General features: G+C 38.6%; 1 pseudogene; it reads right to left on the bottom strand.

Moving 5' to 3' along the window:
- Window positions 1-27,498: 27,498 nt before the first annotated feature.
- LOC117281891 (lysine histidine transporter-like 2) lies at window positions 27,499-55,724 on the bottom strand (annotated as a pseudogene).
- Window positions 55,725-72,089: the final 16,365 nt, after the last annotated feature.

Below are 72,089 nucleotides of genomic sequence, written 5' to 3' on the forward strand. Positions count from 1 at the left end.
ATATGCCTTTTCCTATTTATATAGGTGATAGCCATAAAACCTAAATCTAGTAGTAATGACCTAAATATTTCCTAATCCTTTTAGATATATGCAATATGTAAAGTTTTTATGTTTTTAAGGAAAATAAACTACTTTTTATACTTACTCTGTACCTGTTATCCAACAATATTTGGAATTTTTTAAAAAGTGAATCGTATTAATTATGCACTTGTCCTTTCCAAATGCTCTACGTGTGAAATATATGTGGATATAAATAAATAACATCATATCTTTGTTAAAACTACTGCATTATATACAAATTATTGAGAATAATTCCTTAAGTGTCTCACAGGCTTTTTTGCTAATTGATCGAACAATAGAAAAGGTGATGATATTGACAATTTAAACCAATTCTACTTAAAGAAATAACAAATTTATGTGTTTTTACTTTTTATCATGCACTAATATTATACACCATTGATTTCTGAAGATTTACATTTCTTTAGTTGTTTTTTTTCCTTTTTCTTTTCTACTGGTGAACCGGAAAAAAAATTAAGAAGCACACTGATATTTCACGTTGAAAAATTAAAATACAAAATTCAGTAAAGACGCAAAAGAAGTGATTTTTTTTTTTGAAAATTTTACCTCTTATAGAAAAGCTTTATACCCTATTTATTATAAATAAAAACCCTTTAAAATATTATTTTCTTATGGTCACTTCCTACCGTGAAGCCATTAAATACGCTGTCAAATATTTTTTTCTCTCATTCTTTCAGTTTATTCTCTCTCAAAATCATCGTATCTTATTTCTCTCTACACGATCTCTCTCTCACAGCGCCATTGTCTTCCCCATTGTTGAACCACGATTCTCCTTTATCTTCAGGTTCTCTCTCTAGATTGTTCTCAAACCCTAGATCTCGATTTGTTGGATTTCATCTCTGTTAACATGAGTTTTAAAATGTCTTGATCAAAGTTTCTGATATGAGTTGTATCTTTTCCCAAAGTGGAGCGGACATGGTCTGTTCATAGCTGAATTGATTTTGAATGTTGATATGGAAGAGGTGATCACGCCCAACTATGCCTTATAAAAAATACAAGCGGTCGTCGCAAATATATTCTGGCTAATAAGTCCGGAGTCGAATCTCACAGGGAATTAACCTATCAACCACAGTTGCTAGACCCACATAAATTCACGCAATCAATCTTCAGAAATATTTGAATAATAATTTAGATGTTTATTAACTAAATGTTACGTAATGAAAATGCACTAACAAATGACTAACTACGAATTTTGTAAACAAGAATTGGAAAGATCTAAGGTTGTTATTTTTCCTATTGTCGGAATCTTTCTCGTTACGTTTTCTATAAATTTGCCTAAGTCTTCTCTATCGATCATGAGCACTATAACTGTCGTAACTCTCTCCCGAATAATTACCACAATTTACTAGATATATTCTGCCGAATTACGCTAGCTGGCATTAAGTACGGCTCACTCAGATCGCACCAAGGTTTTATTATCTCTAATCCCACCTTTAAACCCTTCGTATTGATCCCTCATATACGTTAGGAGTGATGTTATTCAACAACTACCTAAATATGCATTCTCTCCCGAGTAATACATACTAAATAGGCACAGCTAATTGAGGGCCCTTCAATCAACCACATGAATAGTATAGTTGAACAAATAGAAAAAATACTACGGCAAATTTATATTAACGTAACAAGAAAATTATCCTTCAATAGGTTCCATCAAAATTCTAGATTAGAAATTTTAGCTACTCATACTCATAGTAACAATATCACAAATATTTTTGCATAATTAAAGTACAAAGTAAAGATGAAAGGATATAGAAATCGATGATTCTAACTCCCAACAGGTGATTCCACAAGCTATTCTTGCCTCCGGTTGCAAAAGTCCCCCCAAAATGGCATTTTTAGGTCTATTTATATGTGTAGAAAAAGACCTAAACATGCAGGCAAAGTCCTAGTCAAACCCGGAGAGAAATAAATCTTCAAAACTCGGACTGTGCGTGCCCAGACCTGGCCTCACGAGGCCTAACGCCTGGTGGACCTCGCCCCAAGCCTGGCGTCGCCAGATATAAAGCCTGGTCTATCTCGCTCCTGCCTCACCTCGCCAGGTCTATCACCTGGCCTTAGCCTGGTGTCGCCAGGTAGAAGGCCTGCACTAGGCCTGGCTTTGCCAAGTATAACGCTTAGCGTACCTGGCTTCGTCAGATTCTCCTTTTCAACTCCTCCCGAGCACGCTTTCGACTTTTAAGTATCCTTTTTTCTCTACTTTCATCTCCAATTCACTTACACACATAAAATGGCATTCATTACGAGTAAATAAAGTGTAATTTATCATTAAAGAATATAAAATGCAAGGCGAATAGTGTGCTAAACCATGAATTATAGCCACACATCAATACCCCACACTTAAACATTGCTCGTCCTCGAGCAATCAGACCAACTTATAGACACAACCTCACTAAGCAATTCCCTTAACTCCTTGCACCAAGAATATTTAAAATAGTCTAAGCACCACGGTGTAATATTCTCGCCTCAAGATTTGACTCACATACCATGACTTATTCACAAATTACTTACTTAGTCTAACATGGAGGTCAATGACATTACCTTTCCTTTATGAATCACGTTCCCTCACCCAACAAAGAGCTCAGTTCCAGACACGATGAATTTTAAGAACGTAGGAACTCAAGATAGGAAAAAATTCACTCGCTCTCAGAAATAACATTCATATGCCACAAATGATGCACCATAGGCTTGCCCGTAGTGTAATACTCTATTAATCGAGCTTATTTAGTATAAGATCAAATAGGACTTTGATTGGTTGTAATGTACGCCGCGGGTCGGGTAGGATATATTTGGATATGTGAGTGACTACACCTCCCTAAGCACTTTAATACATATACTTTAACATTCCAGCCCATACTTATGTCAAATCAAAACTCCACCTTAACATCAATGTATATTACCCCATACTTCTTTAAGTACAATTACATTAAGAGTCACCACTTATCTAAGAATATTCTTTTTCATAGCAATACAACTATTTTTGTCTTTTTTTTTTCTTTTTTTTTTTCCAATTCAAGCGGCTCTTAATTTTTTAAAATAATGCACCTTTCTCCTTATTTCATTAGTTCCACTCAAAAGCCAAACCAATCATCTCACTCTTTTACTTTTATAAAGTTCATAACAATTCAAGTGCTCATTAGAGGTTAAACGGTTCAAATAGATGGTTAATTCAAATAATTGGGTAAGGCTTGTAGTGTGGTTACCAAAGAAACAGGATTACAGGCTCAAAGGGGTTAACTACGTTATATAACTTTTAGGTGGGTAAACTATATATATCTGGCTTAACAAAGAAATGCCTATATCACTTCTCAGAATGAACAAGACTACTATTTCGCTTTGCACACACACAGGGCAAGTTCTAGACATCAAATGCAATGCACAGAATACATACAAAACTCTCACACACATGGCACATAACTCACTCGGGATTGGTTTCATCGCGACACTCCAGTCAAAGCAGTTAAGCAAAATTAGGAATCTACGATTTAAGGTATTTATGCTAGAGTCAAAAACCGAGCCTAAGCGTCCTCTGAGGCTCTCCACTCTTCATCATGTGCGTCCTCCTCCTCATCATCATCGTCCTCATCATCTGACTACTCCGGCTCAACCTAAGGCTGCTCAGGAGTGTTGATATCCTCATCATCGGGGAGTCTGTAGCCATCACCTATTCCAACCAGCTGCTGGCTATGAGCGTTGAGCGGGTACCGCTGCTCCAATAAGGTCCTCTCCTCAGATGTGGTTGGCTGACCTCCTATCCTTAGCTGCAAATCCATCATCCCATAGAGATGGGCCATAAAACTATCATATACCTGGTAAATTGGACAATGATGATATACATTGGCAAAATAATAATTAGTTGAAGGAATCCATATCTTGGTCTAGAGATAGATGATACACCTTTATGAAAACATATAAGTTTTCATGTGTAAAACCTTCAAGTGGATTTTGTATCCGTCACATGATATAAGTTAAGCAAAAGTCTAAAGGAAATAATCAATGAATTAAATTGTCAGTAATTAAATTTATTTGATTAGTATCTGAATCTTAACACGGGGAGCTAAATAAGGTTTAATGAAAGAATTTCAAAATTAAACTGAGAAGTGCAGTTACGAATTTTTAGTGGAATAATTCGTAATTTATTATGGCAGTATAAATTCAGATATTTTGAATTAATTCCATAATAAGAAGTCTCGTTAATTCGATATTGTGGTCTCTGTTGTGCCTGAATAATTAGGAATTAAAAAAAATCATATTTCTTGGTGGGAAAGGAAGACCCAACAGGTTTAGAAAAATATTTTAAACCCTAAAACCTGTGGCTATATTAAGAGGTCTTATTCCATAAGGAGGAAATATTTTTACTACATGGTTTTCCAAGGAGAAATTCGCCCACACGAATTTTGCTAATTTCGGGCATTATTCGGATCACACAATAAAAGACTGTGAAATTGGAAGATGACTTGAAGGCTCTTTTCGCGATAGCGGTCACGCTTCAAGAGATATGTTTGAGTAAAATCAGTGATTATGTGTTGTTTATATTATATGCAAGTGATCTTGGCTATTTGCTTCCGCTGTTCATACTTGTTTTTCATCAGTTGGTATCAGAGCCTGCTTGCGTCTAACTAGATAACATGATGTATATTTGTATATGTGGTCTGATTATTACTTTACTATTACTACTATATATAAGCGACTAAGGCTGTACAACACATCAATCCTGAATTGTACAAAATGCATTGTGTATTATACTTTTATTTGTGCATGTCTTATTAGCGAATTGACATGTGTACCGCACCTTTACTTTACCAAAATCACGTGTACTTTACTATTTCATATACAAACTCTCTGATTATCCATCTCTCCACTCCAATTCTCTCTCCTCAATTCCTCTTTGTGATTTTCTACTTGCTTCGCTATTTCAAGAATTCAAGATATAATCTTTTTGTTTTGGTAAGTTTTTCAATTATTGTGGGCTTCTCTGGATCTCTATGTTGGAGTTTTCTCCGCTTTCAATGTTCAGAATTCTTTCATGAGTTTTGTCCTTTTTTGCTTTTACCTTCTGCTTGCTATAATCTTCTAGTATGGTAACTTTTCTCTCTTGGTTCTTTCTCTTGCACCGTGTTCTAGTTTCACTTCTAATTTTTTCTGAAAGTTTGTCCATATTTGATTCAAATTTTTTTTTTTTTTTTTGCATAATTTATTGCCTAGATTTGCTACATGCATGTATGGAATTCTATCTGATTTTGATATATATGTTTGGCAAGAAATACTTAGGTTATTTTTTCTGTTATTTAAATTTTTGGTTGTGTTTAGATTTTGGTTGTGTAAAATGGCAATTTGGTGTAAATGTTTTGTTCTTTTGGAGTGGGTACACTGCAACAAATATGAGCTACCACGATATTTAATTAATGACTTTATAATAAATGTCGGAAAAAGATAATTTATCGACATTTATTAAAAAATGTTACAAAAATACTGACATTTAATTAAAAATGACAAAAATGACATTTAGTTAGTGACATTTATAATAAATGTAAACAAATTACTATTTTTCCTTCCTTGGTAAAAAATAAAACTACTACTTACTTATTAATTTCAAAAGAGAAATTGTTTTGCAAAACTTCTCCCCAATATTTCCCTCTGAAAATCTCCCCAGAAAAAACCCTACTCCCTGCGATATCCCTCTCTCAGAAGTCATAATATTGTTCATTTCCCCTCCCCAATTTCTCTATCTCATCCAAATCCCTCCTCCCCCCACCACCGTGAACCTCAAGCACCTTCAGGAATAGCAGTATGAATGTATCATAGTGAACTATCTTCTTGCTTAATGTATCACTCTCTCAGAAGTCATAACATTGTGTATTGTCCTCTTTCTTCTTGCTAGGTGACGGGCGTGTGGGCGCGCACCATAGAAATTGAGACTCAGTCGATTCCGTAGAGTTGTGTAGTCAATTAACCTGTATTTTTCCAAGTATTTGTCATGTGTTAGAGAAACTGAGTTGTGACTCATGTTAGAAATCATGCTTAGGCAAATGCTGGTATTATTGGGACTCACTGAGGTCATTTCTGATGTCGAATTATATTTTTAAATTATAATTTCGTACTCAGTCATATACATTCATTGCATATCATATCTCAGTCCTTGTTGTTAATTGTTGATACATCACATCATCATTTTGGGCTAGTTTCATGATATAGTGAGCCCGAGAGACTGGAGAGATTGATGACTGAGTGAGGCCAAGGGCCTGATTGTGAGGTTATTGATACTATAATATGTGAGTTGTCCGTGCGGATCCAGATATTGATACTATAGTACGTGAGTTGTCCGTGCAACACGTGAGTTGTCTGTGTGGATTCAGATATTGATACTATAGCATGTGAGTTGTCCGTGCGGATTATAGAGCTTGGGCTGAAGGAGCCCCTCCGGAGTCTGCACGTCCAAAGTGAGCGCATGTACCTATTGAGTGCGAGTGCGAGTGCCGAGTGATTGGGAGGACTAAGTGGATTGATACTCTGAGAGTATGCATATGGTTGTTCACTATGTTGTACTACATTCGACATTCGCACTTGACATACAAGCATATAGATGCATTTTTCCTCATGTTGTACGGTATCACGTTATGCATGAATTCTCATACACATTGGCATCTAGGCATATAAATGTAATTTTCCTCATGCCATTTGAGAATGAAACATTTACCTGTAGAAATGTTTTGGAAGGAAAATCATGATTTTACAAACCTTATCATATTTTGGTACTTTCGGTAAAAGATTTGGGTTTTCATTGTTATACTTGAAAAGCATGTCTATTTTCTGAAACCGTGAACGAGATGAACATTATATTTCTGAGTTATTTTTTGTACCACTTTTATTATATTGTTATGAGATGTTATTGGCTATTGGTGTTGGACTTTGACATGTGTTCCAGCTCGTCACTACTTTCAACCTAAGGTTAGGTTTGTTACTTATTGAGTACATGAGGTCAGTTGTACTCATACTACACTTCTGTACCTTGCGTGCAGATATTGGATGTTGATGTTGCTGTGATCGATGGGAGCGGGATTTAAAGACGTACATGCGTTTCGATCGTAGTTGCTTCTTGTTCATGATAGCTATATATTTATAAAAAACTGTTTATGTACATTTCAAACAGATGATGTATTTATTTCATACCAGCTTGGTAAATTCTAATCTTAGAAGCTCATGATTTATACTACCAGTCCTTAGGGAATGTATAAGATTCTGATATTTTCTTTCACTTAATTGTCTTATTAAATTTCATGGAATTGGATAGTTGTTATTTGGCTTACCTAGCGAGTTGGGTTAGGTGTCATCACGACTAGTTGAATTTTGGGTCGTGACAAGGAGGTATCAGAGCTCTAGGTTCATAGGTTCTACAAGTCATGAGCAAGTGTCTAGTAGAGTCTTGCGGATCGGTATGATGACATCCATACCTATATTCGAGAGGCTACAGGGAATTTAGGATAATTTTCCATCTTTCTTTCCTTATCGTGCGGAATTGATTCAGTTTGAAACATAACTCTTTGAATTCCCTCCACGCATCCGTGTGCGCATGTAAGCGCTCGATATCGGTTGGTGATTCCATGGATGAGGTGCAAGTTGTCATTTCTGGGTGCTGATGATGGGCCAATCTGGAGGACTTGAGGCCGGGTTTTGAGTGTAGCTCGAGCATGCAGATTTCGGTTGTGTGGGCACGGTCTTTTGGGAACTTATGTGATCGATAGCGTCCCTATGAGTGGAATTTGTGACTCGGTGAGTGGCCGGATGGCTATATGATGAGCATGATGTGATTGTGGAATGTGTTCAGATGGTTTGATTGTGACGAGAATAGTTTGCTAGGGATGTAAGAAGGACAATGGGGTGCTAGATTGCTGTCTTGATGTGACACATAGCCTCAAGTTATGAGTGTGTTGAAAGATTTTTCGTGTTGATTAATTGTGGAGTGAAATAGATTTTCATGTCTTGTTGTGGGTTCAGACTCAGGAAGATTCAGTGATGGTATAGTAATCATGGCTGCGAAAGGGTATAAATGTCAATTTTAGGCTAAGCAGGTGGGTTATCTCCTGCGGAGTAATCTACGGAGGTGTGATCATTATAATGTTGTGCGGAGAGTTTTCTTTCTACCAACGGGGTATATGTGTTAAGATTTGAATTTGAATTTGGTTGAGAAAGTTGACCTGATCGTCATGTGGATGTATGTGAGCTTAGTGGATTATTTGAGGTACTATATGGTTTGTATTATGTGAGCTTTTGAAGGATTTAGTTGAATCTTTCTGCGGTATTATGGCAGTAATAGAGTATGGGTTTGGTGAGTTATCAGATGTTCTATTCTATGACATTGAGTTAAGTGGGGGAGTTTGCTATCAACGATTTGATTGCATGGTTACGTGTAGTATTGGTTTTGGTCTGAAGCATACTTGTGGATCGGTTATGACTTGCAGAGGTTGAGATGAAGGATGACTCGAGTAAAGGAATTTCTGGATAAGGGTTATGTTACACCTTATGGGTATATGGAAATCATGGAATGATTGAGTCGTTATTCGTGAAAGATGTAGTGCGCATGCAGTAGGAAATTGCTCGGTTTCTTAAAGGTGTGGATTACTTCTTTGGGTGTTTTTGTTCTAATGGGGCACATGTCGTTCGACCCGTTTGGCCGGTACAATTGAGATTTGAGTAGAGTGGATGACTCTCGAGAAAGTTCTAATGGGTTCAAGATTTATATGTAGCAATTGAGAATTTTGCGGATTTGTATATGGCTAGAATATGAGATTTAAGTTGGATGGTGTCGAGGCTTGTGGCATTTCTATATTATTATGGATTCTACATTTCAGCATCAGTAAGATGAAGGAAATAGTTTTGGATTTACAGAAGGTCTCTTTAGAGTGGCTGTCTCGGTTGTGGCACTTTTGGGGTGCTTAAGAGGGAATGCAACGTCTTATGGGCCTTAGGATGGTGTTGTTTTATTTTAGGATCTCGCGGGGTGAGTTTTGGTTAAGGATCGTAAGGATCGTGGTGTTCTGGCAATAAGAAGTGTCACCTTGAGGGTAATTCAGAAGGAACTCAGAGGAATAGTACAACTTGATATTAGGTTGGAGCAGCAAGGCAATAAATACAATTGGTTCCTTGGGGTATTTATGATGTGGTGAGTCTCTACAGGTGTTTCGTGGCAATACTCTTGGGTTTGGAGACCTGTATGGCTTGGTTGAGTTAGAGGGATTCGGTTCTGATGGATTGGTTGCGTGTTAATGAGTTTCAAAGAGTTTCGATGGTTGCTACCACAGTTTGAGATGGATATTTCCTACCGGTGTGAGGAGCATGTTGCGTGTTGTGATTTTCTCCTGGATGAGATCCAATAGAAGGTTTCTGGCTAATTGAGTATGTAGTTTGCTTGTGACTCAGAATTGATTATGAGACTCTCGTACTTTTCATATTCATGATAGATGCGGTTTGTTGTGGGGAATTAAAATTTGAGTGTGCAAGGTCACAGTTTAGTTTTGAAAGGAAGGGCATGAATTCTTAGACAATATGGGCGGTTTCAGATGACTAGATGAATGATATTACCACTTGGTATTTCCTGAGGAGAGCGTACATTTCAGAAAGTGCACTAAGTGTTGACGTACGGATACTTCATTGGTATTGCGGTACTCATATGGTTGATCGGCTGCTGATATTCAGATTTTGTTATGTGGCACGGAAGAATTTTAGAAGTATTCCTCGTGGGATGATCGTGTATGAGAGATGTGTTAGACATTCGGGCGGTGGAGTTGGGATAAGATATGGTGATTCGTGTATTCTACGGATTCAGAGACCAGGAGTTCTCATAAGCAGATCTATTTGTGGTTGTGGACTGTGAAAACGTGGCCAAATCTATCCAGATGATAGTATATGTTATGGTTAGGTCATTATGGACTTTCGGAGGATTATTTATCTATTTCTGGATGACCATAGTTGATTTGGGGCCCATTGGTAGGCCCAACGATGATTTATATTCTACATCGGGTCATGTTGGTCGACTACATACTGCTATTGTTGGGGGATGTGCCATTCAGTTAGAGTGGTGCTTATTCGTGCTCTGATATGATCTATGTGTTTATTTTCTATGCCACTAGGGGTTTGGATTTGTTGTTTATATGCACACATAGTGCGGTCCTATTTGGGCCTTATAGCAGAATTCGAGCAGAATGGTTATTGGGGTTCAGAATGGTTGATTACGCTTTGGTTATGGCCTTTGTCTGGTTATGATGTATGGTGCTATTTTCTTCTCGGTGGTTGCGGTCATGCACATTTGTTACTAGGCGTCAAATTGCACGTGATTGTTGATTTTGAGCATGGTGGCTTGAGGTATTTCATATAGACCAGTGTTTGGATGGGGTCACGCATGTTGAGATATGATCCTTTGTGTTAGATTCGTGCATCTTGGTACTACTATGTAAGATGTCTTTGTAGCTTTGCGGTTGTGGTGGTACTTGTTGAAGATGTGGGATGGTTCTCTTATTTGAGTCATTTTCCATTTTGGGTACATTTGAGTTGTTGCTTATTGTGCACGGATTGCACAGGTCGTGATTCTAGGTAGTATTGGTGTGGCATGTCGATAGGATAGTTGGGCCTGATAAAGTTAGGTCATTGGACCTAGAATGGGGGCCATCAGATTTGTTTGCGGCATATTTGGAACGTTAATATCGCTGATCGGCTTAGAAATTGGCTATAGTTCTTGTCAAAGGAGAGGGAGCTCCATGGATTGTTGATCTGATGAGTGGTTATGAGTTTCTGCGTGCTTATTTTATCGTCGACAGTGTACGAAGGTTTTTTAACGAGGTTTTGTTTGAAATGAGGTTATTACCGGTAATGAGTTGTTTTGAGTAGCAATTGTGATCGGAAGTAATTGCTATTAGTATTTGAGTTATGTGGTATATCATGTAATTTTGTTCTAGGTTATGGTTATGATTTGATGCAGTCGGTTCAGACTAATACAGTGTATAGATGCGAGATTCGACACTTATAGAAAATTTCGGATGTTGGAAATTGGATTATGTGGTTTACGGGCTTAGGTTGAAGTAATGATCTTAAGTTATGTTGGGTTGTCAGGCCTATATGGAATAGGGTGACGTGGGTTCACCCCCGAGTATGTGCAGGGTAAGGTTACACGGAGGATTGATAACTTTGGAATGACTCTTGGCACGTTCGAGGACAAATGTATGTTTAAGTGGGGGAGGATGTAACGACCCGACCGCAGAAGCGGCATGTGGCACAGAAGCGAAAATTGTTTGGGGCACCTGCCCGTGCGCAGAAGTGGAAAATGTCCGCAAGTGCGAAAGGGATGGTTTTCATGGGGCTTAGCAGAGGCGAGATTTTATCCGTAGAAGCGGAGGTCGCAGATGCAACATTTTGACCGCATATGCGAAAACCGCTAGGCAGAAGCTATAAAAATCGAGGTTTTGGTTCTTTTTTCATATTTTGAGATGTGGGACTCGAATTGTGGCGACTTTTGAAGCAATTTTCATCACAAGGACTGGGGTAAGTGTTCTACACTTGGTTTTCATTATATTCCATGAATCTATCTTCGTTTTTGGTAATTGGTTTGTGAATTTAAAGAGGAATTTGGGGGGGTTTGGGGTTGCCTAAAGTTTCATAATGTGAATTTTTGAGTTTTGAACATCGATTTGGAGCCGGATTTGAGTAAAACTAGTATGGTTGGACTCGTAATTGAATGAGTTATCGGATTTTGTAAGTTTCATCTGGTTCCGAGGCGCGGGCCCGGGTTGACCTTTTGGCTGATTTTGGGCTTTTGATTAAGGATTCGATCTTTACCATTTGGAATTGTTTTCTTGGGCTTTATTTGATGTATTTGAGTTCCTTTTGGCTAGTTTTGAGCCGTTCGGAGGTCGGTACGCATGGGATGGCATTTTTGGAGCATCGCTTGGCTTACTCGGTATTGGATTTGGCTTGTTCGAGGTAAGTAACACTTCTAAACTTAGTGTTGAGGGTATAAAACTCTAAATTACGTGTTATGTGATTTGTTTGGAGGTGATGCACATGCTAGGTGACGGGCGTATGGGCGCGCACCGTAAAAATTGAGACTGAGTCAATTCCGTAGAGTTGTGTAGTTAATTAACTTGTATTTTTCCCAGTATTTGTCATGTGTTAGAGAAACTGAGCTGTGACTCATGTTAGAAATCATGCTTAGGCAAATGCTGGTATTATTGGGACCCACTGAGGTCATTTCTCCTGTCGAATTATATTTTTAAATTATAATTTCGTACTCAGTCATATACATTCATTGCATATCATATCTCAGTCCTTGTTGTTAATTGTTGATACATCACATCATCATTTTGGGCTAGGTTCATGACATAGTGAGCCCGAGAAACTGGAGAAATTGATGACTGAGTGAGGTCGAGGGCCTGATTGTGAGGTTATTGATACTATAACACGTGAGTTGTCCGTGCCGATCCAGATATTGATACTATAGCACGTGAGTTGTCCGTGCTATTTGCTCCGCATCTCCCGCTCGGTCTCCCAAGTAGCTTCCTCAACTGGCTGACCTCTCCACTGCACCTTCACAGAAGCTATGTCCTTTGACCTAAACTTTCGAACCTATCGATCCAAAATGGTCATCGGTTCCATATCATAAGTCAGATCACCATCCAACTGAACTGTGCCGAAATCCAAAACATGAGACGAATCGCCGACATACTTTCGGAGCATAGAAACATGAAATACTGGATGCACACTCGACAAACTACATGGCAAGGCAAGCTTGTAAGCCACCTCTCCAATCCTCTGAATACTTCAAATGGCCTAATATATCGAGGGCTCAACTTGCCCTTCTTCTCGAACCTCATAACACCCTTCATGGGTGAAACCTTGAGAAGAACCTTCTCCCCAACCATGTAAGAAACATCACGGACCTTCCTGTCGGCATAACTCTTCTGTCTAAACTGCGCCGTGCGAAGCCGATCCTGAATCAATTTAACCTTGTCCAAAGCATCCTGAACCAAGTCAGTACCCAATAGCCTAGTCTCACCCAGCTCAAACCAACCCACAGGATATCTACACCGTCTCTCATACAAAGCCTCATATGGAGCCATCTGAAGACTCGAATAGTAGCTGTTGTTGTAGGCAAACTCCACGAGCGGCAGAAACTGATCCCATAAACCCCCAAAATCAATGACACAAGCACGTAACATGTCTTCCAATATCTGAATAGTGCGCTCGGACTGTCCGTCCTTTTGAGGGTGAAACGTCAACTCAATCTGGGTACCCAACTCTCGCTACACGTCTCTCCAAACCTGTGTGCCTCGATCTGAAATAATGGACACTGGCACGCCGTGGAGGCGGACAATCTCTCGGATGTAAATCGCAGCCAACCACTCCGAAGAATAAGTAGTCCCAACAGGAATGAAGGTTGCGGACTTGGTTAGCCGATCCAAAATCACCCAAATAGCATCGAACTTTCTCGAAGTCCGTGGGAGGCCAACTACAAAATCCATGGTGATCCGCTCCCATTTCTACTCTGGAATCTCTAACTTCTGAAGCAATCCGCCCGGTCTCTGATGCTCATACTTCACCTGCTGACAGCTGAGGCACGGAGCTACAAACCCTACTATATCCTTTTTCATTCTTTTCCACCAATAATGGTGCCTCAAGTCCTGATACATCTTTGTGGCACCCAGATGAATGGAGAACCGCAAACTGTGGGCCTCCTCAAGAATCAACTCATGTAGCCCATCCACATTAGACACAGAAATCTGACCTTGCATCCTTAATACTCCATCATCCCCAATAGTAACATCTCTGGAATCACCATGCTGAACCGTGTCCTTAAGGACAAGTAAATGGGAATCATCATACTGACGTTCTCTAATGCGATCATATAAGGAAGACCGAGAAACTATACAAGCTAGAACCCGACTGGTATCCGAAACATCTAATCTCACGAACTGGTTGGCCAAGGCCTGAACATCAACTGCAACAGGTCTCTCACCAACATGAATGAATGCAAGGCTACCCATACTCACCGCCTTTCTACTCAAGGCATCGACCACCACATTATCCTTCCCGGGATAATCCAAAATAGTGATATCATAGTCCTTTAGTAGCTCCAACCATCTCCGCTGCCTCAAATTTAGATCTTTCTATTTGAACAAGTGCTGGAGACACCGATGATCTGTAAACACGTCACAAGACACACCGTAGAGATAATGCCTCCAAATCTTCAATGGATGAACAATGGCAGCTAACTCCAAATCATGGACAGGGTAGTTCTTCTCATGGGGATTCAACTGATGCGAAGCATAAGCAATCACTCTACGCTCCTGCATCAAAACACATATAATACCGATCCGAGAAGCATAACAATACACTGTATAAGAGCCTGAAACTGAAGGTAAAACTAGAACTGGAGTTGTAGTCAAGGCGGTCTTTAGCTTCTGAAAGCTCTCCTCACACTCATCCGTCCACCTGAAAACAGCACCCTTTTGGGTTAATTTGGTCAAAGGCAATGTGATAGACGAGAAACCCTCCATGAAACGACGATAATAACCAACCAAGCTGAGAAAGCTCCGAATCTCTATAGCTAAGAATGGTCTGGGCCAACTCTGAACCGCCTCTATCTTCTTCGGATCCACCTGAATACCCTCACTGGACACCACGTGCCCCAAGAATGCCACCGAACTAAGCCAAAACTCACATTTGGAGAACTTCGCATAAAGCTTCTCCTCCCTCAACCGCTGCAACACAATCCTTAAATGATGGGCATGTTCCTCCTGGCTACGATAGTACACCAAGATATCATCAATGAACACTATGACAAACGAGTCGAGATAAGGCTGAAATACACTATTCATTAGATGCATGAATGTTACCGGGGCGTTGGTCAGCCCAAAAGATATCATGGGAACTCATAATGACCATAACGAGTCCTGAATGTTGTCTTTAGAATATCCGAGTCCCGAATCTTCAACTGGTGATACCCAGACCTCAAGTCAATCTTAGAGAACACCCTCTCTCCCTGAAGCTGGTCAAATAGATCATCAATGCACGACAAATAATACTTGTTCTTGATTGTAACTTTGTTTGGGTCGAATTCTAATTTCGAAAGTTGGAGTAGGTCCGTAATGTCATTTGTGACTTGTGTGCAAAATTTGGGGTCAATCAGACCTTTTTTGATAAGTTTCGTCGTCGTTTGTAGAAGTTGAATTTTCTTAGTTTTAATAGGCTTAAATTGGGGTGCGATTCGTGTTTTTGAAGTTGTTTAATATGATTTGAGGGCTCAACTAAGTTTGTATGAGGTTTTAGGACTTGTTGGTATATTTAATTGAGGTCCCGGGGGCCTCGGGTTGATTTCGGATGGTTAACGGATCAAAAGTTGAAGTTGAGTGATTGCTGAAGTTGGACCTCTACTGGTGTAACCGCACCTGTGGAGCTTTGATAGCAGCTGCGGGCTGGCTTGCACAGGTGCGAGTTGGAGGGGAGTGTGCAGGGGGTCGCATGTGCAAGGAGTTTTCAGCACCTGCGTGGCCGCATGTGCGGTGAGAGGTGCGCAGAAGCGGAAGGCGCGCATGTGCGATAGTGAGTTCCGCATCTGCGTGACTGCAGATGCGGCAGGGGAACCGCAAAAGCAAAACTGGGCAGATGGGCTTGGGTTCTCACAGAAGTGAGTACACATAAGCGGAGTGAGGGACCGCAGGAGCGGAATGAACGGCAGATGCGTGTGTGATGTCACTTCTACGACGCCGCAGAAGAGGAAGTGCTGGGCAGATTATTAAAACAAGGGTTTATGAGGCAAGATTCGAGGCATTCAGAGGCCGTTTCGCGAGATAAGAGTGTGTTGGAGTAGAGATTTGCTTGGATTGAGGTAAGTAACAGTCCTAAATTTGGTCCTGAGGGTACGAAACCCCGTATTATATGTCATATATTTGGTTTTGAGGTGACACACATGCTAGGTGACGGGCGTGTGGGTGTGCACCGTAAGAATTGTGACTTGGTCAAATTTCATGGAACTGTGTAATTGAGTAATCTGTTGTTGTCTGTACATACTCCATATATTAGAGAAATTGAACTACAAATCATGTTAGCAATCATGTTTAAACTATGTGTTGGCACTGTAGGGACCCATAGAGGTCGTGTACATATTGAATTATTTGCTAAATTGTTGTTTTGTACTCAGTCACAATTATACTCATATATTACATCTCAGTGTCCATTGTTCATCATTGATGCATCATATTACTGCTGTTTGGGCTGCTTATCATGATTTCTGAGAGCCTGAGAGACTGGAGAGGTTGATGACTGAGTGAGGCCGAGGGCCTGATTATGAGGATGTTTATGGGATCGGGTTGCACGCTGAAACATGTTTCACTGAGGTATGTCATGATTGACTTGTTATAGCGCTTGGGCTGAAGGGGCCCCTCCGGAGTCTGTACACATCCCCAGTGAGCGTATGTACCTACTGAGTGCCGAGTGCCGGGTGCTGAGTGATTGAGAGAAATGAGTGACTGTGAGGAAAGAGTGAATGTGAGGTTGGAGTGAATGGGAGGACTAAGTGATTGTTGCTCTGAGAGGATGCATTGACTTCATTATTTTTGCACTTCACCTGTCATATATCACTGTCTTGAAATTTCTGAGAGATATTATCTTATGTTTTAGTTGAACTTGACATGAATTTACTGTTTTGGTCTTAATTGTCAAACTTGAAAGCATGCCTACCTCCCTATGTTGAAATTACTGTAATTGGACTATAACTGTGAAGCTCGTCACTACTTTCAGTTCTTTATTTAGTATTGTTACTTACTGAGTTGGTTGTACTCACGCTACATCCTGCACTTCGTGTGCAGATCCAGGTATTTCCGGACACGGTGGGTGTTGATTCTATCGCACGGTTGATCTTTTGGAGATTCCAAGGTAGCTGCCCGACATTTCGCAGACCTTGTCACTCCATTCCTATCTTTCCGTTTATTGTATTTAATTTCAGACTATCATAGACAATATATTCTAGACTTGTGATGTATAGATGCTCATGTACTCTGTGACACCCCGATAGTTGGGAACTTCCGCGTTGTGTTTTGGGTTTATATCCCTGTTTTATTAAAACTTTTATTATTTAAACTGCTTTAATTCATTTCTGTTAAAGGTATTGGAATTATTTCGAAAGAACGGCTTGCCTAGTACCATGATAGGCGCCATCACGACAGGTTAGAATTTTGGATCGTGATATGATGCAATTAAGAAAATTGGGATTCTAATCCCTTCTGTTTGTAGTTGTTGTACTAGAAACAGGAGGAAACAATGTCCCATATATTCAGAGATAGCCAAATTGCTAGACAGGTTTGGTTCTTCAAACGTAATTATTTTTTGGGGTTTGATTTAGCACTGGTCATCTAAGACAAACCATCATGAATTGGTGGTTAGCTAAATAAAGAAATGGAGTTCACTCAGTGTTACTCCAATGTATACCGTCTATGATTTGTTTGAAAATATGGTTGAACAGATATGCAGCAAGATTTGATAATAAATCCATGTCAGGGTGGCATATCATCATCTCAAAGTGCTTAACATTAATCCTTAATTGTCAGTTTCCTACTCTAAAACTTTCACAACTCTGGATCGACAAGTGTAAGTATGTGGAGAAGTTACAATTTTCTATTCACTACCAGGCTATTAAATGGAACAAACCCGATAGGGGTTGGGTAAAATTGAATGTTGATGGATACAACAAAGGTAATCTTGGTTCAGCAGGAGGAGGGGATATCATTAGTGATCATCGCGACAACATGATGAAGGCTTTTGCAGAATTCTATGGCCAGTTTAATAGAAGCCAAGGCACTATTGCATGGCATTAAGCATATTGGCCAAGCTCATGGTACCTGTCGAATCTCTTGCCTGGTATCATTTCATGCATCTCCACCATTTGCCAGATTGTGTAGAATGTTATAATCCATGACAGTAACATTACCGTTACACCAGCTCTCCTGCAACACTTATTATAATTTAATACAATGATTAGTTGAATGTGGTATCACTTGCAAATTTTAATTTGATCTTTCATACAACAAATTTGTATAACAAGCTATAATTACCAAAATTAAAAAAGAAACAAAAGGAGATATCCTAGAATATATGTATGTCGACTGTAACTTTGGGGACATCCGATAAAAAGGTATGTCAACTTAATTACCACAAATTTATTCATTATGTCAATAGTCGAAAGGTATGTCATTAGATGCACCTAGTATCAATTATTATTCTTTGAAACTGAAAACCTGGACATAAGCAATTAGTCAAGATTTGCAGACTCAGTTTTTTAAAAAACAAATAACGAGATCTCCGGAGTCCCAAAAAAATAGTTCTACTATTTTCCAGATTTCCAGAATCAGTTTTTTAAAATTTTAAAAAATTATAAAAATAGGTTAGAAAAACTGCTAATTAGATGATATCAAGCAGTTAGTTATACAAAACCGGAATTTGAGTATATCTAAATTTTAAAACATTCATAGTCAAGGAGATTTAACATCAATTTCGAGTCCTTTAAAATAGACAAAGAGAAAGTCTTTTCTTTTTCTCGATATGCCTTTTCCTATTTATTTAGGTGATTGCCATAAAACCTAAATCTAGTAGTAATGACCTAAATATTTCCTAATCCTCTTAGATATATGCAATATGTAAAGTTTTTTATGTTTTTAAGGAAAATAAACTACTTTCTATACTTACTCCCTGTTATCCAATAATATTTGAAATTTTTTAAAAAGTGAATCGTATTAATTATGCACTTGTCCTTTCCAAATGCTCTACGTGTGAAATATATGTAGATATAAATAAATAACATCATATCTTTGTTAAAACTACTGCATTATATGCAAATTATTGAGAATAATTCCTTAAGTGTCTCACAGGCTTTTTTGCTAATTGATCGAACAATAGAAAAGCTGATGATATTGACAATTTAAACCAATTCTACTAAAAGAAATAACGAATTTATGTGTTTTTACTTTTTATCATGCACTAATATTATACACCATTGATTTCTGAAGATTTACATTTCTTTAGTTGTTTTTTTTCCTTTTTTCTTTTCTACTGGTGAACCGGAAAAAAAAAATTAAGAAGCACACTAATATTTCACGTTGAAAAATTAAAATACAAAATTTAGTAAAGACGCAAAAGAAGTGATTTTTTTTTTTTTTTGAAAATTTTACCTCTTATAGCAAAGCTGTATACCCTATTTATTATAAATAAAAACCTTTTAAAATATTATTTTCTTTAGCTACCTTTTAGTTTTTATAACAATATATGTACTTATGGTCACTTCCTACCGTGAAGCCATTAAAGACGTTGTCTAATATTTTTCTCTCTCATTCTTTCAGTTTATTCTCTCTCAAAATCACAGTATCTTATTTCTCTCTACACGATCTCTCTCTCACAGCGCCATTGTCTTCCCCATTGTTGAACCACGATTCTCCTTTATCTGCAGGTTCTCTCTCTAGATTGTTCTCAAACCCTAGATCTCGATTTGCTGGATTTCATCTCTGTTAACATGAGTTTCAAAATGTCTTGATCAAAGTTTCTGATATGAGTTATATCTTTTCCCAAAGTGAAGCGGACATGGCCTGTTCATAGCTGAATTGATTTTGAATGTTGACATGGAAGAAGTAATCACGCCCAACTATGCCTTATAAAAAATATAAGCGGTCGTCGCAAATATATTCTGGCTAATAAGTCCAAAGTCAAATCCCACAAGGAATTAACCTATCAACCATAGTTGCTAGACCCGCATAAATTCACGCAATCAATCTTCAAAAATATTTGAATAATAATTTGGATGTTTATTAACTAAATATTACATAATGAAAATGCACTAATAAATGACTAACTACGAACGGTTTGTAAACAAGAATTGGAAAGATCTAAGGTTGTAATTTTCCCTATTGTCGGAATCTTTTCCGCTACATTTTCTATAAATTCGCCTAAGTCTTCTCTATCGATCATGAGCACTATAACTGTCATAACTCTCTCCCGAATAATTACCACAATTTACTAGATATATTCTGCCGAATTACGCTAGTTGGCATTAAGTACAGCTCACTCAGATCGCACCAAGGTTTCATTATCTCTAATCCCACCTTTAAACCCTTCGTATTGATCCCTCATATACGTTAGGAGTGATGTTGTTCATCAACTACCTAAATATGCACTCTCTCCCGAGTAATACATACTAAATAGGCACAGCTAATTGAGGGCCCTTCAATCAACCACATGAATAGTATAGTTGAACAAATAGAGAAAATACTACGGCAAATTTATATTAACGTAACAAGAAAATTATCCTTCAATAGGTTCCATCAAAATCCTAGATTAGGAATTTTAGCTACTCATACTCATAGTAATAATATCCCAAATATTTTGCATAATTAAAGTACAAAGTAAAGATGAAAGAATATAGAAATCGATGATTCTAACTCCCAACAGGCGATTCCACAAGCTATTCTTGCCTCCGATTGCAAAAGTCCCCCAAAATGGCATTTTTAGGTCTATTTATGTGTAGAAAAAGACTTAAATGTGTAGGCAAAGTCCTAGTCAAACCCGGAGACAAAATAAGTCTTCAAAACTCGGACTGTGCGTGCCCAGACCTGGCCTCGCGAGGCCTAACGCCTGGTGGACCTCTCCCCAAGACTGGCGTCGCCAGGTATAAAGCCTGGTCTATCTCGCTCCTGCCTCACCTCGCCAGGTCTATCACCTGGCCTTAGCCTGGTGTCGCCAGGTATAAGGCCTGAACTAGGCCTGGCTTCGCCAGGTATAACGCTTAGTGTACCTGGCTTCGTCGCTTCTCCTTTTCAACTCTTCCCGAGCACGCTTTCGACTTTTAAGTATCCTTTTTTCTCTACTTTCATCTCCAATTCACCTACACACATAAAATGGCGTTCATTACGAGTAAATAAAGTGTAATTTATCATTAAAGCGTATAAAATGCAAGGCGAATAGTGTGCTAAACAATGAATTATAGCCACACATCAATACCCCACACTTAAACATTGCTCATCCTCGAGCAATCAGACCAACTTATAGACACAACCTCACTAAGCAATTCCCTTAACTCCTTGCACCAAGAATATTTAAAATAGTCTAAGCACCACAGTGTAATATCCTCGCCTCAAGATTTGACTCACATACCGTGACTTATTCACAAATTACTTACTTAGTCTAACATGGAGGTCAATGACATTACCTTTCCTTTATGAATCACGTTCCCTCACCCAACAAAGAGCTCAGTTCCAGACACGATGAATTTTAAGAACGTAGGAACTCAAGATAGGAAAAAATTCACTCGCTCTCAGAAATAACATTCATATGCCACAAATGATGCACCATAGGCTTGCCCGTAGTGTAATACTCTATTAATCGAGCTTATTTAGTCTAAGATCAAATAGGACTTTGATTGGTTGTAATGTACGCCGCGGGTCGGGTAGGATATATTTGGATATGTGAGTGACTACACCTCCCTAAGCACTTTAATACATATACTTTAATATTCCAGCCCATACTTATGTCAAATCAAAACTTCACCTTAACATCAATGTATATTACCCCATACTTCTTTAAGCACAATTACATTAAGAGTCACCACTTATCTAAGAATATTCTTTTTCATAGCAATACAACTATTTTTTTTTTTTTTCTTTTTTTTTTTTTCCAATTCAAGCGGCTCTTAATTTTTCAAAATAATGCACCTTTCTCCTTATTTCATTAGTTCCACTCAAAAGCCAAATCAATCATCTCACTCTTTTACTTTTATAAAGTTCATAACAATTCAAGTGCTCATTAGAGGTTAAACGGTTCAAATAGATGGTTAATTCAAATAATTGGGTAAGGCTTGTAGTGTGGTTACCAAAGAAATAGGATTACAGGCTCAAAGGGGTTAACTACGTTACATAACTTTTAGGTGGATAAACTATATATATCTGGCTTAACAAAAAAATGCCTATATCACTTCTCAGAATGAACAAGACTACTATTTCGCTTTGCACATACACAGGGCAAGTTCTAGACATCAAATGCAATGCACAGAATACATACAAAACTCTCACACACATGGCACATAACTCACTCGGGATTGGTTTCATCGCGACACTCCAGTCAAAGCAGTTAAGCAAAATTAGGAATCTACAATTTAAGGTATTTATGCTAGAGTCAAAAATCGAGCCTAAGCGTCCTCAGAGGCTCTCCACTCTTCATCATGTGCGTCCTCCTCCTCATCATCATCGTCCTCATCATCTGACTGCTCTGGCTCAACCTAAGGCTGCTCAGGAGTGTTGATATCCTCATCATCGGGGAGTCTGTAGCCATCACCTATTCCAACCAGCTGCTGGCTATGAGCGTTGAGCGGGTACCGCTGTTCCAATAAGGTCCTCTCCTCAGATGTGGTTGGCTGACCTCCTATCCTTAGCTGCAAATCCATCATCCCATAGAGATGGGCCATAAAACTATCATCCCGAGCATTGCGTTCAGTACTTGTCAAAGATATCTTGATTATGGGAATGATTTAATTTTGACTTCTTGTGCTACTACAATTTGTATGTATTGAACGGACCAAGTAGGGATAAGTATTTTATACTGACTTAATAAAATAACTTCTCTAGCCACTAAACGTACTTATACTCTTAATCTTGATATAATTGTTATTGGTTGTGTATATTATTTATTGTTTTGATTTATTAAAAGGCGAGATTTTTTTGTGGGTCAATATACCTGGTAAATTGGACAATGATGATATACATTAGCAAAATAATAGTTAGTTGAAGGAATCTATATCTTGGTCTAGAGATAGATGATACACCTTTATGAAAACATATAAGTTTTCATATGTAAACCCTGCAAGTGGATTTTGTATCCGTCACATGATATAAGTTAAGCAAAAGTCTAAAGGAAATAATCAATGAATTAAATTGTCAGTAATTAAATTTATTTGATTAGTATCTGAATCTTAACACGGGGAGCTAAATAAGGTTTAATGAAAGAATTTCAAAATTGAACTGAGAAGTGCAGTTACGAATTTTTAGTGGAATAATTCATAATTTATTATGGTAGTATAAATTCAGATATTTTGAATTAATTCCATAATAAGAAGTCTCGTTAATTCGATATTGTGGTCTCTGTTGTGCCTGAATAACTAGGAATTAAAAAAAATCATATTTTTTGGTGGAAAAGGAAGACCCAACAGGTTTAGAAAAATATTTTAGACCCTAAAACCTGTGGCTATATCAAGAGGTCTTATTCCATAAGGAGGAAATATTTTTACTACATGGTTTTCCAAGGAGAAATTCGCCCACACGAATTTTGCTAATTTCGGGCATTATTCGGGTCACACAACAAAAGACTGTGGAATTGGAAGATGACTTGAAGGCTCTTTTCGCGATAGCGGTCACGCTTCAAGAGATATGTTTGAGTAAAATCAGTGATTATGTGTTGTCTATATTATATGCAAGTGATCTTGGCTATTTGCTTCCGCTGTTCATACTTATTTTTTATCAGTTGGTATCAGAGCCTGCTTGCGTCTAACTAGATAACATGATGTATATTTGTATATGTGGTCTGATTATTACTTTACTATTACTACTATATATAAGCGGCTAAGGCGGTACAACACATCAATCCTGAATTGTACAAAATGCATTGTGTATTATACTTTTATTTGAGCAAGTCTTATTAGCGAATTGACATGTGTACCGCACCTTTACTTTACCAAAACCACGTGTACTTTACTATTTCATATACAAACTCTCCGATTATCCATCTCTCCACTCCAATTCTCTCTCCTCAATTCCTCTTTGTGATTTTCTACTTGCTTCGCTATTTCAAGAATTCAAGATATAATCTTTTTGTTTTGGTAAGTTTTTCAATTATTGTGGGCTTCTCTGGATCTCTATGTTGGAGTTTTCTCCGCTTTCAATGTTCAGAATTCTTTCATGAGTTTTGTCCTTTTTTGCTTTTACCTTCTGCTTACTATAATCTTCTAGTATGGTAACTTTTCTCTCTCGGTTCTTTCTCTTGCACCGTATTCTAGTTTCACTTCTAATTTTTTCTGAAAGTTTGTCCATATTTGATTCAAATTTTTTTTTTTTTTTTTGCATAATTTATTGCCTAGATTTGCTACATGCATGTATGAAATTCTATCTGATTTTGATATATATGTTTGGCAAGAAATACTTAGGTGATTTTTTCTGTTATTTAAATTTTTTGTTGTGTTTAGATTTTGGTTGTGTAAAATGGCAATTTGGTGTAAATGTTTTGTTCTTTTGTAGTGGGTACACTACAACAAATATGAGCTACCACGATATTTAATTAATGACTTTATAATAAATGTCGGAAAAAAGATAATTTATCGACATTTATTAGAAAATGTTACAAAAATACTGACATTTAATTAAAAATAACAAAAATGACATTTAGTTAGTGACATTTATAATAAATGTAAACAAATTACTATTTTTCCTTCCTCGGTAAAAAATAAAACTCCTACTTACTTACTAATTTCAAAAGAGAAATTATTTTGCAAAACTACCCCCCAAAATTTCCCTCTGAAAATCTCCCTAGAAAAAAACCCTACTCCCTCAATCCAAGCATTCAGATGCTGTTTCGCGAGGCAAGAGTGTGTTGGAGTAGAGATTTGCTTGGATTGAGGTAAGTAACAGTTCTAAATTTGGTTCTGAGGGTTCGACACCCCGTATTATGTGTCATGTATTTGGTTTTGAGGTGACACACATGCTAGGTGACGGGCGTGTGGGTGTACACCGTAAGAATTGTGACTTCGTAATTGAGTAAGCTGTTGTTGTCTGTACATTCTCCATATATTAGAGAAATTGAACCACAAATCATGTTAGCAATCATGTTTAAACTATGTGTTGGCACTGTAGGGACCCATAGAGATCGTGTACATATTGAATTATCTGCTAAATTGTTGTTTTGTACTCAGTCACAATTATACTTGTATATTACATCTCAGTGTTTATTGTTCATCATTGATGCATCATATTATTGCTGTTTGGGCTGCTTATCATATTTTCTAAGAGCCTGAGAGACTGGAGAGGTTGATGACTGAGTGAGGCCGAGGGCCTGATTATGAGGATGTTTATGGTATCGGGTTGCACGCTGAAACATGTTTCACTGAGGTATGCCATGATTGACTTGTTATAGCGCTTGGGCTGAAGGGGCCCCTCCGGAGTCTGTACACATCCCCAGTGAGCGCATGTACCTACTGAGTGTCGAGTGCCGGGTGCTGAATGATTGAGAGAAATGAGTGACTGTGAGAAAAGAGTGAATGTGAGGTTGGAGTGAATGGGAGGACTGAGTGACTGTTGCTTTGAGAGGATGCATTGACTTCATTATTTTTGCACTTCACCTGTCATATATCACTGTCTTGAAATTTCTGAGAGATATTATCTTCTGTTTTAGTTGAACTTGATATGAATTTACTGTTTTGGTCTTAATTGTCAAACTTGAAAGCATGCCTACCTCCCTATGTTGAAATTACTGTAATTGGACTATAACTGTGAAGCTCGTCACTACTTTCAGTTCTTTATTTAGTATTGTTACTTACTGAGTTGGTTGTACTCACGCTACATCCTGCACTTTGTGTGCAGATCCAGGTATTTCCGGATATGGTGGGTGTTGATTCTATCACACGGTTGATCTTTTGGAGATTCCAAGGTAGCTGCCCGACGTTTCGCAGACCTTGTCACTCCATTCCTATCTTTTCGTTTATTATATTTAATTTCAGACTATCATAGACAGTATATTCTAGACTTGTGATATATAGATGCTCATGTACTCTGTCACACCCTGATAGTTGGGAACTTCCGCGTTGTGTTTTGGGTTTCTATCCCTGTTTTATTAAAACTTTTATTATTTAAACTACTTTAATTCATTTCTGTTAAAGGTGTTGGAATTATTTCGAAAGAACGGCTTGCCTAGTACCACGATAGGCGCCATCACGACATGTTAGAATTTTGGGTCGTGATATGATGCAATTAAGAAAATTGGGATTCTAATCCCTTCTGTTTATAGTTGTTGTACTAGACACAGGAGGAAACAATGTCCCATATATTCAGAGATAGCCAAATTGCTAGACAGGTTTGGTTCTTCAAACGTAATTATTTTTTGGGGTTTGATTTAGCACTGGTCATCTAAGACAAACCATCATGAATTGGTGGTTAGCTAAAGAAAGAAATGGAGTTCACTCAGTGTTACTCTAATGTATACCGTCTATGATTTGTTTGAAAATATGGTTGAACAGATATGCATCAAGGTTTGATAATAAATCCATGTCAGGGTGGCATATCATCATCTCAAAGTGCTTAACATTAATCCTTAATTGTCAGTTTCCTACTCTAAAACTTTCACAATTCTGGATCGACAAGTGTAAGTATGTGGAGAAGTTACAATTTTTTATTCACTCCCAGGCTATTAAATGGAACAAACCCGATAGGGGTTGGGTAAAATTGAAAGTTGATGGATGCAATAAAGGTAATCTTGGTTCAGCAGGAGGAGGGGATATCATTAGTGATCATCGCGGCAACATGATGAAGGCTTTTGCAGAATTCTATGGCCAGTTTAATAGAAGCCAAGGCACTATTGCATGGAATTAAGTTTATGTAGTAATTCTAGTTTTCTGAAAGTTCATGTTGAATCTGATTCAATGTTTACTGTCAACATAATAAATAGAAAGATGGTACCTTCTTGGCAAATCAAACATATTATTGAGCATATTTAATTTGGGAGGTAACTACGACTGGAGATTTCAAGTTTACACATGCATTTAGAGAAGGCAACATGGTCGCAGATCAACTTGCTAACCTAGGAGTAAACTCACATAATTGTGCTATCTTCAACGAAATTGTTTCACTGCATAGAAATGTTAGGGCTTCAATGAATTTAGAACATGATGGTTTACCAAATTTTCGATTCGAGCCCAAAAAAAATCATTTTGTTGTTAATGATGATATCTCTTGGCAGTGCATTGCTTAGAGTGTTTATGACTAGATTGTATGTAGTAATGTATGATATGAACTATCCAACTTGTAAGAAGGTGTCCTCAACTCTCAAAGAATTCCTTTGTGATCAACGACAAACTAGATTGGGTTCTACCAATCTACACTTTGTAATTGAGGTCAAGGTTTATATCCTCCTTCGTGTAATTGTGATTTTTGGTATACGCATGTTGGAGTCTGGCCTAACTCCTCTATCCCTGTGATGGAACTTTGATTAGAAAAACAGTTTAATTGTCCAAAAATTACAATTCAAACATTAGCAAACTTCCATATATAAAAGCTCTTCTAAAACTGAAAGAATTATCCTAAAATTCTGCATCTCTGCCTTACAATAAACAGGCAGGATATAGCACATAATTTAACATCTAAAAACTCAGATTGGCCGTATCGATCAGGTGTAGAAGCGATAAGTCTTGGCTGATTTGATGATACTCCATAATCCACCAATGGGAGATGTTAGAGTCAAAAGTACACCCACTATAATGCAAAGCTGCAACATAAAGAGAAAAAAAATAAGAGATAGGGGTAAGTAGGGAAATAGCTTGCACGAAACGTTGCATGTACAAAATTATATTAATTTATCACAATTAATTTTTATATTGATGTGAGAATCTACATTTATTAACAATGATAAGATGCTATATCTTATGCAAAAGACGCTTGTTATGTACTTATTGCTTTGATGCATATCATCGAGTGTATAAAAAGTTTTCCCCTAAATAATTTGTATAGACATCGCTATTTATATCAAATCAATAAATATGTAAGATATTGGTCTTTCATAAATATATTTTTAACTTAACTATGGTGAAGTTATATGCACTCTCATTTTAATTTTTAATCGCTGAGTTTTATTGATTAGTTTGATATAAACACTGAGTGCAAGTAAATTTCATGATTACATAATTACATTTACAAGTTCTGATAAACTTACCCAGTTCGTACACCCTGACAAGCCAAACCGTCTGGGCTTTTTTTATAATAAGCCAGATGATGCATGGAAGCTGTAGGTAGAAATTAAAAACATAGTAAATGTTAAATATCTTTGTCATATGAGTATTATATAGTCATAACTTCTGATTTAATGAAGTGAAAATTTAATGAGTTATCTATGAAATATACTTACATAATATGAGGTTGGTGCCAGAGCAAAACCTCCAAAGAATCCCATCAAACCACCAAAGAATGGTATTGTCATGCCCACAACTAATATAAAAAAAAAAAAACAAATTAAATAAAGAAAAGAAAAAGAGAAATAAATAAAGTTACCATCCCATCTCAGACATGGCATAAGGTAGACTAAGAACAGCAGCACCAACCATGGCAGTAACATTGTGCATGGTTGAATACCACCACTTTGCATTCCGGTCCGACGTTATCGGTAGCCATTCATCTATTGCTTTCTCCCTCCTCTTTTCTTCACTATCTCCTCCCTTTTCCATATTAAATTAAACTAACTATGCTTAGGCAATAGAATAAGAATGAAAAGTTTGTGACTCAAAGAGTAAGGAGATTTAACATCAATTTCGAGTCCTTTAAAATAGACAAAGAGAAAGTCTTTTCTTTTTCTCGATATGCCTTTTCCTATTTATATAGGTGATAGCCATAAAACCTAAATCTAGTAGTAATGACCCAAATATTTCCTAATCCTTTTAGATATATGCAATATGTAAAGTTTTTATGTTTTTAAGGAAAATAAACTACTTTCTATACTTACTCTGTACCTGTTATCCAACAATATTTGGAAGTTTTTAAAAAGTGAATCGTATTAATTATGCACTTGTCCTTTCCAAATGCTCTACGTGTGAAATATATGTGGATATAAATAAATAACATCATATCTTTGTTAAAACCACTGCATTATATGCAAATTATTGAGAATAATTCCTTAAGTGTCTCACAGGCTTTTTTGCTAATCGATCGAACAATAGAAAAGGTGATGATATTGACAATTTAAACCTATTCTACTAAAAGAAATAACGAATTTATGTGTTTTTACTTTTTGTCATGCACTAATATTATACACCATTGATTTCTGAAGATTTACATTTCTTTAGTTGTTTTTTTTCCTTTTTCTTTTCTACTGATGAACCGGAAAAAAAAATTAAGAAGCACACTGATATTTCATGTTGAAAAATTAAAATACAAAATTCAGTAAAGACGCAAAAGAAGTGATTTTTTTTTTGAAAATTTTACCTCTTATAGCAAAGCTTTACACCCTATTTATTATAAATAAAAACCCTTTAAAATATTATTTTCTATAGCTACCTTTTAGTTTTTATAACAAAATATGTATTTATGGTCACTTCCTACCGTGAAGCCATTAAACACGCTGTCTAATATTTTTTTCTCTCATTCTTTCAGTTTATTCTCTCTCAAAATCATCGTATCTTATTTCTCTCTACACGATCTCTCTCTCACAACGCCATTATCTTCCTCATTGTTGAACCACGATTCTCCTTTATCTGCAGGTTCTCTCTCTAGATTGTTCTCAAACCCTAGATCTCGATTTGCTGGATTTCATCTCTGTTAACATGAGTTTCAAAATGTCTTGATCAAAGTTTCTGATATGAGTTGTATCTTTTCCCAAAGTGAAGCGATCATGGCCTGTTCATAGCTGAATTGATTTTGAATGTTGACATGGAAGAGGTGATCACGCCCATCTATGCCTTATAAAAAATATAAGCGGTCGTCGCAAATATATTCTGGCTAATAAGTTCGAAGTCGAATCCCACAAGGAATTAACCTATCAACCATAGTTGCTAGACCCGCACAAATTCACGCAATCAATCTTCAGAAATATTTGAATAATAATTTGGATGTTTATTAACTAAATATTACATAATGAAAATGCACTAACAAATGACTAACTACGAACGGTTTATAAACAAGAATTGGAAAGATCTAAGGTTGTGATTTTCCCTATTGTCGGAATCTTTTTCGCTACGTTTTCTATAAATTCGCCTAAGTCTTCTCTATCGATCATGAGTACTATAACTGCCGTAACTCTCTCCCGAATAATTACCATAATTTACTAGACATATTCTGCCGAATTACGCTAGCTGGCATTAAGTACGGCTCACTCAGATCGCACCAAGGTTTCATTATCTCTAATCCCACCTTTAAACCCTTCGTATTGATCCTTCATATACGTTAGGAGTGATGTTGTTCATCAACTACCTAAATATGCACTCTCTCCCACGTAATACATACTAAATAGGCACAGCTAATTGAGGGCCCTTCAATCAACCACATGAATAGTATAGTTGAACAAATAGAGAAAATACTACGGTAAATTTATATTAACGTAACAAAAAAATTATCCTTCAATAGGTTCCATCAAAATCCTAGATTAGGAATTTTAGCTACTCATACCATAGTAACAATATCCCAAATATTTTGCATAATTAAAGTACAAAGTAAGGATGAAAGAATATAGAAATCGATGATTCTAACTCCCAACAGGCGATTCCACAAGCTATTCTTGCCTCTGGTTGCAAAAGTCCCCCAAAATGGCGTTTTTAGGTCTATTTATATGTGTAGAAAAAGACCTAAACGTGTAGGCAAAGTCCTAGTCAAACCCGGAGATGAAATAAGTCTTCAAAACTCGGACTGTGCGTGCCCAGACCTGGCCTCACAAGGCCTAACGCCTGGTGGACCTCGCCCCAAGCCTGGCATCGCCAGGTATAAAGCCTGGTCTATCTCGCTCCTGCCTCATCTCGCCAGGTCTATCACCTGGCCTTAGCATGGTGTCGCAAGGTATAAGGCCTGCACTAGGCCTGGCTTCGCCAGGTATAACGCTTAGTGTACCTGGCTTCGTCGCTTCTCCTTTTCAACTTCTCCCGAGCACGCTTTCGACTTTTAAGTATCCTTTTTTCTCTATTTTCATCTCCAATTCACCTACACACATAAAATGGCGTTCATTATGAGTAAATAAAGTATAATCTATCATTAAAGCATATAAAATGCAAGGCGAATAGTATGATAAACCATGAATTATAGCCACACATCAATACCCCACACTTAAACATTGCTCGTCCTCGAGCAATCAGACCAACTTATAGACACAACCTCACTAAGCAATTCCCTTAACTCCTTGCACTAAGAATATTTAAAATAGTCTAAGCACCACAGTGTAATATTCTCGCCTCAAGATTTGACTCACATACCATGACTTATTCACAAATTACTTACTTAGTCTAACATGGAGGTCAATGACATTACCTTTCCTTTATGAATCACGTGCCCTCACCCAACAAAGAGCTCAGTTCCAGACACGATGAATTTTAAGAACGTAGGAACTCAAGATAGGAAAAAATTCACTCGCTCTCAGAAATAACATTCATATGCCACAAATGATACACCATAGGCTTGCCCGTAGTGTAATACTCTATTAATCGAGCTTATTTAGTCTAAGATCAAATAGGACTTTGATTGGTTGTAATGTATGCCGCGGGTCGGGTAGGATATATTTGGATATGTGAGTGACTACACCTCCCTAAGCACTTTAATACATATACTTTAACATTCCAGCCCATACTTATGTCAAACCAAAACTCCACCTTCACATCAATGTATATTACCCCCTACTTCTTTAAGCACAATTACATTAAGAGTCACCACTTATCTAAGAATATTCTTTGTCATAGCAATACAACTATTTTTGTCTCTTTTTTTTTTCATTTTTTTTTCAATTCAAGCGGCTCTTAATTTTTCAAAACAATGCACCTTTCTCCTTATTTCATTAGTTCCACTCAAAAGCCAAACCAACCATCCCACTCTTTTACTTTTACAAAGTTCATAACAATTCAAGAACTCATTAGAGGTGAAACGGTTCAAATAGATGGTTAATTCAAACAATTGGGTAAGGCTTGTAATGTGGTTACCAAAGAAACAGGATTACAGGCTCAAAGGGGTTAACTACGTTACATAACTTTTAGGTGGGTAAACTATATATATCTGGCTTAACAAAGAAATGCCTATATCACTTCTCAGAATGAACAAGACTACTATTTCGCTTTGCACACACACATGGCAAGTTCTAGACATCAAATGCAAAGCACAGAATACATACAAAACTCTCACACACATGGCACATAACTCACTCGGGATTGGTTTCATCGCGACATTCCAGTCAAAGCAGTTAAGCAAAATTAGGAATCTACGATTTAAGGTATTTATGCTAGAGTCAAAAATCGAGCCTAAGCATCACGACCATAGTCCTAACTATTCTCAAGGCATAACCATGCTAAGAGATATTGCTACAATTAAATGCATAGTTTCGTGGTTCCTACTCCTAAAATTAAAACTAACTACACCCGGTTCAACTAAAAGCTCTTGGAAAAGAACCGCGGCCCAAAGAAAAACCAAGGGGGAATTACTACATTACCTAAAAAAAAATCTTCTTTTTTTTTCTCTAGACTTACTTCCCTTAGGAAAACTATCTAGGAGATCCATCGTCGGGAAGAGTCCAGTTATATTTTTTTTAATAACTAAACCAATAACAAAAACAAATCACTAAACCAAAATTCTTAAAACAAATAACCTAACAAGTATCTAACAAAAATGACACTTACTAAAACAACAAAACAAACAACTAGAAGTAATTTCTACAAGTCCCCACCCCACACATAGATCATGCATTGTCCTCAATGCATACACAAATTGACAAAACAAGAAAAATGAGTAGGGTGCAAGGAAACTCCCTGATCAAATTGCGTCTTCATCCTCTGAGGCTCTCCACTCTTCATCTTGTGCTTCCTCCTCCTCATCATCATCGTCCTCATCATCTGACTGCTCCGGCTCAACCTAAGGCTGCTCAGGAGTGTTGATATCCTCATCATCGGGGAGTCTGTAGCCATCACCTATCCCAACCAGCTGCTAGCCATGAGCGTTGAGCGGGTACCGCTGCTCCAATAAGGTCCTCTCCTCAGATGTGGTTGGCTGACCTCCTATCCTTAGCTGCAAATCCATCATCCCATAGAGATGGGCCATAAAACTATCATCCCGAGCATTGCGTTCGGTACTTGTCAAAGATATCTTGATTATGAGAATAATTTAATTCTGACTTCTTGTGCTAGTACAATTTGTATGTATTGAACGGACCAAGTAAGGATAAGTATTTTATACTGACTTAATAAAATAACTTCTCTAGCCACTAAACGTACTTATACTCTTAATCTTGATATAATTGTTATTGGTTGTGTATATTATTTATTGTTTTGATTTATTAAAATGCGAGATTTTTTTGTGGGTCAATATACCTGGTAAATTGGACAATGATGATATACATTGGCGAAATAATAGTTAGTTGAAGGAATCCATATCTTGGTCTAGAGATAGATGATACACCTTTATGAAAGTTTATAAATTTTCATGTGTAAACCCCGCAAGTGGATTTTGTATCTGTCACATGATATAAGTTAAGCAAAAGACTAAAGGAAATAATCAATGAATTAAATTGTCAATAATTGAATTTATTTTATTAGTATCTAAATCTTAACACGGGGAGCTAAATAAGGTTTAATGAAAGAATTTCAAAATTAAACTGAGAAGTGCAGTTACGAATTTTTAGTAGAATAATTTATAATTTATTATGGCAGTATTAATTCGGATATTTTGAATTAAGTCCATAATAAGAAGTCTCGTTAATTAGATATTGTGGTCCCTGTTGTGCCTGAATAATTAGGAATTAAAAAAAATCATATTTTTTGGTGGAAAAGAAAGACCCAACAGGTTTAGGAAAAGGTTTTAAACCCTAAAACCTGTGGCTATATTAAGAGGTCTTATTCCATAAGGAGGAAATATTTTTACTACATGGTTTTCCAGGGAGAAATTCGCCCGCACGAATTTTGCTAATTTCGGGCATTATTCGGGTCACACAACAAAAGACTGTGAAATTGGAAGATGACTTGAAGGCTCTTTTCACGATAGCGGTCACGCTTCAAGAGATATGTTTGAGTAAAATCAGTGATTATGTGTTTTCTATATTATATGCAAGTGATCTTGGCTATTTGCTTCCGCTGTTCATACTTGTTTTTTATCAGTTGGTATCAGAGTCCGCTTGCGTCTAACTAGATAACATGATGTATATTTGTATATGTGGTTTGATTATTACTTTACTATTACTACTATATATAAGCGGCTAAGGCTGTACAACACATCAATCCTGAATTGTACAAAATGCATTGTGTATTATACTTTTATTTGAGCATGTCTTATTAGCGAATTGACATGTGTACCGCACCTTTTCTTTACCAAAACCACGTGTACTTTACTATTTGATATACAAACTCTCCGATTATCCATCTCTCCACTCCAATTTTCTCTCCTCAATTCCTCTTTGTGATTTTCTACTTGCTTCGCTATTTCAAGAATTCAAGATATAATCTTTTTGTTTTGGTAAGTTTTTCAATTATTGTGGGCTTTTTGGATCTATATGTTGGAGTTTTCTCCGCTTTCAATGTTCAGAATTCTTTCATCAGTTTTGTCCTTTTTTGCTTTTACCTTCTGCTTGCTATAATCTTCTAGTATGGCAACTTTTCTCTCTTGGTTCTTTCTCTTGCACCGTGTTCTGGTTTCACTTCTAATTTTTTCTGAAAGTTTGTCCATATTTGATTCAATTTTTTTTTTTTGCATAAATTATTGCGTAGATTTGCTACATGCATGTATGGAATTCTATCTGATTTTGATATATATGTTTGGCAAGAAATACTTAGGTTATTTTTTCTGTTATTTAAATTTTTGGTTGTGTTTAGATTTTGGTTGTGTAAAATGGCAATTTGGTGTAAATGTTTTGTTCTTTTGGAGTGGGTACACTACAACAAATATGAGCTACCATGATATTTAATTAATGACTTTATAATAAATGTCGGAAAAAGATAATTTATCGACATTTATTAGAAAATGTTACAAAAATACTGACATTTAATTAAAAATGACAAAAATGACATTTAGTTAGTGACATTTATAATAAATGTAAACAAATTACTATTTTTCCTTCCTTGGTAAAAAATAAAACTACTACTTACTTACTAATTTCAAAAGAGAAATTGTTTTGCAAAACTTCCCCCCAAAATTTTCCTCTGAAAATCTCCCCAGAAAAAACCCTACTCCCTGCGATATCCCTCTCTCAGAAGCCATAATATTGTTCATTTCCCCCTCCCCAATTTCTCTATCTCATTCAAATCCCCCCTCCCCCCACCACCGTGAACTGCAAGCACCTTTAGGAATAGCAGTATGAATGTATCATAGTGAACTATCTTCTTGCTTAATGTATCACTCTCTCAGAAGTCATAACACTATGTATTGTCCTCTTTCTTCTTGCTAGGTGACGGGCGTGTGGGCGCGCACCATAGAAATTGAGACTCAGTCGATTCCGTAGAGTTGTGTAGTCAATTAACCTGTATTTTTCCAAGTATTTGTCATGTGTTAGAGAAACTGAGTTGTGACTCATATTAGAAATCATGCTTAGGCAAATGCTGGTATTATTGGGACTCACTGAGGTCATTTCTGATGTCGAATTATATTTTTAAATTATAATTTCGTACTCAGTCATATACATTCATTGCATATCATATCTCAGTCCCTGTTGTTAATTGTTGATACATCACATCATCATTTTGGGCTAGTTTCATGATATAGTGAGCCCGAGAGACTGGAGAGATTGATGACTGAGTGAGGCCGAGGGCCTGATTGTGAGGTTATTGATACTATAATACGTGAGTTGTCCGTGCGGATCCAGATATTGATACTATAGCACGTGAGTTGTCCGTGCAACACGTGAGTTGTCTGTGCGGATTCAGATATTGATACTATAGCACGTGAGTTGTCCGTGCTGATTATAGAGCTTGGGCTGAAGGAGCCCCTCCGGAGTCTGCACATCCAAAGTGAGCGCATGTACCTATTGAGTGCGAGTGCGAGTGCGAGTGCCGAGTGATTGGGAGGACTAAGTGGATTGATACTCTGAGAGTATGCATATGGTTGTTCACTATGTTGCACTACATTCGACATTCGTACTTGACATACAAGCATATAGATGCATTTTTTCTCATGTTGTACGGTATCACGTTATGCATGAATTCTCATACACATTGGCATCTAGGCATATAAATGTAATTTTCCTCATGCCATTTGAGAATGAAACATTTACCTGTAGAAATGTTTTGGAAGGAAAATCATGATTTTACAAACCTTCTCATATTTTGGTACTTTCGGTAAAAGATTTGGGTTTTCATTGTTATACTTGAAAAGCATGTCTATTTTCTGAAACCGTGAACGAGATGAACATTATATTTCTGAGTTATTTTTTGTACCACTTTTATTATATTGTTATGAGATGTTATTGGCTATTGGTGTTGGACTTTGACATGTGTTCCAGCTCGTCACTACTTTCAACCTAAGGTTAGGTTTGTTACTTATTGAGTACATGAGGTCGGTTGTACTCATACTACACTTCTGTACCTTGCGTGCAGATATTGGATGTTGATGTTGCTGTGATCGATGGGAGCGGGATTTAAAGACGTACATGCATTCCGATTGTAGTTGCTTCTTGTTCATGATAGCCATATATTTATAAAAAACTGTTTTTGTACATTTCAAACAGATGATGTATTTATTTCATACCAACTTGGTAAATTCTAATCTTAGAAGCTCATGATTTATACTACCAGTCCTTAGGGAATGTATAAGATTCTGATATTTTCTTTCACTTAATTGTCTTATTAAATTTCATGGAATTGGATAGTTGTTATTTGGCTTACCTAGCGAGTTGGGTTAGGTGTCATCACGACTAGTTGAATTTTTGGTCGTGACAAGGAGGTATCAGAGCTCTAGGTTCATAGGTTCTACAAGTCATGAGCAAGTGTCTAGTAGAGTCTTGCGTATCGGTATGATGACATCCATACCTATATTCGAGAGGCTACAGGGAATTAAGGATAATTTTCCATCTTTATTTCCTTATCGTGCGGAATTGATTCAGTTTGAAACATAACTCTTTGAATTCCCTCCACGCATCTGTGTGCGCATGTAAGCGCTCGATATCGGTTGGTGATTCCATGGATGAGGTGCAAGTTGTCATTTCTGGGTGCTGATGATGGGCCAATCTGGAGGACTTGAGGCCAGGTTTTGAGTGTAGCTCGAGCATGAAGATTTCGGTTGTATGGGCACGGTCTTTTGGGAACTTATATGATCGATAGCGTCCCTATGAGTGGAATTTGTGACTCGGTGAGTGGCCGGATGGCTATATGATGAGCATGATGTGATTGTGGAATGTGTTCAGATGGTTTGATTGTGACGAGAATAGTTTGCTAGGGATGTAAGAAGGACAATGGGGTGCTAGATTGCTGTCTTGATATGACACATAGCCTCAAGTTATGAGTGTGTTGAAAGATTTTTCGTGTTGATTAATTGTGGAGTGAAATAGATTTTCATATCTTGTTGTGGGTTCAGACTCAGGAAGATTCAGTGATGGTGTAGTAATCGTGGCTGCGAAAGGGTATAGATGTCAATTTTAGGCTAAGCAGGTGGGTTATCTCCTGCGGAGTAATCTACGGAGGTGTGATCATTATAATGTTGTGCGGAGAGTTTTCTTTCTACCAACGGGGTATATGTGTTAAGATTTAAATTTGAATTTGGTTGAGAAAGTTGACCTGATCGTCATGTGGATATATGTGAGCTTAGTGGATTATTTGAGGTACTATATGGTTTGTGTTATGTGAGCTTTTGAAGGATTTAGTTGAATCTTCCTGCGGTATTATGGCAGTAATAGAGTATGGGTTTGGTGAGTTATCAGATGTTCTATTCTATGGCATTGAGTTAAGTGGGGGAGTTTGCTATCAACGATTTGATTGCATGGTTACGTGTAGTATTGGTTTTGGTCTGAAGCATACTTGTGGATCGGTTATGACTTGCAGAGGTTGAGATGAAGGATGACTCGAGTAAAGGAATTTCTGGATACGGGTTATGTTACACCTTATGGGTATATGGAAATCATGGAATGATTGAGTCGTTATTCGTGAAAGATGTAGTGCGCACGCAGTAGGAAATTGCTCAGTTTCTTAAAGGTGTGGATTACTTCTTTGGGTGTTTTTGTTCTAATGGGGCACATGTCGTTCGACCCGTTAGGCCGGTACAATTGAGATTTGAGTAGAGTGGATAACTCTCGAGAAGGTTCTAATGGGTTCAAGATTTATATGTAGCAATTGAGAATTTTGCGGATTTGTATATGGCTAGAATGTGAGATTTAAGTTGGATGGTGTCAAGGCTTGTGGCATTTCTATATTATTATGGATTCTACATTTCAGCATCAGTAAGATGAAGGAAATAGTTTTGGATTTACAGAAGGTCTCTTTAGAGTGGCTGTCTCGGTTGTGGCACTTTTGGGGTGCTTAAGAGGGAATACAACATCTTATGGGCCTTAGGATGGTGTTGTTTTATTTTAGGATCTCGCGGGGTGAGTTTTGGTTAAGGATCGTGGTGTTCTGGCAATAAGAAGTGTCACCTTGAGGGTAATTCAGAAGGAACTCAGAGGAATAATACAACTTGATATTAGGTTGGAGCAGCAAGGCAATAAATACAATTGGTTCCTTGGGGGTATTTATGATGTGGTGAGTCTCTACAGGTGTTTCGTGGCAATACTCTTGGGTTTGGAGACCTGTACGGCTTGGTTGAGTTAGAGGGATTCGGTTCTGATGGATTGGTTGCGTGTTAATGAGTTTCAAAGAGTTTCGATGGTTGCTACCACAGTTTGAGATGGATATTTCCTACCGGCATAAGGAGCATGTTGCGTGTTGTGATTTTCTCCTGGATGAGATCCAATAGAAGGTTTCTGGCTAATTGAGTATGTAGTTTGCTTGTGACTCAGAATTGATTATGAGACTCTCGTACTTTTCATATTCATGATAGATGCGGTATGTTGTGGGGAATTAAAATTTGAGTGTGCAAGTTCACAGTTTAGTTTTGAAAGGAAGGGCATGAATTCTTAGACAACATGGGCGGTTTCAGATGACTAGATGAATGATATTACCACTTGGTATTTCCTGAGGAGAGCGTACATTTCAGAAAGTGCACTAAGTGTTGACGTACGGATACTTCATTGGTATTGCGGTACTCATATGGTTGATCGGCTGCTGATATTCAGATTTTGTTATGTGGCACAGAAGAATTTTAGAAGTATTCCTCGTGGGATGATCGTGTGTGAGAGATGTGTTAGACATTCGGGCGGTGGAGTTGGGATAAGATATGGTGATTCGTGTATTCTACGGATTCGGAGACCAGGAGTTCTCATAAGCAGATCTATTTATGGTTGTGGACTGTGAAAACGTGGCCAAATCTATCCAGATGATAGTATATGTTATGGTTAGGTCATTATGGACTTTCGGAGGATTATTTATCTATTTCTGGATGACCATAGTTGATTTGGGGCCCATTGGTAGGCCCAACGATGATTTATATTCTACATCGGGTCATGTTGGTCGACTACATACTGATATTGTTGGGGGATGTGCCATTCAGTTAGAGTGGTGCTTATTCGTGCTCTGATATGATCTATGTGTTTCTTTTCTATGCCACTAGGGGTTTGGATTTGTTGTTTATATGCACACATAGTGCGGTCCTATTTGGGCCTTATAGCAGAATTCGAGCAGAATGGTTATTGGGGTTTAGAATGGTTGATTACGCTTTGGTTATGGCCTTTGTCCGGTTATGATGTATGGTGCTATTTTCTTCTCGGTGGTTGCGGTCATGCACATTTGTTACTAGGCGTCAAATTGCACGTGGTTGTTGATTTTGAGCATGGTGGCTTGAGGTATTTCATATAGACCAGTGTTTGGATGGGGTCACGCATGTTGAGATATGATCCTTTGTGTTAGATTCGTGCATCTTGGTACTACTATGTAAGATGTCTTTGTAGCATTGCGGTTGTGGTGGTACTTGTTGAAGATGTGGGATGGTTCTCTTATTTGAGTCATTTTCCATTTTGGGTACATTTGAGTTGTTGCTTATTGTGCACGGATTGCACAGGTCGTGATTCTAGGTAGTATTGGTGTGGCATGTCGATAGGATAGTTGGGCCTGATAAAGTTAGGTCATTGGACCTAGAATGGGGGCCATCAGATTTGTTTGCAGCATATTTGGAGCGTTAATATCGCTGATCGGCTTAGAAATTGGCTATAGTTCTTGTCAAAGGAGAGGGAGCTCCATGGATTGTTGATCTGATGAGTGGTTATGAGTTTCTGCGTGCTTATTTTATCGTCGACAGTGTACGAAGGTTTTTTAACGAGGTTTTGTTTGAAATGAGGTTATTACCGGTAATGAGTTGTTTTGAGTAGCAATTGTGATCGGAAGTAATTGCTATTAGTATTTGAGTTATGTGGTATATCATGTGATTTTGTTCTAGGTTATGGTTATGATTTGATGCAGTTGGTTCAGACTAATACAGTGTATAGATGCGAGATTCGACACACATAGAAAATTTCGGATGTTGGAAATTGGATTATGTGGTTTACGGGCTTAGGTTGAAGTAATGATCTTAAGTTATGTTGGGTTGTCAGGCCTATATGGAATAGGGTGACATGGGTTCACCCCCGAGTATGTGCAGGGTAAGGTTACATGGAGGATTGATAACTTTGGAATGACTCTTGGCACGTTCGAGGACAAACGTATGTTTAAGTGGGGGAGGATGTAACGACCCGACCGCAGAAGCGGCATGTGGCACAAAAGCGAAAATTGTTTGGCGCACCTGCCCGTGCGCAGAAGTGGAAAATGTCCGCAAGTGCGAAAGGGACGGTTTTCATGGGGCTTCGCAGAGGCGAGATTTTATCCGTAGAAGCGGAGGTCGCAGATGCAACATTTTGACCGCATATGCGAAAACCGCTAGGCAGAAGCTATAAAAATCGAGGTTTTGGTTTTTTTATCATATTTTGAGATGTGGGACTCGGATTGTGGCGACTTTTGAAGCAATTTTCATCACAAGGACTGGGGTAAGTGTTCTACACTTGGTTTTCATTATATTCCATGAATCTATCTTCGTTTTTGGTAATTGGTTTGTGAATTTAAAGAGGAATTTGGGGGGGTTTGCCTATTGCCTAAAGTTTCATAATATGAATTTTTGAGTTTTGAACATCGATTTGGAGCCGGATTTGAGTAAAACTAGTATGGTTGGACTCGTAATTGAATGAGTTATCGGATTTTGTAAGTTTCATATGGTTCCGAGGCGCGGGCCCGGGTTGACCTTTTGGCTGATTTTGGGCTTTTGATTAAGGATTCGACCTTTACCATTTGGAATTGTTTTCTTGGGCTTTATTTGATGTATTTGAGTTCCTTTTGGCTAGTTTTGAGCCGTTCGGAGGTCGGTACGCGTGGGATGGCATTTTTGGAGCATCGCTTGGCTTACTCGGTATTGGATTTGGCTTGTTCAAGGTAAGTAACACTTCTAAACTTAGTGTTGAGGGTATAAAACTCTGAATTACGTGTTATGTGATTTGTTTGGAGGTGATGCACATGCTAGGTGACGGGCGTATGGGCGCGCACCATAAAAATTGAGACTGAGTCGATTCCGTAGAGTTGTGTAGTTAATTAACTTGTATTTTTCCCAGTATTTGTCATGTGTTAGAGAAACTGAGCTGTGACTCATGTTAGAAATCATGCTTAGGCAAATGCTGGTATTATTGGGACCCACTGAGGTCATTTCTCCTGTCGAATTATATTTTTAAATTATAATTTCGTACTCAGTCATATACATTCATTGCATATCATATCTCAGTCCCTGTTGTTAATTGTTGATACATCACATCATCATTTTGGGCTAGGTTCATGACATAGTGAGCCCGAGAGACTGGAGAGATTGATGACTGAGTGAGGTCGAGGGCCTGATTGTGAGGTTATTGATACTATAACACGTGAGTTGTCCGTGCGGATCCAGATATTGATACTATAGCACGTGAGTTGTCCGTGCAGCACGTGAGTTGTCTGTGCGGATCCAGATATTGATACTATAGCCCGTGAGTTGTCCGTGCGGATTATAGAGCTTGGGCTGAAGGAGCCCCTCCGGAGCTTGCACATCCAAAGTGAGCGCAGGTACCTATTAAGTGCGAGTGCGAGTGCCGAGTGATTGGGAGGACTAAGTGGATTGATACTCTGCGAGTATGCATATGGTTGTTCACTATGTCGTACTACATTCGACATGCGCACTTGACATACAAGCATATAGATGCATTTTTCCTCATGTTGTACGGTATCATGTCATGCATGAATTCTCATACACATTGGCATCTAGGCATATAAATGTACTTTTCCTCATGCCATTTGAGAATGAAACATTTACCTGTTGAAATGTTTTGGAAGGAAAATCATGATTTTACAAACCTTCTCATATTTTGGTACTTTCGGTAAAAGATTTGGGTTTTCATTGTTATACTTGAAAAGCATGTCTATTTTCTGAAACCGTGAACGAGATGAACATTATATTTCTGAGTTATTTTTTGTACCACTTTTATTATATTGTTATGAGATGTTATTGGCTATTAGTGTTGGACTTTGACATATGTTCCAGCTCGTCACTATTTTCAACCTAAGGTTAGGTTTGTTACTTATTGAGTACATGGGGTCGGTTGTACTCATACTACACTTCTGCACCTTGCGTGCAGATATTGGATGTTGATGTTGCTGTGCTCGATGGGAGCGGGATTTAAAGACGTACATGCGTTCCGATTGTAGCTGCTTCTTGTTCATGATAGCCATATATTTATAAAAAACTGTTTATGTACATTTCAAACAGATGATGTATTTATTTCATACCAGCTTGGTAAATTCTAATCTTAGAAGCTCATGATTTATACTGCCAGTCCTTAGGGAATGTATAAGATTCAGATATTTTTTTTCACTTAATTGTCTTATTAAATTTCATGGAATTGGATAGTTGTTATTTGGCTTACCTAGCGAGTTGGGTTAGGTGTCATCACGACTAGTTGAATTTTGGGTCGTGACAAAGAGGTATCAGAGTTCTAGGTTCATAGGTTCTACAAGTCATGAGCAAGTGTCTAGTAGAGTCTTGAGGATCGGTATGATGACATCCATACCTATATTCGAGAGGCTACATGGAATTTAGGATAATTTCCCATCTTTCTTTCCTTATCGTGCGGAATTGATTCAGTTTGAAACATAATTCTTTGAATTCCCTCCACGCATTCGTGTGCGCATGTATGCGCTCGGTATCGGCTGGTGATTCCATGGATGAGGTGCAAGTTGTCATTTCTGGGTGCTGATGATGGGCCAATCTGGAGGACTTGATGCCGGGTTTTGACTGTAGCTCGAGCATGTAGAGTTTGGGCTGCGTGGGCACGGTCTTTTGGGAACTTATGTGATCGATAGCGTCCCTATGAGTGGAATTTGTGTCTCGATGAGTAGCCGGATGGCTATATGATGAGCATGATATGATTGCGGAATGTGTTCAGATGGTTTGATTGTGACGAGAATAGTTTGCTTGGGATGTAAGAAGGACTATGGGGTGCTAGATTGCTGTCTTGATGTGACACATAGCCTCAAGTTATGAGTTTGTTGAAAGATTTTTCGTGTTGATTAATTGTGGAGTGAAGTAGATTTTCATGTCTTGTTGTGAGTTCAGACTCAGGAAGATTCAGTGATGGTGTAGTAATCGTGGCTGCAAAAGGGTATATATGTCAATTTTAGGCTAAGCAGATGGATTATCTCCTGCGGAGTAATCTACGGAGGTGTGATCCTTATAATGTTGTGAGGAGAGTTTTCTTTCTACCAACGGGGTAAATGTGTTAAGATTTGAATTTGAATTTGGTTGAGAAAGTTGACCTGATCATCATGTGGATGTATGTGAGCTTAGTGGATTATTTGAGGTACTATATGGTTTGTGTTATGTGAGCTTTTGAAGGATTTAGTTGAATCTTCCTGCGGTATTATGGCAGTAATAGAGTATGGGTTTGGTGAGTTATCAGATGTTCTATTCTATGGCATTGAGTTAAGTGGGGGAGTTTCCTATCAACGATTTGATTGCATGGTTACGTGTAGTATTGGTTTTGGTCTGAAGCATACTTGTGGATCGGTTATGACTTACAGAGGTTGAGATGAAGGATGACTAGAGTAAATGAATTTCTGGATACGGGTTATGTTACACCTTATGGGTATATGGAAATCATGGAATGATTGAGTCATTATTCGTGAAAGATGTAGTGCGCATGTAGTAGGAAATTGCTCGGTTTCTTAAAGGTGTGGATTACTTCTTTGGGTGTTGTTGTTCTAATGGGGCACATGTCGTTCGACCCGTTTGGCCGGTACAATTGAGATTTGAGCAGAGTGGATGACTCTCAAGAAGGTTCTAATGGGTTCAAGATTTATATGTAGCAATTGAGAATTTTGTGGATTTGTATATGGCTAGAATGTGAGATTTAAGTTTGATGGTGTCGAGGCTTGTGGCATTTCTATATTATTATGGATTCTACATTTCAGCATCAGTGAGGTGAAGGAAATAGTTTTGGATTTACAGAAGGTCTCTTTAGAGTGGGTGTCTCGGTTGTGGAACTTTTGGGGTGCTTAAGAGGGAATACAACGGCTTATGGGCCTTAGGATGGTGTTGTTTTATTTTAGGATCTTGCGGGGTGAGTTTTGGTTAAGGATCGTTGTGTTCTGGCAATAAGAAGTGTCACCTTGAGGGTAATTCAGAAGGAACTCAGAGGAATAGTACAACTTGATATTTGGTTGGAGAAGCAAGGCAATAAATACAATTGGTTCCTTGGGGTATTTATGATGTGGTGAGTCTCTACCGGTGTTTCGTGGCAATACTCTTGGGTTTGGAGACCTGCATGGCTTGGTTGAGTTAGAGGGATTCGGTTCTGATGGCTTGGTTGCGTATTAATGGGTTTCAAAGAGTTTCGATAGTTGCTACCACGGTTTGAGATGGATATTTCCTACCGGCGTGAGGAGCATGTTGCGTGTTGTGATTTTCTCCTGGATGAGATCCAATAGAAGGTTTCTGGCTAATTGAGTATGTAGTTTGCTTGTGACTCAGAATTGATTATGAGACTCTCGTACTTTTCATATTCATGATAGATGCGGTATGTTGTGGGAATTAAAATTTGAGTGTGCAAGGTCACAGTTTAGTTTTGAAAGGAAGGGCATGAATTCTTAGACAACATGGGCGGTTTCAGATGACTAGATGAATGATATTACCACTTGGTATTTCCTGAGGAGAGCGTACATTTCAGAAAGTGCACTAAGTGTTGACATACGGATACTTCATTGGTATTGCGATACTCACATGGTTGATCGGCTGCTGATATTCAGATTTTGTTATGTGGCACGAAAGAATTTTAGAAGTATTCCTCGTGGGATGATCGTGTATGAGAGATGTGTTAGTCATTCGGGTGGTGGAGTTGGGATAAGATATGGTGATTCGTGTATTCTACGGATTCGGAGGCCAAGAGTTCTCATAAGCTGATCTATTTGTGGTTGTGGACTGTGAAAACATGGCCAAAGCTATCCAAATGATAGTATATGTTATGGTTAGGTCATTATGGACTTTCGAAGGATTATTTATCTATTTGTGGATGACCATAGTTGATTTGGGGCCCATTGGTAGGCCCAACGAGAATTTATATTCTACATCGGGTCATGTTGGTCGACTACATACTGCTATTGTTAGGGGATGTGCCATTCAGTTAGAGTGGAGCTTATTCGTGCTCTGATATGATCTATGTGTTACTTTTCTATGCCACTAGGGGTTTGGATTTGTTGTTTATATGCACACATAGTGTGGTCCTATTTGGGCCTTATAGCAGAATTCGAGCAGAATGGTTATTGGGGTTCAGAATGGTTGATTACGCTTTGGTTATGGCCTTTGTCCGGTTATGATGTATGGTGCTATTTTCTTCTCGGTGGTTGCTGTCATGCACATTTGTTACTAGGCGTCAAATTGCACGTGGTTGTTGATTTTGAGCATGGTGGCTTGAGGTATTTCATATAGACCAGTGTTTGGATGGGGTCACGCATGTTGAGATATGAACCTTTGTGTTAGATTCGTGCATCTTGGTACTACTATGTAAGATGTCTTTGTAGCATTGCGGTTGTGGTGGTACTTGTTGAAGATGTGGGATGGTTCTCTTGTTTGAGTCATTTTCCATTTTGGGTACATTTGAGTTGTTGCTTATTGTGCACGGATTGCACAGGTCATGATTCTAGGTAGTATTGGTGTGGCATGTCGATAGGATAGTTGGGCCTGATAAAGTGAGGTCATTGGACCTAGAATGGGTTCCATTAGATTTGTTTGCAGCATATTTGGAACGTTAATATCGCTAATCGGCTTAGAAATTGGCTATAGTTCATGTCAAAGGAGAGGGAGCTCCATGGATTGTTGATCTGATGAGTGGTTATGAGTTTCTGCGTGCTTATTTCATCGTCGACAGTGTACGAAGGTTTCTGAACGAGGTTTTGTTTGAAATGAGGTTATTACCGGTAATGAGTTGTTTTGAGTAGTAATTGTGATCAGAAGTAATTGCTATTAGTATTTGAGTTATGTGGTATATCATGTGATTTTGTTCTAGGTTATGGTTATGATTTGATGCAGTCGGTTCAGACTAATACCGTGTTTAGATGCGAGATTCGGGACTTATAGAAAATTTCGGATGTTGGAAATTGGATTATGTGGTTTACGGGCTTAGGTTGAAGTAATGATCTTAAGTTATGTTGGGTTGTCAGGCCTATATGGAATAGGGTGATGTGGGTTCACCCCCGTGTATGTGCAGGGTAAGGTTACACGGAGGATTGATAACTTTGGAACGACTCTTGGCACGTTCGAGGACAAACGTATGTTTAAGTGGGGGAGAATGTAACGACCCGACCGCAGAAGCGGCGTGTGGCACAGAAGCGAAAATTGTTTGGAGCACCTGCCCGTGCGTAGAAGCGGAAAATGTCCGCAAGTGTGAAAGGGACAGTTTTCATGGGGCTTCGCAGAGGCGAGATTTTATCCGTAGAAGCGGAGGTCGCAGATACAACATTTTGACCGCATATGCGAAAACCGCTAGGCAGAAGCTATAAAAATCGAGGTTTTGGTTCTTTTATCATATTTTGAGATGTGGGACTCGGATTGTGGCGACTTTTGAAGCAATTTTCATCACAAGGACTGGGGGTAAGTGTTCTACACTTGGTTTTCATTATATTCCATGAATCTATCTTCGTTTTTGGTAATTGGTTTGTGAATTTAAAGAGGAATTTGGGGGGGTTTGCCTAAAGTTTCATAATGTGAATTTTTAAGTTTTGAAAATCGATTTGGAGCCGGATTTGAGTAAAACTAGTATGGTTGGACTCGTAATTGAATGAGTTATCGGATTTTGTAAGTTTTATCTGGTTCCAAGTCGCGGGCCCGGGTTGACCTTTTGGCTGATTTTGGGCTTTTGATTAAGGATTTGACCTTTACCATTTGGAATTGTTTTCTTGGGCTTTATTTGATGTATTTGAGTTCCTTTTGGCTAGTTTTGAGCCGTTCGGAGGTCGGTACGCGTGGGATGGCATTTTTGGAGCATCGCTTGGCTTACTCGATATTGGATTTGGCTTGTTCGAGGTAAGTAACACTTCTAAACTTAGTATTGAGGGTATAAAATTCTGAATTACGTGTTATGTGATTTGTTTGGAGGTGACGCACATGCTAGGTGACGGGCGTATGGGCGCGCACCGTAAAAATTGAGACTGAGTCGATTCCGTAGATCTGTGTAGTTAATTAACTTGTATTTTTCCCAGTATTTGTCATGTGTTAGATAAACTGAGCTGTGACTCATGTTAGAAATCATGCTTAGGCAAATGCTGGTATTATTGGGACCCACTGATGTCATTTCTGCTATCGAATTATATTTTTAAATTATAATTTCGTACTCAGTCATATACATTCATTGCATATCATATCTCAGTCCCTGTTGTTAATTGTTGATATATCACATCATCTTTTTGGGCTAGGTTCATGACATAGTGAGCCCGAGAGACTGGAGAGATTGATGACTGAGTGAGGTCGAGGGCCTGATTGTGAGGTTATTGATACTATAACATGTGAGTTGTCCGTGCGGATCCAGATATTGATACTATAGCACGTGAGTTGTCCGTGCTATTTGCTCTACATCTCCCGCTCGGTTTCCCAAGTAGCTTCCTCAACTGGCTGACCTCTCCACTACACCTTCACCGAAGCTATGTCCTTTGACCTGAACTTTCGAACCTATCGATCCAAAATAGTCATCGGTTCCACATCATAAGTCAGATCACCATCCAACTGAACTGTGCCGAAATCCAAAACATGAGACGGATCGCCGACATACTTTCGGAGCATAGAAACATGAAATACTGGATGCACACTCGACAAACTACGTGGCAAGGCAAGCTTGTAAGCCACCTCTCCAATCCTATGAAGTACTTCAAATGGCCTAATATATCGAGGGCTCAACTTGCCCTTCTTCCCGAACCTCATAACACCCTTCATGGGTGAAACCTTGAGTAGAACCTTCTCCCCAACCATGTAAGAAACATCACGGACCTTCCTGTCGGCATAACTCTTCTGTCTAAACTGCGCCGTGCGAAGCCGATCCTGAATCAATTTAACCTTATCCAAAGCATCCTGAACCAAGTCAGTACCCAATAGCCTAGTCTCACCCAGCTCAAACCAACTCACAGGAGATCTACACCGTCTCTCATACAAAGCCTCATATGGAGCCATCTGAAGACTCGACTGGTAGATGTTGTTGTAGGCAAACTCCACGAGCGGCAGAAACTGATTCCATGAACCCCCAAAATCAATGACACAAGCACGTAGCATGTCTTCCAATATCTGAATAGTGCGCTCGGACTGTCCGTCCTTCTGAGGGTGAAACGTCAACTCAACCTGGATACCCAACTCTCGCTACACGTCTCTCCAAACCTGTATGCCTCGATCTGAAATGATGGACACTGGCACGCCGTGGAGGCGAACAATCTCTCGGATGTAAATCGCAGTCAACCGCTCCAAAGAATAAGTAGTCCCAACAAGAATGAAGTGTGCGGACTTGGTTAGCCGATCCACAATCACCCAAATAGCATCGAACTTTCTCGAAGTCCATGGGAGGCCAACTACAAAATCCATTGTGATCCGCTCCCATTTCCACTCTGGAATCTCTAACTTCTGAAGCAATCCGCCCAGTCTCTGATGCTCATACTTCACCTGCTGATAGCTGAGGCACCGAGCTACAAACCCCACTATATCATTTTTCATTCTTTTCCACCAATAATGGTGCCTCAAGTCCTGATACATCTTTGTGGCACCCAGATGAATGGAGAACCGCAAACTGTGGGCCTCCTCAAGAATCAACTCATGTAGCCCATCCATATTAGACACAGAAATCCGACCTTGCATCCTCAATACTCCATCATCCCCAATAGTAACATCTCTGGCATCACCATGCTGAACCGTGTCCTTAAGGACAAGTAAATGGGAATCATCATACTGACGCTCTCTGATGCGATCATATAAGGAAGACCGAGAAACTACACAAGCTAGAACCCGACTGATATCCGAAACATCTAATCTCACGAACTGGTTGGCCAAGGCCTGAACATCAACTGCAAGAGGTCTCTCACCAACATGAATGAATGCAAGGCTACCCATACTCACCGCATTTCTACTCAAGGCATCGGTAACCACATTATCCTTCCCGGGATAATCCAGAATAGTGATATCACAGTCCTTTAGTAGCTCCAACCATCTCCGCTGCCTCAAATTTAGATCCTTCTGTTTGAACAAGTGCTGGAGACACTGATGATCTGTAAACACCTCACAAGACACACCGTAGAGATAATGCCTCCAAATCTTCAATGGATGAACAATGGCAGCTAACTCCAAATCGTGGACAGGGTAGTTCTTCTCATGGGGCTTCAACTGATGCGAAGCATAAGCAATCACTCTACGCTCCTGCATCAAAACACATACAATACCGATCCGAGAAGCATAACAATACACTGTATAAGAGCCTGAAGCTGAAGGTAAAACTAGAACTGGAGTTGTAGTCAAGGCGGTCTTTAGCTTCGGAAAGCTCTCCTCACACTCATCTATCTACCTGAAAACAGCACCCTTTTGGGTCAATTCGGTCAAAGGCAATGCGATAGATGAGAAACTCTCCATGAAACGACGATAATAACCGACCAAGCTGAGAAAGATCCGAATCTCTATAGCTGAGAATGGTCTGGGCCAACTCTGAACCGCCTCTATCTTCTTCGGATCCACCTGAATACCCTCACTGGACACCACATGCCCCAAGAACGCAACCGAACTAAGCCAAAACTCACATTTGGAGAACATAGCATAAAGCTTCTCCTCCCTCAACCGCTGCAACACAATCCTCAAATACTGGGCATGTTCCTCCTGGCTACGATAGTACACCAAGATATCATTAATGAACACTATGACAAACGAGTCGAGATAAGGCTAAAATACACTATTCATCAGATGCATGAATGTTACCGGGGTGTTGGTCAGCCCAAAAGATATCATGGGGAACTCATAATGACCATAACGAGTCCTAAATATTGTCTTTAGAATATTCGAGTCCCGAATCTTCAACTGGTGATACCCAGACCTCAAGTCAATCTTAGAGAACACCCTCGCTCCCTGAAGCTGGTCAAATAGATCATCAATGCACGACAAATAATACTTATTCTTGATTGTAACTTTGTTTGGGTTGAATTCCAATTTCGAAAGTTGGAGTAGTTCCGTAATGTCATTTATGACTTGTGTGCAAAATTTGGGGTCAATCAGACCTGTTTTGATAAGTTTCGTCGTCGTTTGTAGAAGTTAAATTTTCTTAGTTTCAATAGGCTTGAATTAGGGTGCGATTCGTATTTTTGAAGTTGTTTGATGTAATTTGAGGGCTCAACTAAGTTTGTATGAGGTTTTAGGACTTATTGGTATATTTAGTTGAGGTCCCGGGGGCCTCGGGTTGATTTCGGATGGTTAACGGATCAAAAGTTGAAGTTGAGTGATTCCTGAAGTTGGACCTCTACTGGTGTAACCGCACCTGTGGAGCTTTGATCGTAGGTGCGAGTTGGAGGGGAGTGTGCGGGTCGCATGTGCGAGGAGTTTTCAGCACCTGCGTGGCTGCATGTGCGGTAAGAGGTGCGAAGAAGCAGAAGGCGCGCAGGTGCGATAGTGAGTTCCGCATCTGTGTGACCGCAGATGCGGCAGGGGAACCGCAAAAGCGAAATTGGGTGTGATGACCCAAAATGTTATCTTTAAATTTAATAATTAATTCTGTGTTCTAAGACCTCAAAAAGTACTATTTATCATTACTCGACTTGCATGTGCAGTCCGTAAAAATTTTTCGGAAAGTTTTTAGGTGAAAAATGAATTAAAATGTGAATTAGAGCTTTAAAACTCAACTAACTTGACTTTTGTCAACATTTTGAGCAAACGGACTCGGATCGGTGTTTTGATAATTTTGGTAGGTCCATATCATGATTTGGGACTTAGACGTATGCCCGGAATCAAATTCCGAGGTCCCTAGCCCGAGATATGGAATTTTGATGAAAACTTAAAAGTTTAAGTTCAAATAGTGACCGGATGTCAAATTATGTGCAAATGACCCCGGAATAGAATTTTGATGATTCCAACAGCTCCGTATGGTGATTTTGGACTTAGGAGCGTTATCGGAATTTTATTTGAAAGTTCGTAGTGGAATTAGGCTTGAAATGCCGAAAGTTAAATTTTTGGGAAGTTTGACCGAGGGGTTGACTTTTTGATATCGGGGTCGAAATCCGATTTTGAAAATTTTTATAGCTCTGTTATGTCATTTATGACTTGTGTGCAAAATTTGAAGTCATTCCGAATTGATTTGATGTGTTTCGACACAAGATATAGAATTTGAAAGTTCAAAGTTCATAGATTTTGATTTGAGGTGCGATTCGTCGTTTTGATGTTGTTTGATGTAGTTTGAAGCCTCGACTAAGTTTGTATGGTATTTTGGGACATGTTGGAATAATTGGTTAAGGTCCCGAGGGTCTCGGGTGGATTTCGGAAGGTAAACGGAATGGATTTCGGACAAAGAGTGCTGGAAATTTCTGCTGCAGAAATTTCGTGCGTGGAGCCAACTTTGGAAGCTTATATCTCGCAATTCATAAGGAATCAGAAAATGTGCAAAACATAAAAGTTGTAGTAGTTTGATTATAGTTTCTAGAAAGTTAAACTCTGAATTATTTGGACATTTGTACAGAAAGTTATGATGGATTGAATGAAGGCTGGTAGAGTAGTTTTGCCAGAAATTTCGTCAGAAATTCTGATGCATGCAGCCGATTTTGGGAGCTTATATCTCACAATACATAAGGAATCAGAATAATTACAAAACATGAAAGTTGTAGCCGATAGATTATAGTTTCCAGAAAGTTAAACCATTTATCAATTGGACATTTGTACATAAAGTTATGATCAATTGAAGTAAGACTGGTAGAGCTATTTCTGGTGGACTTTTAGTGACGGATTGACAGAAACTTAAGGACCAAAAATGGTCATTTCATTCATTTCGATTTGGATTTTTGGAGCACGGTTCTTGGGCGATTTTTGGGCGATTTTCACGGAAAAACATTGGGGTAAGTGTTCCTTATCCTATATTGATTATATTTCATGATTCCATACTCATTTACATCATGAATCCGTGAATTTATGGAAGAAAAATCAAGATTTTTGCAAAATCTTCCAAAAACGAAAATTTAAGATTTGGAGGTCGAGTTCTTATCGGATTTTGGTAAAATTGGTATGGGTGGACTCGTAATTGAATGGGTTGTCTGATTTTATAAGTTTTGCCGGATTCCGAGATGTGGGCCCCACGGGCAAATTTTGAGCTAATTTCGGATTTTAATGAAAATGTAATATTTTCTTATGAAATTGATAACTATAATTTTTGTTGACTGTATCGAATTAATTATGACTAGATATGAGTCGATCAGAGTCGGAAAATCGAGGAAAAAGCATAATACTTGGTTAAATTGGAGCAAGTCGAGGTAAGTGACTTGTCTAACCTTGTGTGGGAGAAATTTCCCCTAGGATTGGTATTGATGTGATTATTAAAATATGTTGAAAGTCGTGTGCACGAGGTGACGAGTGTGTACACGGGTTAAATTGCGAAAGATTATATTTTTAAATTGTGTAGATCACTGTTGCGCATTTATTAAATTATTTTATCTTGTTATATTCTTCATCATTGATGTGAGATATATACTTCAAATTTGTTTGATCTTTTCTTACTAATTGTTTTACCTGTTTAGTTGAAACTTGGTTTCTTTTATTCTGTGCATTATTTGAAGGTTGATTTTCTTTAAATTAAATATTATTAATATGAAGTATTTGACATTTTTAAACTTGATATTGAAGCAACGTAGTAAAGATTTTGAAATATTATTTTCCTAAATTATTTACTCCTGAATATTTTTATACTCATTGTGAGGGAGCCGTGAGCTCTTTATTATGGAAAACTATTATTAATGATTTATTTTGGCATGAGCCGTAAGCTCTTTATTGTGGAAAAATATTATTGTTGAATTATTTTGGCAAGTTAAATTATTTGATCACTTGAGGTGCAAATTGTGATATTGATACGCATGCGGTGGTATAAGGTCTGGGTGTTGAAATGCATGCGGTGAGATAAGGGTGGCTTGATACGCGTGGCTAGTAGGGGAACTACTAGAAGTCATGCGGCGTGATAAGGGCGGCTAAAACGCGGGATGCTATTTCGGGAAAAAATATTTTCTTTAAATAAATTGTGAAGGCTCCAGCGATGATATAAGGAAATGAGATATTGTGAATTTATTTATAATTTAGGACTACGAGGCGGTACCTCGAGAGTGCCCTTGTTGATATTGATTTATGGCCATAGTTGCTTTTGATTAATTGTTGTGATTTTCATAAAGTTGAAGGAAATTCTGTTTTGATTCCACGAGATATTATTTGTAATTATTTGATGTCATTAAATGTGACATATTATTTGATTCATTTCCAATGTCATTTTATTTTTCTACATTGATAAATATTTTACCATGCCATTATTATATTCCAGTAGGGCCTCACCTGACCTCGTCACTACTCTTCCGAGGTTAGGCTTGGCACTTACTGGGTACCGCTGTGGTGTACTCATACTACGCTTCTGCATATCTTTTTGTGCAGATCCAGGTACATTTTACCAGCCTTGACGTCAGTGAGTTACCTGCGCACGGAGACTTCGAGGTATATCTGCCAGCGTCCGCAGACTCCGGAGTCCCCTTCTATCATTTTATGTTGCTTCCTTATATTTTATTTAGACCTTGACATATAGAGACGTTGAGAATAAATTCTTAGAAGTTTGTGACTTATTTCTACCGGGTTTTGGGAGTTGAAATTGTTTGAATTGTAATTTATTTATTTCAGATATTTATTATTATTCCGCATTGATAGGCTTACCTAGTCTTAGAGACTAGGTGCCATCACGACATCCTATGGAGGGAATTTGGGGTCGTGACAGAAAGATACCTGGTAACTCCCAATGACATGAGCGACAACAAAAATGTTAGCAGTTGCAATAAGCCATGTAGGTCTATGTAGTGTGAGCAAGATGTTATCATCAACTCCATTACCAAACACCCAATATCCAATGAAAGCCACAGGCAAATAACACAAGGCCGCTATAATATAAGCTGTGAATACACCTTTCCACATTGCTTTTTTTGAAGGTGCATCTTCTGTTGAAGGAATTGTAGCTTGAATTTCAAGAACTACATTATGTCCAGCATATGCAAATGCTACATTTCCTAATGTACTCAGAAACATAAATACATTATCTGATATTTTTTCACTTTTTGGACCATAACTAACTTCTCTCTCACTTTTTCCTAATTCCTTTAGTGATGGAGTTGGAGTTGAAATTTGGCAAGTGAGAGAGGACAAATTGGAAAGAGGAGAAAATCATAATGAAGTAAGTGAGTTTGATAGGTTTGGCATTTGGGAAAAGAATTTCTTGGAATTTTTTCAAGGATTTGCCACCAGTGACCATGTAAATAATGCAAGTGCTAACTTCAACTATAATTTGTTGGGGTACAACAATCCAGAGACCAAGTTTATCACCAAAAGCATATTGGCCAAGCTCATGGTACCTGTCGAATCTCTTGCCTGGTATCATTTCATGCATCTCCACCATTTGCCAGATTGTGTAGAATGTTATATTCCATGACATTAACGTTACCGTTACACCAGCTCCCTTGCAACATTTATTACAATTTACAATTTTATAAATTCAACTAATATAAAAAAAAAAACAAATTAAATAAAGAAAAGAAAAAGAGAAATAAATAAAGTTACCATCCCATCTCAGACATGGCATAAGGTAGACTAAGAACAGCAGCACCAACCATGGCAGTAACATTGTGCATGGTTGAATACCACCACTTTGCATTCCGGTCCGACGTTATCGGTAGCCATTCATCTATTGCTTTCTCCCTCCTCTTTTCTTCACTATCTCCTCCCTTTTCCATATTAAATTAAACTAACTATGCTTAGGCAATAGAATAAGAATGAAAAGTTTGTGACTCAAAGAGTAAGGAGATTTAACATCAATTTAAACCAATTCTACTAAAAGAAATAACGAATTTATGTGTTTTTACTTTTTATCATGCACTAATATTATACACCATTGATTTCTGAAGATTTACATTTCTTTAGTTGTTTTTTTCCTTTTTCTTTTCTACTGGTGAACCGGGAAAAAAAATTAAGAAGCACACTGATATTTCACGTTGAAAAATTAAAATAAAAAATTCAGTAAAGACGCAAAAGAAGTGATTTTTTTTTTTTTTTTTGGAAATTTTACCTCTTATTGCAAAACTTTATATCCTATTTATTATAAATAAAAACCCTTTAAAATATTATTTTCTATAGGTACCTTTTAGTTTTTATAACAAAATATGTACTTATGGTCACTTCCTACCGTGAAGCCATTAAATACGCTGTCTAATATTTTTTTCTCTCATTCTTTCAGTTTATTCCCTCTCAAAATTACCGTATCTTAATTCTCTCTACACGATCTCTCTCTCACAGCGCCGTTGTCTTCCCCGTTGTTGAACCACGATTCTCCTTTATCTCCAGGTTCTCTCTCTAGATTGTTCTCAAACCCTAGATCTCGATTTGCTGGATTTCATCTCTGTTAACATGAGTTTCAAAATGTCTTGATCAAAGTTTCTGATATGAGTTGTATCTTTTCCCAAAGTGAAGCGGACATGGTCTGTTCATAGCTGAATTGATTTTGAATGTTGACATGGAAGAGGTGATCACGCCCAACTATGCCTTATAAAAAATACAAGCGGTCGTCGCAAATATATTCTGGCTAATAAGTCCGAAGTCGAATCCCATAAGGAATTAACCTATCAACCATAGTTGCTAGACCCGCACAAATTCACGCAATCAATCTTCAGAAATATTTGAATAATAATTTGGATGTTTATTAACTAAATATTACATAATGAAAATGCACTAACAAATGACTAACTACGAACGGTTTGTAAACAAGAATTGGAAAGATCTAAGGTTGTGATTTTTCCTATTATCGGAATCTTTTCCACTACGTTTTTTATAAATTTGCCTAAGTCTTCTCTATCGATCATGAGTACTATAAATGTCGTAACTCTCTCCCGAATAATTACCACAATTTACTAGACATATTCTGCCGAATTACGCTAGCTGGCATTAAGTACGTCTCACTCAGATCGCACCAAGGTTTCATTATCTCTAATCCCACCTTTAAATCCTTCGTATTGATCCCTCATATACGTTAGGAGTGATGTTGTTCAACAACTACCTAAATATGCACTCTCTCCCGAGTAATACATACTAAATAGGCACAGCTAATTGAGGGCCCTTCAATCAACCACATGAATAATATAGTTGAACAAATAGAGAAAATACTACGGCAAATTTATATTAACGCAACAAGAAAATTATCCTTCAATAGGTTCCATCAAAATCCTAGATTAGGAATTTTAGCTACTCATACTCATAGTAACAATATCCCAAATATTTTGCATAATTAAAGTACAAGTAAAGATAATAGGATATAGAAATCGATGATTATAACTCCCAACAGGTGATTCCACAAGCTATTCTTGCCTCCGGTTGCAAAAGTCCCCCAAAATGGTATTTTTAGGTCTATTTATATGTGTAGAAAAAGACCTAAACATGTAGACAAAGTCCTAGTCAAACCCGGAGACGAAATAAGTCTTCAAAACTCGGACTGTGAGTGCCTAGACCTGGCCTCGCGAGGCCTAACGCCTGGTGTACCTCACCCCAAGCCTAGCGTCACCAGGTATAAAGCCTGGTCTATCTCGCTCCTGCCTCACCTCGCCAGGTCTATCAACTGGCCTTTGCCTGGTGTCGCCAGGTATAAGGCCTGCACTAGGCCTGGCTTCGCCAGGTATAACGCTTAGTGTACCTGGCTTCGTCGGCTTCTCCTTTTCAACTCCTCCCGAGCACGCTTTCGACTTTTAAGTATCCTTTTTTCTCTACTTTCATCTCCAATTCACCTACACACATAAAATGGCGTGCATTACGAGTAAATAAAGTATAATTTATCATTAAAGCATATAAAATGCAAGGCGAATAGTGTGATAAACCATGAATTATAGCCACACATCAATACTGCACACTTAAACATTGCTCGTCCTCGAGCAATCAGACCAACTTATAGACACAACCTCATAATGCAATTCCCTTAACTCCTTGCACCAAGAATATTTAAAATAGTCTAAGCACCACGGTGTAATATCCTCGCCTCAAGATTTGACTCACATACCATGACTTATTCACAAATTACTTACTTAGTCTAACATGGAGGTCAATGACATTATCTTTCCTTTATGAATCACGTGCCCTCACCCAACAAAGAGCTCAGTTCCACACACGATGAATTTTAAGAACGTAGGAACTCAAGATAGGAAAAAATTCACTCGCTCTCAGAAATAATATTCATATGCCACAAATGATGCACCATAGGCTTGCCCGTAGTGTAATACTCTATTAATCGAGCTTATTTAGTCTAAGATCAAATAGGACTTTAATTGGTTGTAATGTACGTCGCGGGTCGGGTAGGATATATTTGGATATGTGAGTGACTACACCTCCCTAAGCACTTTAATACATATACTTTAACATTCCAGCCCATACTTATGTCAAACCAAAACTCCACCTTCACATCAATGTATATTACCCCATACTTCTTTAAGCACAATTACATTAAGAGTCACCACTTATCTAAGAATATTCTTTTTCATAGCAATACAACTATTTTTGTCTTTTTTTTTCATTTTTTTTTTCATTTTTTTTTCAATTCAAGCGGCTCTTAATTTTTCAAAACAATGCACCTTTCTCCTTATTTCATTAGTTTCACTCAAAAGCCAAACCAACCATCCCACTCTTTTACTTTTACAAAGTTCATAACAATTCAAGTGCTCATTAGAGGTGAAACGATTCAAATAGATGGTTAATTCAAACAATTGGATAAGGCTTGTAGTGTGGTTGCCAAAGAAACAGGATTACAGGCTCAAAGGGGTTAACTACGTTACATAACTTTTAGGTGGGTAAACTATATATATCTGGCTTAACAAAGAAACACCTATATCACTTCTCAGAATGAACAAGACTACTATTTTGCTTTGCACACACACAAGGCAAGTTCTAGACATCAAATGCAATGCACAGAATACCTACAAAACTCTCACACACATGGCACATAACTCACTCAGGATTGGTTTCATCGCGACACTCCAGTCAAAGCAGTTAAGCAAAATTAGGAATCTATGATTTAAGGTATTTATGCTAGAGTCAAAAACTGAGCCTAAGCGTCACGACCATAGTCCTAACTATTCTCAAGGAATAACAAAGCTAAGAGATATTGCTACAATTAAATGCATAGCTTCGTGGTTCCTACTCCTAAAATTAAAAACTAACTACAACCGGTTCAACTAAAAGCTCTTGGAAAAGAACTGCGGCCCAAAGAAAAACCAAGGGGGAATTACTACATTACCTAAAAAAAATCTTCTTCTTTTTTCTCTAGACTTACATCCCTCAGGAAAACTATCTAGGAGATCCATCATCGGGAAGAGTCCAGTTATGTTTTTTTAATAACTAAACAAATAACAAAAACAAATCACTAAACCAAATTCTTAAAACAAATAACTAAAACAAGTATCTAACGAAAACGACACTTACTAAAACAACAAAACAAATAACTAGAAGTAATTTCTACAAGTCCCCACCCCACACTTAGATCATGCATTGTCCTCAGTGCATACACAAATTGACAAAACAAGAAAAATGAGTAGGGTGCAAAGAAACTCCCTGATCAAATTGCGTCTTCATCCTCTGAGGCTCTCCACTCTTCATCATGTGCTTCCTCCTCCTCACCATCATCGTCCTCATTATCTGACTGCTCCGGCTAGACCTAAGGCTGCTCAGGAGTGTTGATATCCTCATCATCGGGGAGTCTGTAGCCATCACCTATCCCAACCAGCTGCTGGCCATGAGCGTTGAGCGGGTACCGCTGCTCCAATAAGGTCCTCTCCTCAGATGTGGTTGGCTGACCTCCTATCCTTAGCTGCAAATCCATCATCCCATAAAGATGGGCCATAAAACTATCATCCCGAGCATTGCGTTCGGTACTTGTCAAAGATATCTTGATTATGGAAATAATTTAATTCCGACTTTCTGTGCTAGTACAATTTGTATGTATTGAACGGACCAAGTAGGGATAAGTATTTTATACTGACTTAATAAAATAACTTCTCTAGCCACTAAACGTACTTATACTCTTAATCTTGATATAATTGTTATTGGTTGTGTATATTATTTATTGTTTTGATTTATTAAAAGGCGATATTTGTTTGTGGGTCAATATACCTGGTAAATTGGACAATGATGATATACATTGGTGAAATAATAGTTAGTTGTAGGAATCCATATCTTGGTCTAGAGATAGATGATACACCTTTATGAAAGCTTATAAGTTTTCATGTGTAAACCCTGCAAGTGGATTTTGTATCCTTCACATGATATAAGTTAAGCAAAAGTCTAAAGAAAATAATAAATGAATTAAATTGTCAGTAATTTAATTTATTTGATTAGTATCTGAATCTTAACACGGGGAGCTAAATAAGGTTTAATGAAAGAATTTTAAAATTGAACTGAGAAGTGCAGTTACAAATTTTTAGTGGAATAATTCATAATTTATTATGGCAGTATTAATTCGAATATTTTGAATTAAGTCCATAATAAGAAGTTTCATTAATTAGATATTGTGGTCCCTGTTGTGCCTGAATAATTAGGAATTAAAAAAAAAATCATATTTCTTGGTAGAAAAGGAAGACCCAACAGGTTTAGGAAAAGGTTTTAAACCCTAAAACCTGTGGCTATATTAAGAGGTCTTATTCCATAAGGAGAAAATATTTTTACTACATGATTTTCCAAGGAGAAATTCGCCCACACGAATTTTGCTAATTTCGGGCATTATTCGGGTCACACAACAAAAGACTGTGGAATTGGAAGATGACTTGAAGGCTCTTTTCGCGATAGCGATCACGCTTCAAGAGATATGTTTGAGTAAAATCAGTGATTATGTGTTGTCTATATTATATGCAAGTGATCTTGGATATTTGCTACCGCTGTTCATACTTGTTTTTCATCAGTTAGTATCAGAGCCTGCTTGCGTCTAACTAGATAACATGATGTATATTTGTATATGTGGTCTGATTATTACTTTACTATTACTACTATATATAAGCGGCTAAGGCTGTACAACACATCAATCCTGAATTGTACAAAATGCATTGTGTATTATACTTTTATTTGAGCCTGTCTTATTAGCGAATTGATATGTGTACCGCACCTTTACTTTACCAAAACCACGTGTACTTTACTATTTCAGATACAAACTCTCCGATTATCCATCTCTCCACTCCAATTCTCTCTCCTCAATTCCTCTTTGTGATTTTCTACTTGCTTCGCTATTTCAAGAATTCAAGATATAATCTTTTTGTTTTGGTAAGTTTTTCAATTATTTTGGGCTTCTCTGGATCTCTATGTTGGAGTTTTCTCCGCTTTCAATATTCAGAATTCTTTCATGAGTTTTATCCTTTTTTGCTTTTACCTTCTCCTTGCTATAATCTTCTAGTATGGTAACTTTTCTCTCTTGGTTCTTTCTCTTGCACCGTGTTCTGGTTTCACTTCTAATTTTTTCTGAAAGTTTGTCCATATTTGATTTAATTTTTTTTTTTTTTTGCATAATTTATTGCCTAGATTTGCTACATGCATGTATGGAATTCTATCTGATTTTGATATATATTTTTGGCAAGAAATACTTAGGTGATTTTTTCTGTTATTTAAATTTTTTGTTGTGTTTAGATTTTGGTTGTGTAAAATGGCAATTTGGTGTAAATGTTTTGTTCTTTTGGAGTGGGAACACTACAACAAATATGAGCTACCACGATATTTAATTAATGACTTTATAATTAATGTCGGAAAAAAGATAATTTATCGATATTTATTAGAAAATATTACAAAAATACTGACATTTAATTAAAAATGACAAAAATGACATTTAGTTAGTGACATTTATAACAAATGTAAACAAATTACTATTTTTCCTTCCTTGATAAAAAAGAAAACTACTACTTACTTACTAATTTCAAAAGAGAAATTGTTTTGCAAAACTTCCTCCCAAAATTTCCCTCTGAAAATCTCCCCAGAAAAAACCCTACTCCCTGCGATATCCCTCTCTCAGAAGTCATAACATTATTCATTTCCCCCTCCCCAATTTCTCTATCTCATCCAAATCCCCCTTCCCCCACCAACCGTGAACCTGAAGCACCTTCAGGAATAGCAGTATGAATGTATCCTAGTGTACTGTCTTCTTGCTTAATGTATCACTCTCTCAGAAGTCATAACATTGTGTACTGTCCTCTTCCTTCTTGCTAGGTGACGGCCGTGTGGGCGCGCACCATAGAAATTAAGACTCAGTCGATTCCGTAGAGTTGTGTAGTCAATTAACTTGTATTCTTCCAAGTATTTATCATGTGTTAGAAAAACTGAGTTGTGACTCATGTTAGAAATTATGCTTAGGCAAATGCTGGTATTATTGGGACTCACTGAGGTCATTTCTAATGTCGAATTATATTTTTAAATTATAATTTCGTACTTAGTCATATACATTCATTGCATATCATATCTCAGTCCCTGTTGTTAATTGTTGATATATCACATCATCATTTTGGGCTAGTTTCATGACATAGTGAGCCCGAGAGACTGGAGAGATTGATGACTGAGTGAGGCCGAGGGGCTGATTGTGAGGTTATTGATACTATAGCACGTGAGTTGTCCGTGCGGATCCAGATATTGATACTATAGCACGTGAGTTATCCGTGCAGCACGTGAGTTGTCTGTGCGGATCCAGATATTGATACTATAGCACGTGAGTTATCCGTGCGGATTATAGAGCTTGGGCTGAAGGAGCCCCTCCGGAGTCTGCACATCCAAAATGAGCGTAGGTGCCTATTGAATGTGAGTGCCGAGTGATTGGGAGGACTAAGTGGATTGTTACTCTGAGAGTATGCATATGGTTGTTCACTATGTTGTACTACATTCGACATGCGCACTTGACATACAAGCATATAGATGTATTTTTTCTCATATTGTACGGTATCACATCATGCATGAATTCTCATACACATTGGCATCTAGGCATATAAATGTACTTTTCCTCATGCCATTTGAGAATGAAACATTTACCTGTTGAAATGTTTTGGAAGGAAAATCATGATTTTACAAACCTTCTCATATTTTGGTACTTTCGGTAAAAGATTTGGGTTTTCATTGTTATACTTGAAAAGCATGTCTATTTTCTGAAACCGTGAACGAGATGAACATTATATTTCTGAGTTATTTTTGTACCACTTTTATTATATTATTATGAGATGTTATTGGCTATTGGTGTTGGACTTTGACATGTGTTCCAGCTCGTCACTACTTTCAACCTAAGGTTAGGTTTGTTACTTATTGAGTACATGGGGTCGGTTGTACTCATACTACACTTCTGCACCTTGCGTGCATATATTGGATGTTGATGTTGCTGTGATTGATGGGAGCGGGATTTAAAAACGTACATGCATTCCTATTGTAGCTGCTTCTTGTTCATGATAGCCATATATTTATAAAAAACTGTTTATGTACATTTCAAACAGATGATGAATTTATTTCATACCAGCTTGGTAAATTTTAATCTTAGAAGCTCATGATTTATACTACCAGTCCTTAGGAAATGTATAAGATTCAGATATTTTCTTTCACTTAATTGTCTTATTAAATTTCATGGAATTGGATAGTTGTTATTTGGCTTACCTAGCGAGTTGGGTTAGGTGTCATCACGACTAGTTGAATTTTGGGTCGTGACAAGTAGGTATCAGAGCTCTAGGTTCATAGGTTCTACAAGTCATGAGCAAGTGTCTAGTAGAGTCTTGTGGATCGGTATGATGACATCCATACCTATATTCGAGAGGCTACAGGGAATTTAGGATAATTTCCCATCTTTCTTTCCTTATCGTGCGGAATTGATTCAGTTTGAAACATAACTCTTTGAATTCCCTCCACGCATCCGTGTGCACATGTAAGCGCTCGGTATCGGCTGGTGATTCCATGGATGAGGTGCAAGTTGTCATTTCTGGGTGCTAATGATGGGCCAATCGGGAGGACTTGAGGCCGAGTTTTGACTGTAGCTCGAGCATGTAGATTTAGGCTGTGTGGGCACGGTCTTTTGGGAACTTATGTGATCGATAGCGTCCCTATGAGTGGAATTTGTGACTCGATGAGTGGCCGGATGGCTATATGATGAGCATGATGTGATTGCGGAATGTGTTCAGATGGTTTGATTGTGATGAGAATAGTTTGCCTGGGATGTAAGAAGGACTATGGGGTGCTAGATTGCTGTCTTGATGTGACACATAGCCTTAATTTATGAGTGTGTTGAAAGATATTTTGTATTGATTAATTGTGGAGTGAAGTAGATTTTCATGTCTTGTTGTGAGTTCAGACTCAAGAAGATTCAGTGATGGTGTAGTAATCGTGGTTGCGAAAGGGTATAGATGTCAATTTTAGGCTAAGCAGGTGGGTTATCTCCTGCGGGGTAATCTACGGAGGTGTGATCCTTATAATGTTGTGTGGAGAGTTTTCTTTCTACCAACGAGGTATATGTGTTAAGATTTGAATTTGAATTTGGTTGAGAAAGTTGACCTGATCGTCATGTGGATGTATGTGAGCTTAGTGGATTATTTGAGGTACTATATGGTTTGTGTTATGTGAGCTTTTGAAGGATTTAGTTGAATCTTCCTGCGGTATAATGGCAGTAATAGAGTATGGGTTTGGTGAGTTATCAGATGTTCTATTCTATGGCATTGAGTTAAGTGGGGGAGTTTGCTATCAACGATTTGATTGCATGGTTACGTGTAGTATTGGTTTTGGTCTGAAGCATACTTGTGGATCGGTTATGACTTGCAGAGGTTGAGATGAAGGATGACTTGAGTAAAGGAATTTCTGGATACGGGTTATGTTACACCTTATGGGTATATGGAAATCATGGAATGATTGAGTCATTATTCGTGAAAGATATAGTGCGCATGCAGTAGGAAATTGCTCGGTTTCTTAAAGGTGTGGATTACTTCTTTGGGTGTTGTTGTTCTAATGGGGCACATGTCGTTCGACCCGTTTGGCCGGTACAATTGAGATTTGAGTAGAGTGGATGACTCTCGAGAAGGTTCTAATGGGTTCAAGATTTATATGTAGCAATTGAGAATTTTGCGGATTTGTATATGGCTAGAATGTGAGATTTAAGTTGGATGGTGTCGAGGCTTGTGGCATTTCTATATTATTATGGATTCTACATTTCAGCATCAGTAATGTGAAGGAAATAGTTTTGGATTTACAGAAGGTCTCTTTAGAGTGGGTGTCTCGGTTGTGGCAGTTTTGGGGTGCTTAAGAGGGAATACAACGGCTTATGGGCCTTAGGATGGTGTTGTTTTATTTTAGGATTTCGCGGGGTGAGTTTTGGTTAAGGATCGTGGTGTTCTGGCAATAAGAAGTGTCACCTTGAGGGTAATTCAGAAGGAACTCAGAGGAATAGTACAACTTGATATTAGGTTGGAGCAGCAAAGCAATAAATACAATTGGTTCCTTGGGGTATTTATGATGTGGTGAGTCTCTACAGGTGTTTCGTGGCAATACTCTTGGGTTTGGAGACAAGCATGGATTGGTTGAGTTAGAGGGATACGGTTCTGATGGCTTGGTTACGTGTTAATGGGTTTCAAAGTGTTTCGATGGTTGCTACCATGGTTTGAGATAGATATTTCCTACCGGCGTGAGGAGCATGTTGCGTGTTGTGATTTTCTCCTGGATGAGATCCAATAGAAGGTTTCTGGCTAATTGAGTATGTAGTTTGCTTGTGACTCAGAAGTGATTATGAGACTCTCGTATTTTTCATATTCATGATAGATGCGGTATGTTGTGGGGAATTAAAATTTGAGTGTGCAAGGTCACAGTTTAGTTTTGAAAGGAAGGGCATGAATTCTTAGACAACATGGGCGGTTTCAGATGACTAGATGGATGATATTACCACTTGATATTTCCTGAGGAGAGCGTACATTTCAGAAAGTGCACTAAGTGTTGACGTACGGATACTTCATTGGTATTGCGGTACTCATATGGTTGATCGGCTGCTGATATTCAGACTTTGTTATGTGGCACGGAAGAATTTTAGAAGTATTCCTCGTGGGATGATCGTGTATGAGAGATGTGTTAGACATTTTGGCGGTGGAGTTGGGATAAGATATGGTGATTCGTGTATTTTACGGATTCGGAGACTAGGAGTTCTCATAAGCAGAGCTATTTGTGGCTGTGGACTGTGAAAACATGGCCAAAGCTATCCAGATGATAGTATATGTTATGGTTAGGTCATTATGGACTTTCGGAGGACTATTTATCTATTTGTGGATGACCATAGTTGATTTGGGGCCCAACGAGGATTTGTATTCTACATCGGGTCATGTTGGTCGACTACATACTGCTATTGTTGGGGGATGTGCCATTCAGTTAGAGTGGAGCTTATTCGTGCTCTGATATGATCTATGTGTTACTTTTCTATGCCACTAGGGGTTTGGATTTGTTGTTTATATGAACACATAGTGCGGTCCTATTTGGGCCTTATAGCAAAATTCGAGCAGAATGGTTATTGGGGTTCAGAATGGTTGATTACGCTTTGGTTATGGCCTTTGTCCGGTTATGATGTTTGGTGCTATTTTCTTCTCGGTGGTTGCGGTCATGCACATTTGTTACTAGGCGTCAAATTGCACGTGGTTGTTGATTTTGAGTATGGTGGCTTGAGGTATTTCATATAGACCAGTGTTTGGATGGGGTCACACATGTTGAGATATGATCCTTTGTGTTAGATTCGTGCATCTTGGTACTACTGTGTAAGATGTCTTTGTAGAATTGCGGTTGTGGTGATACTTGTTGAAGATGTGGGATGGTTCTCTTGTTTGAGTCATTTTCCATTTTGGGTACATTTGAGTTGTTGCTTATTGTGCACGGATTGCACAGGTCGTGATTCTAGGTAGTATTGGTGTGGCATATCGATAGGATAGTTGGGCCTGATAAAGTGAGGTCATTGAACCTAGAATGGGTGCCATCAGATTTGTTTGGCGCATATTTGGAACGTTAATATCTCTGATCGGCTTAGAAATTGGCTATAGTTCTTGTCAAAGGAGAGGGAGCTCCATGGATTGGTGATCTGATGAGTGGTTATGAGTTTCTGCGTGCTTATTTCATCGTCGACAGTGTACGAAGGTTTTTGAATGAGGTTTTGTTTGAAATGAGGTTATTATCGGTAATGAGTTGTTTTGAGTAGCAATTGTGATCGGAAGTAATTTCTATTAGTATTTGAGTTATGTGGTATATCATGTGATTTTGTTCTAGTTTATGGTTATGATTTGATGCGAGATTCGGGACTTATAGAAAATTTCGGATGTTGGAAATTGGATTATGTGGTTTACGGGCTTAGGTTGAAGTAATGATCTTAAGTTATGTTGGGTTGTCAGGACTATATGGAATAGGGTGACGTGGGTTCACCCCCGGGTATGTGCAGGGAAAGGTTACACGGAGGATTGATAACTTTGGAACGATTCTTGGCACGTTCGAGGACAAACATATGTTTAAGTGGGGGAGGATGTAATGACCCGACCGCAGAAGCGGCATGTGGCACAGAAGGGAAAATTGTTTGGCGCACCTGCCCGTGCGCAGAAGAGGAAAATGTCCGCAAGTGCGAAAACCGCTAGGCAGAAGCGGAGGTCGTAGATGCAACATTTTGACCGCATATGCGAAAACCGCTAGGCAGAAGCTATAAAAATCGAGGTTTTGGTTCTTTTATCATATTTTGAGATGTGGGACTCGGATTGTGGCGACTTTTGAAGCAATTCTCATCACAAGGACTGGGGTAAGTGTTCTACACTTGGTTTTCATTATATTCCATGAATCTATCTTCGTTTTTGGTAATTGGTTTGTGAATTTAAAGAGGAATTTGGGGGGGTTTGCCTAAAGTTTCATAATGTGAATTTTTGAGTTTTGAACATCGATTTGGAGCCGTATTTGAGTAAAACTAGTATGGTTGGACTCGTAATTGAATGAGTTATCAGATTTTGTAAGTTTCATCTGGTTCCGAGGTGCGGGCCCGGGTTGACCTTTTGGCTGATTTTGGGCTTTTGATTAAGGATTCGACCTTTACCATTTGGAATTGTTTTCTTGGGCTTTATTTGATGTATTTGAGTTCCTTTTGGCTAGTTTTGAGCCGTTCGGAGGTCGGTACGCGTGGGATGGCATTTTTGGAGCATCGCTTGGCTTACTCGGTATTAGATTTGGCTTGTTCGAGGTAAGTAACACTTCTAAACATAGTGTTTAGGGTATAAAACTCTGAATTACGTGTTATGTGATTTATTTGGAGGTGACGCACATGCTAGGTGACGGGCGTATGGGCGCGCACCGTAAAAATTGAGACTGAGTCTATTTCGTAGAGCTGTGTAGTTAATTAACTTGTATTTTTTCCAGTATTTGTCATGTGTTAGAGAAACTGAGCTGTGACTCATGTTAGAAATCATGCTTAGGCAAATGCTGGTATAATTAGGACCCACTGAGGTCATTTCTGCTGTCGAATTATATTTTTAAATTATAATTTCATACTCAGTCATATACATTCACATATCATATCTCAATCCCTGTTGTTAATTGTTGATACATCATATCATCATTTTGGGCTAGGTTCATGACATAGTGAGCCCGAAAGACTGGAGAGCTTGATGACTGAGTGAGGTCGAGGGCCTGATTGTGAGGTTATTGATACTATAACACGTGAGTTGTCCGTGCGGATCCAGATATTGATACTATAGCACGTGAGTGGTCCGTGCTATTTGCTCCGCATCTCCCGCCCGGTCTCCCAAGTAGCTTCCTCAACTGGATGACCTCTCCACTGCACCTTCACCTAAGCTATGTCCTTTGACCTAAACTTTCGAACCTATCGATCCAAAATGGTCATCGGTTCCACATCATAAGTCAGATTACCATCCAACTAAACTGTGCCGAAATCCAAAACATGAGACGGATCGCCGACATACTTTAGGAGCATAGAAACATGAAGTACTAGATGCACACTCGACAAACTACGTGGCAAGGCAAGCTTGTAAGCTACCTCTCCAATCCTCTGAAGTACTTCAAATGGCCTAATATATCGAGGGCTCAACTTACCCTTCTTCCCGAACCTCATAACACCCTTCATGGGTAAAATCTTGAGCAGAACCTTCTCTCCAACCATGTAAGAAACATCACGGACCTTCCTGTCGGCATAAATCTTCTTTCTAAACTGCGCCGTGCGAAGCCGATCCTGAATCAATTTAACCTTGTCCAAAGCATCCTGAACCAAGTCAGTACCCAATAGCCTAGTCTCACCCAGCTCAAACCAACCCACAGGAGATCTAAACCATCTCTCATACAAAGCCTCATATGGAGCCATCTGAAGACTCGACTTGTGGCTGTTGTTGTAGGCAAACTCCACGAGCGGCAGAAACTGATCCCATGAACCCCCAAAATCAATGACAGAAGCGCGTAGCATGTCTTCCAATATATGAATAGTGCGCTCGGACTGTCCGTCCTTCTGAGGGTGAAATGTCAACTCAACCTGGGTACCCAACTCTCGCTACACGTCTCTCCATACATGAATGAAGTGTGCGGACTTGGTTAGCCGATCCACAATCACCCAAATAGCATCGAACTTTCTCGAAGTCCGTGGGAGGCCAACTACAAAATCCATGGTGATCCGCTCCTATTTCCACTCTGGAATCTCTAACTTCTAAAGCAATCCGCCCGGTCTCTGATGCTCATACTTCACCTGCTGACAGCTGAGGCACCGAGCTACAAACCCCACTATATCCTTTTTCATTCTTTTCCACCAATAATGGTGCCTCAAGTCCTGATACATCTTTGTGGCACCCAGATAAATGGAGAACCGCAAACTGTGGGCCTCCTCAAGAATCAACTCATGTAGCCCATCCACATTAGACACAGAAATCCGACCTTGCATCCTCAATACTCCATCATCCCCAATAGTAACATCTCTGGCATCACCATGCTGAACCGTGTCCTTAAGGACAAGTAAATGGGAATCATCATACTGACGCTCTATGATGCGATCATATAAGGAAGACCGAGAAACTACACAAGCTAGAACCCGACTGGTATCCGAAACATCTAATCTCACGAACTGGTTGGCCAAGGCCTGAACATCAACTGCAAGAGGTCTCTCACCAACATGAATGAATGCAAGGCTACCCATACTCACCGCCTTTCTACTCAAGGCATCGGTAACCACATTATCCTTCCCGGGATAATCCAGAATAGTGATATCATAGTCCTTTAGTAGCTCCAACCATCTCCGCAGCCTCAAATTTAGATCCTTCTATTTGCATAAGTGCTGGAGACACCGATGATCTGTAAACACCTCACAAGACACACCGTAGAGATAATGCCTCCAAATCTTCAATGGATGAACAATGGCAGCAAACTCCAATTCGTGGATAGGGTAGTTCTTCTCATGGGGCTTCAACTGATGCGAAGCATAAGCAATCACTCTACGCTCCTGCATCAAAACACATACAATACCGATCCGAGAAGCATAACAATACACTGTATAAGAGCCTGAAGCTGAAGGTAAAACTAGAACTGCAGTTGTAGTCAAGGCGGTCTTTAGCTTCTGAAAGCTCTCCTCACACTCATCCGTCCACCTGAAAACAGTACCCTTTTGGGTCAATTTGGTTAAAGGCAATGTGATAGACGAGAAACCCTCCATGAAATGATGATAATAACCGACCAAGCTGAGAAAGCTCCGAATCTCTATAGCTGAGAATGGCCTGGGCCAACTATAAACCGCCTCTATCTTCTTCGGATCCACCTGAATACCCTTACTGGACACCACGTGCCCCAAGAACGCCACCGAACTAAGCCAAAACTCATATTTGGAGAACTTAGCATAAAGGTTCTCCTCTCTCAACTGCTGCAACACAATCCTCAAATGTTGGGCATGTTCCTCCTGGCTACGATAGTACACCAAGATATCATCAATGAACACTATGACAAATGAGTCGAGATAAGGCTGAAATACACTATTCAGCAGATGCATGAATGTTACCGGGGCGTTGGTCAGCCCAAAAGACATCATGGGGAACTCATAATGACCATAACGAGTCCTGAATGTTGTCTTTAGAATATCCGAGTCCTGAATCTTCAACTGGTGATACCCAGACCTCAAGTCAATCTTAGAGAACACCCTCGCTCCTTGAAGCTGGTCAAATAGATCATCAATGCACGACAAATAATACTTGTTCTTGATTGTAACTTTTTTTGGGTTGAATTCCAATTTCGGAAGTTGGAGTAGGTCCGTAATGTCATTTGTGACTTGTGTGAAAACTTTGGGGTCAATCAGACCTATTTTGATATGTTTCATCGTCATTGGGGTGCGATTCGTGTTTTTCAAGTTGTTTGATGTGATTTGAGGGCTCAACTAAGTTTGTATGAGGTTTAAGAACTTGTCGGTATATTTAGTTAAGGTCCCGGGGGCCTTAGGTTGATTTCAGATGGTTAACGGATCAAAAGTTGAAGTTGAGTGATTGCTGAAGTTAGACCTCTACTGGTGTAACCGCACCTGTGGAGCTTTGATCGCAGGTGCGGGATGGCTTGCGCAGGTGCGAGTTGGAGGGGAGTGTGTAAGGGGTCGCATGTGCGAGGAGTTTTCAGCACCTGCATGGCTGCATGTGCGGTGAGAGGTGCGCAGAAGCAGAAGGCGCGCAGGTGCGATAGTGAGTTCCACATCTGCGTGACCGTAGATGCGGCAGGGGAACCGCAAAAGCAAAACTGGGCAGATGGGCTTGGTCGGCAGAGGCGGCTTGGGTTCTCGCAGAAGCGAGTACACAGAAGCAGAGTGAGGGACCGCAGGAGCAGAATGAGCCGCAGATGCGTGTGTGATGTCACTTTTATGATGCCGCAGAAGCGGAAGTGCTGGGCAGATTATTAAAACAAGGGTTCGCGAGGCAAGATTCGAGGCATTCAGAGGCCGTTTCGCGAGGCAAGAGTGTGTTGGAGTAGAGATTTGCTTGGATTGAGGTAAGTAACAGTTCTAAATTTAGTTCTGAGGGTACGAAACCCCGTATTATGTGTCATGTATTTGGTTTTGAGGTAACACATATGCTAGGTGATGGGCGTGTCGGTGTGCACCGTAAGAATTGTGACTTGGTCAAATTTCATGGAACTGTGTAATTGAGTAATCTGTTGTTGTTTGTACATTCTCCATATATTAGA

The sequence above is a fragment of the Nicotiana tomentosiformis genome, chromosome 12, assembly GCF_000390325.3.
Source record: "Nicotiana tomentosiformis chromosome 12, ASM39032v3, whole genome shotgun sequence".
Lineage (NCBI taxonomy): Eukaryota > Viridiplantae > Streptophyta > Magnoliopsida > Solanales > Solanaceae > Nicotiana > Nicotiana tomentosiformis.